This window comes from Silene latifolia, chromosome Y (assembly GCF_048544455.1).
Source record: "Silene latifolia isolate original U9 population chromosome Y, ASM4854445v1, whole genome shotgun sequence".
Taxonomy (NCBI): Eukaryota; Viridiplantae; Streptophyta; class Magnoliopsida; order Caryophyllales; family Caryophyllaceae; genus Silene; species Silene latifolia.
In genome coordinates this window covers 114635874-114707962 of record NC_133538.1, presented here as the reverse complement: position 1 = coordinate 114707962, position 72089 = coordinate 114635874, and the positions used below count along the sequence as shown (strand labels likewise).

At 40.0% G+C, this 72089-nt stretch overlaps 2 long non-coding RNA genes across 3 annotated transcripts; one reads left to right on the top strand and one right to left on the bottom strand.

Annotated features, from left to right (window-relative positions):
* Positions 1 to 8547: 8547 nt before the first annotated feature.
* On the top strand, positions 8548 to 10942 carry LOC141626575 (uncharacterized). The gene is made up of 3 exons (XR_012536160.1): positions 8548 to 9328; positions 10523 to 10644; positions 10722 to 10942. It is a non-coding gene; the product is annotated as an uncharacterized LOC141626575 (long non-coding RNA).
* Positions 10943 to 40842: 29900 nt separating this feature from the next.
* On the bottom strand, positions 40843 to 45009 carry LOC141633973 (uncharacterized). Of its 2 annotated transcripts, none has more exons than XR_012538732.1 (3): positions 44757 to 45009; positions 43224 to 43290; positions 40843 to 41097 (listed from the first exon to the last, which is right to left on the bottom strand). It is a non-coding gene; the product is annotated as an uncharacterized LOC141633973 (long non-coding RNA). The 2 variants fall into 2 exon arrangements; XR_012538733.1 differs by lacking the exon at positions 44757 to 45009 and adding an exon at positions 43413 to 43617.
* Between the last annotated feature and the right edge of the window lie 27080 nt (positions 45010 to 72089).

The window sequence follows — 72089 nt, the reverse complement described above, 5'->3', positions numbered from 1 at the left end:
TTGTTTTTGAGCAAGAAGTTGGATGTTGCCATATGGTTCCGTTTCGGTACTAGCTTGATCACCTGTACCTCCACTTTTCCATAAACGTTTTGCCTCTTCTTACCCATACCTCACATATCCACATATATACCTCGGCATATGTCATGGTCTCTTGTTGGTTAGAATGCGTATGTACGGTTGTAGAGATTGCTTTCATATTAGACTGCAGGCATGTTCTTATAGGTCGTAGTTAGGTGGGAGTCTTTACAAAACCAATTCTTTCTATCTTTACGTTATTCGCCTGTGCTTGTTTGAGTGATATGAGCGACCCGTGAGAGTCCAATTTGATGAGTCTCTACAGTTGACGGTTCAATAGTTTTAACGGCTCCATAACTCGTTTGCATGATTCATTTGCTAATTGATTGTTGGTTGCGCATTAAATTGGTTTAGGCTTTACATGTTGTAATTCGCTCTGAGATTGAACTCGTTCCATTAGGTCATTATATGGAGTCTAGTTCTTGCTTGGGGACAAGCAAGGGTTTGGTTTGGGGAAGTTTGATGCGTGTCTTTTATATGATGTTTTACATCCCATTTTACACGCATTTTAGATCTCATTCATGTAGTTTTTGCTACATTTCTCCCTATTTCCGTCTACTTCCGTATTTTTGTACATTATTGCAGAAATGTGAAGAATCCAGCAAAAATCGAGCTAAATCCATCCCCGAGTATCTTGCATTGCATTTGACGTAAAGTATTCGCTTAAGGAATGAGCTTGGTGCGCAATTCAAGGCCCAAAAGACAAATCCACGAGATTATAGAAGTCAAGTAGCAGCTCAAGCAGTCGATCGACCACTACCATCAGTCGATCGACAAACCATCGGGTTCCAGAAGCTACTGTTCATTGCTATTCGATCGATCGACCAGATCCTAGCGATCGATCGACCAAACCGCTATTCCCAGGCGAGAATTAAAAGACCGTGAATCTTGAAGCCCAAAGTTATGTTAGGTTTAGGAAATAAAGTTACGTTAGTTGCTATATAACGTAACCTAGAAACATCAGTTTTGACATCAAGTTTTTACATTAAGTTTTACATACGATTCTTGAGAAATAATTAGGGTTTGGGAAACTATTTTGCATTGGATTTTCGTTGTGACTTCAATCATTCCGAAACCGATTTATCTTTATTTTTTAATTGTTTGTTCATTCGTTTTAAGCATGAAACTTTATGCCTATTTCGTTAATTTCATTGTTGTTATCAACGTTAGTATGAGTAGCTAAATCAATTGTGCTAGGATGTAGGCGAATTATAGCGTAGGCGGCTTAGTATTGTTTTGGATCGAATTCGCGTGTCGTGTCGATCGATCGACCGCCATACCTGGTCGATCGACTGACCACGTGAGGTTACCTTTCGTTTTAATTGATTTTAATGTTGTATTTAACGAATCGAATGCATGCGACCAGTTAGATGCTTAATTTATAACTGACCCATTAGATCGAAAGATAGGGACAGTTGTTAGACCACCAATTAAAATGACTAGACTATGCTGAGATCGAAAGATAAGTATAGTTTAGACCGTTAGTCACTTTTCAGGACGAGAGTCAGTATTGGTGATATTAGGGACTTATAGCGAGATTGAAAGATGCTATCTGTTAAGAGTGGACCGAGAGGACCTCTTGTTTTCCCGCCTCACTTGTGTTTGATTCAGACCGATTTAGTATGCTGCCGCCGAAGCTGTAATGAACCGACCATCCTAGTACCCCTTCTTTATCTGTTTAATCCGTCTTTTTATTTTATTGTCTTTATTTACTCTTAGCTATAGACCAATTCAACTCAACCCATACACTCGTTACCTTAGACTAGAATTAGACAGCTAGAAATTACGTCTGCCTCCTTGTGGTTCGACCCTGTTACCACTAGCGTAGGTTAGTCTTAATAGGAAATTATAAATCTTATTTTTGGTACTCACAACGACGGGTATCAGAGATCTCTCTTGTGCCCTAATAAACCGAAATTCCAATGTAAGATAAAGATTTCTTCTTTATATTGTTTATAGTTTGCATGCATAAGATCCCCAATTAATTTTATGATTAAATTATCATAAAACATATATGAATATGTTAAGTATATAGATCTACTTTTCCTTCACACTTGACAACACAATTAATTCCACTAAACAACCACACTCACTTTATCAAGGAAGTAGGTATAAGAATCATTAAGTATGTCTCATCGCTCTACCTAAGTCTTAACGTCACAACCTCTCAAAACCAGGGTTAAGGGTCAAATACAACAATCCCCTCAAAAGTCAAATTTTCCAACCAGGGTCAACATTCCTCAAAAGTAAGGGTACTATGAAAAAGGCGTTAAGAGAGAAAAAGCAGGGAACAAAGGACAAGTTAGGGGTACAAGAGTAGTTTTCAAAGTAAAACAGAAGAGAGTTTAGAAGAAGGATAAGTACCAAGAGATAAAGAATAAGGCAAGGTACACAAAGAATGAGAAACATCTTTGAGGAAGTAGAAGCATTCTTCAAATGTTGAACAAATCTTCAATGCTCGACAATAGGCACCACATCTTGATCTTCACATTGGTAAGTTTACGGTTATTGATTCAAGGGCACAACAATTATTAAATGACAATCAGCAAACATGTTAGAACCTAACAAAGAGCAAGCACACTACAGACTACCACCTTAGGTCCTTACTCTAATTCATTATTCAAGGTCAAGTTCAATTTAAATTTGGAGCACACGTGTGTGCGTCGGGAGCAACATATGCTCTGATACCAACTGTGACACCCCTCGATAACGCGGAAAATATAACTAATAAATTAATGCGGAAATTAGGAAATTTTTGAAACTTTTAAAGTTTAAAGCGCGAGTTCGTTAAAATCCAAAACATAAATAAAGAAGGCGGAAATAAAGATTAAATTTATACAAACATGATAGTCAAGGTGAGGGAAAATATATCCCTCGAATAACAAGAAAGCGGGGAAAAGATATCCCACGAATAAACAAGTAAGGGGTTTCTAAACTAGCAACTAAGGTCCAAGGGCTTAGTTTTCGCTAGCCCACACGTCTTCCTCACATAGCATCTTCACAACCTGTCATTCATGTAAACATGAACGCCACAGTCAGTGGGGAGTAACTCAAGGTTCTCCCAGCCACAAAATGTCGAAACGCAGATAAATAAGAACATATTAGAACATCATGAATATAACTATTTGATGCAAGCACACAGACATGAGACTAACATTCAGAACATGCGTAGCCATTCATAGATAAGGCATATGATACATCCAAATTGAAAACCAAACAACATACAATACATGAAATGGGACTACTAACATCACATAATAAGCAAAGCATCCGGCTCAGAGGCTACCTTTAAAGCATGTCCGAGACACAAGTTCTTAAGTACCTTGGCTCAGCGGTTACCTTTAAAACATGTCCAAGGCGCGACCTCTAAAGTATCTGGCTCAGTGGTTACCTTTAAAACATGTCAAAATACTACAAACAACTGCCCGACTCAGAGGTTACCTTTAAAACATGTCCGAGGCACAACACATAAAGTATCTGGCTTAGCGGTTACCTTTAAAATAAGTCCAAATACAACAAACAAGTACCCGACTCAGAGGTTACTTTTAAAACATGTCCGAGATATAACAAACAAGTATCTGGCTCAGCGGTTACCTTTAAAACAAGGCCAAATACAACAAACAAGTGCCCGACTCAGAGGTTACCTTTAAAACATGTCCGAGGCACAACAAACAAGTATCTGGCTCAGCGGTTACCTTTAAAACATGGCCATATATAACAAACAAGTGCCCGACTCAGAGGTTATCTTTATAACATGTCCGAGGCACAACCAAAAAGTATCTGGCTCCGCGGTTACCTTTAAAACATGGCCAAATACAACAAAAAAGTACCCGACTCAGTGGTTACCTTTATAACATGACCGAGGCACAACAAACAAGTATCTGGCTTAGCGGTTACCTTTAAAACATGGCCAAATACAACAAACAAGTGTCCGACTCAGAGGTGACCTTTAAAACATGTTCGAGGCACAACACATAAAGTATCTGGCCCAGCGGTTACTTTTAAAACATGTCCAAATACTACAAACAAGTACCCGACTCAGAGGTTACCTTTAAAACACATTCGAGGTACAACAAAAAAGTATCTGGCTTAGCGGTTACCTTTAAAACATGGCCAAATACAACAAACAAGTGCCCGACTGAGAGGTTACCTTTAAAACATGTCCGAGGCACAACAAACAAGTATCTGGCTCAGCGGTTGCCTTTAAAACATGGCCAACTACAACAAACAAGTGCCCGACTTAGAGGTTACCTTTAAAACATGTTCGAGGCACAACACATAAATTATCTGGCTCAACGGTTACCTTTAAAACATGTCCAAATACTACAAACAAGTACCCGACTCAGAGGTTACCTTTAAAACATGTTCGAGGTACAACAAAAAAGTATCTGGCTCGGCGGTTACATTTAAAACATGGCCAAATACAACAAACAAGTGCCCGACTCAGAGGTTACCTTTAATACATGTCCGAGGTATAACAAACAAGTATCTGGCTCAACGGTTACCTTTAAAACATAGCCAAATACAACAAACACGTGCCCGACTTAGAGGTTACTTTAAAAACATGTCCGAGGCACAACAAACAAGTATCTGGCTCATCGGTTACCTTTAAAACATGGCCAAATACAACAAACAAGTGCCCGACTCAGAGGTTACCTTTATAACATATCCGAGGCACAACATACAAGTATCTGGCTCAGCGGTTACCTTTAAAACATGGCCAAATACAACAAACAAGTGCCCGACTCAGAGGTTACCTTTAAAACTTGTCTGAGGCACAACAAACAAGTATCTGGCTTCAGTGGTTACCTTTAAAACATGGCCAAATACAACAAACAAGTACAACAAACAAGCACAACAAACAAACACATAGAATGGGATTATTAATGTCACATTCAAACTTATGGCTTGCATCTCACCATAAGTACGGACGGGAACATTAATCCCGATGACCTTATCGGAACTAGAGGGCCTATTGGTCACCCCTAGTATCCGATAGGACCGAGACTCAGGGACGGGATTATAAATGTCACATTCATACTTATGACCTGCATCGCCATAAGTACGGATGGGAACATCACTCCCGCCGATCGTATCGCATCAAGAGGGCCTATGGCTAACCCCTTGTATCAGATAGGACCAAGACTCAGGGACGGAATTATAAATGTCACATTCATACTTATGACCTGGATCGCCATAAGTACGGATGGGAACATCACTCCCGCCAATCATATCGCAACTAGAGGGCCTATGGCTCACCCCTATTATCCGATAGGACCAAGACTCAGGGACGGGATTATATATGTCACATTCATACTTATGACCTGCATCGCCATAAGCACGGATGAGAACATCAATCCCGACAATCATATCGCAACTACAGGGCCTATGGCTCACCCCTAGTATCCGATAGGACCAAAGCTCTCACAACCGGACAATACTAGACATTATCAAGAATATGACCCTTTCAAGCACTTATAATAAATATCTCATACTTGTATTATATTATTAAATACTCCACTTACAATTTAACATGCCTACCCACACCGGTCACTACCACTGCCCTTGTTCCTATCACTACAAAGAAAACGCGGGTTAGTGACGGCCCTACCGACGGAAAAAAGAGGCCGTCAGAAAACACGGGAAACTGACGGATTTGTGACGGAATTTCCGTCAGTACGGTTTCCTGACGGAGATTCCGTCAGTAACTATTGGTGCGTTGACAAAGTCAAAGGCGCCAAAAAACCTGTGACGGAAATTCCGTCAGTAATTGAAAAAACTGACGGAAAATCCGTCATAGGCCCACTTTACCAGACCAATGATGCATCACTTTTACACGTCTTATAATATTGACTACTGACGGAAATTCCGTCAGTTTTTATAAAATCCTGACGGAATTTCCGTCAGTGGACACAGATATTAAATTATGTGTTGATGACAGGCTGTCAAAATAATTGACCCACTGACCGAAATTCCGTCAGTATTTTGAAAAATCTGACGGAATTTCCGTCAGTGGGTCAAATTATATGACGTGGAAAAGTGATGCATTATTGGCCTGGTAAAGTGGGCCTATGACGGATTTTCCGTCAGTGTTTTTAGAAAAACTGACGGAATTTCCGTCAGGAATCCTATTTAACTAACGGGATTTTCGTCAGTCCTTTCTTTTATCTGAACCCCGGGAACCATTCAATATCACTTTACCAATTTTCCCCCAAAATTACAAATCGCCAAACCCTCCTCCACCGCCTTAAAACCCGACACCACCACCACCCTCCTCCACTTCCGGCGCCGCCACCACCACCAACAACACCACCACGCCGTCGCCATCATTATAAAGTAATTTTTTGTGCTTTTCTTCTTTTCTCCTTTTTCTTTTTTCCTTTTCCTTTAATTGTTTTTAATTTTTTTTCTCCATAGCCACCGCGACCTCCTGCCGCCACCACCCTGCCGCCGCCGCCGCGCCACCCCTGTCGCCGCCCCTCCTACCGCCGTCACCTTTCCTCTTTCTCATCTCCTTTTTCATTTTTTTTGTGGAGCTAATTAGGTATTTGTCTTTTAATTTTTTTTGTTTAATTATCTTAATTGAATTAGAATATTAGTTATTGTTTTAATTATTGTTGAATTATTGTTGATGTTGATGCATGTTGACTTAGGATAGAAGCCAATTTTTTTAAATGTTGATTGTGACGGTTTTAATGTATGCATTTATTTTTTTTGTTAATTAGATTATTGTTAAATTTTGTGAAATGTTAATGTTTTTAAAATGATAATTAGAATAGATATGTAAATTGAAAAATTATTCATGTTAATTTTTAAAATGATAATTAGACTAGAAGATATGTAAAATGAAAAATAAATCATGTTAGTTTATGTTAATTGAAAAAGTAGTCATTGTTGTATGTTTTGTTTTTAATAATGTTAAAATTATTGTTCATATTGACCTAATACCCGTTCAAAAATTACTCACTAGGAGTAATTTTTAAATAGTCCCCATTTTGGGACTGTCTTTGTACGTTTTAAGTCACTTAGGTAGTAAACATGTGCTTGTGATTTGTTAATGAGAAAAGAGTTTGGTGACAATTCCTTTAATGTTCTCTAAATGCATATGTAGAGTAATTATTTAATCTACATTGTGTATTTGGAGAACAAATGGGAATTGCTGCCAAATTTTTTTTCCTCATTAATAAATCACAAATACATGTTTGCTAGTGACTTGAAACGTACATTTATGGGTTTAGGTTGGAGTGATAAGGACCCAATTCAAAGAAATACAATATTTATATTGGTTAAATGTTAAATTATTGTTTATTATGCTTGATTTTGATTGTTGTTAGGTTATTATCTTTTTTAATGACATATATAAATGTGTAGATATATAATAACATGAAAAGATTAGAACGGCTGTGGATGTATGAAAGATTAGACGAAAAAAAGAAACCCAAGAAAGCATATACAGAGGGGGTGAAAGAGTCTATTAAATTCGCGGAAGGAAGTAGTGAGTACAAGAATTTAGGTGAAATGAGGTGTCCGTGTAAGAAATGCAAAAACCTAGGTTTTAAAAGGAAAGCAGATGTTCAAATTCATCTTTGGTCGTATGGTTTCGCCGATAATTATTATGTATGGACATATCACGGTGAGAAACTACCTAGTACAAATGCTAGTGAGAATCCTTACCGTGAGTTCGTGGAAAATGCATTGCGTGATACTGTTGACCAAATTTTGGAGGATCGACTTAATCTTGATGATCTTAACGATGAAGAAGTGCGTTATGAAACCCCGAACCTCCAAGTTTCTTCGTTCTTTAAAATGTTAGAGCAAGCCGAACAACCGGTGTTTGAGGGAAGTGATATGAGTTTGTTTGCAAGTTTGCTAGGTTGTTATCACTCAAATGTGAGAACAACATATCTCTTAGATGCGCTAATGGTTTTGTGTCGTTCGTTGGTGACATAATTCCAAAGGAAAATCAAATGGCGCGCAATTTTAATGAGATTAAAAAAGTTCTGAAGGGACTCCAACTTCTCCATGAAAAGATTGATGCATGTATCAATGGATGCATGCTTTTCTGGGAAGAAAATTCTAATCTTTTAGAATGTACAAAGTGTCGTGCATCTCGGTATAAAGGTAAAAAGAATTCAAGTTGGAGGCGAATTCCATGTAAACCAATAACTTATTTCCCGCTTGCGCCAAGGTTACAACGACTATATGCAACCAAGCACATAGCAGGTGAGATGAGTTGGCACTACAAAAACTCTCGATTAAGACACTAGTAGAAAAATGACATTAGGCAAGTTGAAATGGCTACGGTTGTTATAACAACCGTAGCCATTTGTAAAAGGCTACGGTTATTGACAAACAACCGTAGCGAAATATACGAAAGCAAATAAAAGGCAACGGTCATAGTAACCAACCGTAGCCTTAAATAAGTAGAATAAAATTTAAAAAAAAATTAAGTAAATATTGAACCCAGGTCTTCATTACGACCTTTCATTCAGAAGCTTCTCATTATTTTCATCCACACAAATACACAATCAGTCAATGACACCCAAAACCCAATTAATTACCCACAACGACCTTGTCACCGCCAACCTCTCACCGACAACCACCGTGTTATCGCTGGCAGACACCTCGTCATCGACGACCCACAACCATCTCGTCTCAATTTGTCAACCTTCCAGTTCGCAACCCTCAGTCAGGTACGATTCTTTATTTCAATAATTTTTAAGTTATCGCAAATCATTTGTTTTTGACGATTTGTTTTCATTCGTCACTGAATTTTGGTTTTGTATGATGTTTTGTTTTTCAATAAACTTTATCATGTTATGATACAATTAAGTATTAGGGTTAGGGTTTTCAATTAAATTTGATTTCAATTTGAAGATAATTCATTTTCTACTGATGAATTGAGTAAAAGAGATGATTTATGGAGTTAATTACGCTAACGATGTTGGTGATGAGGGAAGGATATGTTGAATTGCTATTTATTTTTTTAGTAATCCAGCGGATAATTCCTGTTTGGATGTTGGATTAGTGGATTACTCAAAACAAGACTATATTATTCAAGAGATTGGGAGTCTAGAATCTTCCAACTTTGCTGTACTGGGACCCTCCGGCATTACTAGGTGGTGCGTCCGCTTATCCGAATAGCAGGTTTTATTGAAGTTCTTTTTGTAATAGGAGTTCAGATGGCATTGCAATGTCTATACTTGTGGTGATTCATATGAAGGAAATCCTTACATTCCATTTGGTTGCCATGGTAAGCTCTGCTATCATTGTTGTAGTATGAGTTGTTGTGTCACTCTCATTTCTTTGCATTTGGATTGAGGTCGATTGTTTGTGGGTTGGAGACGGAAGGGAGATTTACTATTTCAATGGTGTCAAAAGCTTGCTATTGTTGGACTTAAAACCTTATGGTACGATTACATACATACGATTTCTAAACCCGTTCCAATTCAATGAGTATTTGGCTCGATAGCAATTTAATTGTCTGTTCACCTGTATGCACACCCTTGCAAAGTTGGCTCAAAATATTCCTATAGTTGCTACAAACAAAAGTTGATTGCAATTCTAGGTAACCTTGATTAATTCATAACATCAATTTGCTCAAACAATAGTTTACACTAGAATGATTCTAAATCCGAGCTATTTCATATTAGATTTATGTAGGTGTTGTAGCATGATGTTTAATAACAATGATCATACTTTTTTTCTGCTACTGCTTGTATACGTTGATGCACTATATGATCTATACTTGTCAATCTAGCTATTGATAATCTGTTTTTCGGAATTGAACTAGGTGCTATAAATTTGTATATTTGGTTCACGCGAGGCTTGATTCTTCTTAGTTGTGAGCTGGAATATTATGAGTACTTGATACTTCATTATTATTTACTACTGACCATGGAAATCGGATATGATTCTGCAACGAACATGACTAGATACTTTCGCATTTTGTACATTTCCCTTCCTTTTCTTCTATTTCTCCCCATTACGCTCATTTTCTAACTCCATGAAAATAATATTCACGTACATGTTTAGAGCTGGCTGGTTAAATTTTCGAAAAATATGGAAATTAGAATACGCTTTTTTCTTAATCGAGTCTTTCTCTACATGTAGAAACTTTTCCTTTTCAGATGTTAGCATTTCTCTATAACACAACAAACATTTATTGATATGTGAAGAAGGCATATAATTTGTTAACACTTTATCTTTGAAGTCGGCATTAGCCGCCATACTGAATGGATAATTTTTTTTTCTTTTTAATCGTTGATAACGAGTCTCATCTTAAATCATGTTTAAAATTACATTATACTGACCTAGAGTATCTGTTGGTTCATCTTGTTCGGATAGCTTTTTATTTTAATCCGATTCAATTATACTATTTTATAAGATTAGAAGTTAGGGTTGTTAGTTGTTGGCTCATCAGTACAATCAACTGACCATTTTTTAGATGGGTTTTCGTCCATCCTACAAGGCGCACGGTGCTAATACTACTTATCTTTTCGCCCCCACCAAAAGCCAGCGTCAGATTCCGACTCTCCATTTGTTATCAAAATCAATTTGGGACTTGAGGTATATTTTATTATCGAGGTATTCAATTTTCAGTTTTTTTTATATATACTCGACTCCACTGACTCCACTGATAACAGATTCTGGACCCTATGACTAATGTTCTTTTGAGGTTGGGTAAAGATTCTGGTTTTGGCTCCTCAAAATATGGCAAATCATTATCATCTTAAGTTGTATTCTAGGCAAGTACAAGCTAAAATACAAATCATCGTCTTTGTCATCATTAATGTTAAAACCTAGATTTGTGTTGTGATCCTTGATTATTTTGTAGAGGAATTGTTGCGTGGTGCTTGTGCTGATGGTGGATTGATACCCGTCGTTGTGAGTACCAAAGATAAAATTTATAATTCCTATTAAGACTAACCTAGGCTAGTGGTAACATGGTCGAACCACAAGGAGGCAGATGTAAATTTTAGTTGATTTAAGTTCAGTCTGAGGTAACTATTGTGGGGGTTGAATTGAATTGGTCTACAGCTAAAAGTGAACAAAGATGATAAACTAAATAAATGATTTAAACAGATAAAAGAAGGGTACTAGGATGGTCGGTTCATTATAGCTTGGCGGCAAAGAAACTAAGTCGGTCAATCAAACACAGGTAAGGCGGGAGATAAAGAGGTCCTCTCGGTCTACTCCTAACAAATAGCATCTTTCGATCTCGCTATAGGTCCCTAATGTCACTAATACTAACTTTCGTCCTGAAAAGTGACTAACAGTCTAAACTATACCTATCTCTCGATCTTAGCACAGTTTAGTCGATTTAATTGATGGTCAAATAACTTTCCCTATCTTTCGATCTAATGGGTCGGTCACAAAATAGGTATCTAACTGGTCGCATGCATTCGATTCGTTAAACACAAGATTAAATTCAATTAAAACGAAAATAAAACCCTACGAGGTCGATCGATCGATCGATCGTCAATCGATCGACCAACACGCGAGACAAATCGTGTAAAATTTATTGCCGCCTATGCCATAAATCGCCTACATCCTAGCACTAAAGAATTAGCTACTCATGATGAAAGTGATAACAACAATAAAACTAATAACGATTACTGAATTCATGCTTAAAGTAAATAACAAACAGCGATAATACGATAATTGGCTTTCGGGAATTAGGGCAGAAGGAATACCGAGATTTCAGAGGAAAGATTAAGAACAAGAACAGAATTCCAATGCTAAAACGATGATCCAAACCCTAATTACTCGATTTGGATCAAACTGAAAGTTCTTGTGTGAAATTGTCGTAAAAACTTGGATGATCAAATGAATGTTTTATGTTACGTTATATAGCAAATAACGTAACATCTTATTTCCTAAACCTAGCATCATGGGCTTGCGCTTTCTCGGTCTTCTAATTCAAATGCAATAGCAATGGTCGATCGATCGATAAGGCTGGTCGATCGATCGCTTCCTAGCAAACACAAGTAGCTTCGAACTCGAACATTGGTCGATCGACTGAAGGCGATGGTCGATCGACTAATGGAGATGCTACTTGACTTCTTGAAACTCGTGGACTTGTCTTTTAGGCCTTGGATTGCGCACCAAGCTCGTTCCTTAAGTGATTCCTTTACGTCATTTACAATGCAGTTTACTCGGGGACGGATTTGGTTTGATTTCCCGTTGAATTCTTTACATTTCTGCAATAATGTACAAAATACTAAGTAGACGGAAATAGGGAGAAATGTAGCACAAACTACAAGAATGAGCTCTGAAATGCGTGTAAAATGGGATGTAAAACATCATATAAATAACACGCATCAAACTTCCCCAAACCAAACCCTTGCTTGTCCCCAAGCAAGAACTAGACTCGATCTAATAACCTAATGGAACGAGTTCAATCTCAGAGCGAAATGCAAACTGTTAAGCCTAAACCAATTTAATGCACAACCAACAATCAACTAGTAACGTGAATCATGCAAACGAGTTATGAGGTCGTTAAAGATCACGAGCCAGTCAATCGTAGAGACTTATCAAATTGGACTCTTGCGGGTCGCTCAAATCACTCATTAAGCACAGGTGATATATATGTAAGATAGAAAGAATTAATTTTGTAGTGACTCTCACCTAACTACGACCTATGAAAACATGCCAGCAATAAAGTATGAAAATGACCTCTACGACCGTGCATACGCATTCCAACCAAACAGATGACCAATGACACATGCCGAGGTAAATATGGGATATGTGAGGTATGGGTAAGAAGAGGCAAAACATTTTATGGTAAAGTGGAGGTACAGGTGATCAAGCTAGTACCAAAACGGAACCAGGTGGCAACATCCAGCTTCTTGCTCATAATCAAGCGAAACGGTGCTATAACAAGCACAAAACTCACAATCTCCAAACTATCAAATTAATAAACTACCCATAGGATATCAATGAAACATGGGAGCAAAAATCGCCAAAAGATAAGGATTAAATTATGCGAATTGACTTCTTCCTCGAATCTCAGTCGATCGACCATATTTGCGCAATCGATCGATCGCTTAAAAAAATCTGAGAACCACTTTTTTCATTTCTTTTTCGAATCATTTTTTTTTCATTTTTTCTTCCTTTTTCTTTTGTTTCTTTCTTTCCTTTTTCATTTTCCAATCATCATCTCAACAGAGCAAATGCCACCAAAAATGAGTAACAATCCCAAGAACACAGACTACTAGCTTGACGAGGGACAGGCTAAATGTAGGATGTAGTAATGGGACAAAAAGGCTATTTTTGGCAGTGTGAAGCTCATGGGTAAAATGAGAAAAGGCAACCTCTACCACATGTGTCAACAAACCACAAACCGAATGCATACAGGTATTAAGTAGATCAAATTCATATTCATGCAAATTAAGGAAACATGTCTCATAAGGAGTACTACTCACATTCCTAATTAAACCGATCATGAATGTCACCAGTTATAGGCTCTAATTCTTAGAAATATGATGTAGTTTGCCAAAAATCAAAGTCAAGTCTCAAGTTCAACAAGAATGTAACGAAAACTCGTAGATATGCATATACGATTCTACTAATAACATGTTAATCTAGCAAGGCTCAGGCAAAACAGGTGCAAATGCAAAATCATCATAGAAATACTACCGTTCCGACTCGACCTATATGCTAAAATAAACGTGCATTTTATGGAATTTTTTGAAATTTTTCAATTTTTTTTTTTTTTTGAATTTTTCTGTATATATAAGAGAAATGAAATAAACAATGCAAAACAAAATTGAACGTGAATGCAAGCAAATGATATGCGACGCAAAACCCTTCCTCAAACCAAATCGCACAATGTCCCCATTGTGCAAAATCATGTAATAAAGGAAAGAGAAATGGGAATTTGCGAGAAAATAAACAAGCAAGACACAAAGGAAAGATATGGAACTCACAAGACTTTAAGCGCAGCAAAGGAAACCTCCCCAAACCAGCGTGAGCTAGGAGGTTTCAGTAGCTAGCATGATGCTACCAATAAGAGTGCCTGAAAGACAGAAAATACCACGCATAAGACTGAGAAAACAAATTTTGAAGCGGTAAAATTGTGCACAAATGAGAAAATAGAAGAGATAAATAATTTGACGGAAAATAAAGTGGAGTAGAAAACTCCCTTAAGTCCGCAAATCGACCAAACACAGCAAGGGAGAGGTCGTGAACAGTACATCGGTGTCTACGGTCGATCGACCTATATAGGGGCGTCGATCGACTAGATGAACAGAACGAAGCTCCTGGAAAGCGCAACTCGGTCGATCGACCATGATGGCGATCGATCGATCGAAATCTTCTTTGTACTCCTTATTTCTTCGTTTTTGCTCAATGATTTGAGCTAACAAGCTCTAAACACCTGCAAGTACACAATAATATGCTCCCAAAATTTCGCAAAACCCAGAAAAAAGTCTAAAGTACTTGAAAATCCTAAGCAAACAAAATAAGAGCGAAGTTTTCGCGCACACAAAAAAAACAATAAAAATGTCTTAACAAAGCAAATAAAATGAAGTTTATAACGAGATCGATCAACTAATAGTTGATCAAGAAGGACCACGGTATGGCCCACTGCTTCGGCTTCGGCTACTAGAGGTAGCCTCAATGGTGCTCATCTCATCACCGCACCCTTCTTAGCTTCGACAATCGGAGGGCTCAACGGATCAACTTTGTCGGCTCCCAATCAAGAATTTCGTTGGGTTCAACGGAATCCAAGTCAGACCGTCTCACCTTGGTTGGCTCATCTTCCACTTCCTCATCAGTCCCATAGCTTAGGCATCCAAGGCCTCCTCTTTAAATGATAGGCTTCTTTACAGCTGGCACAACTTGTAGCACTTCCTTCCCCAAACCAGCTCCTGCAATATCTAAAACAACAGATTCTTCCTCCTTCTTGCTACCAACTGGGGCGAGAGGGGTTAACACAAATGAGAGTGATAGGGACAGCAATTCAGGAAGCACAAAGTACGATTTCTTTTCAGAGACCGTATTACAAGTAACAGGCCACATGGGATCCTTCTTTTTAGCAGGTTGGGCAAAAATGATAGAATGTTTCCCAACTTTGAAGGTCAAAGTTCCAGAGCCTACGTCAATAATCGCACCAAAGCAGTGTGCGTAAACGCCTTCCTAGGATGATCGGTATATGGGCATCCTCGGGCATGTCAAGGACAACAAAGTCAACAGGGAAGAAAAACTTCCCTATTTGGACGGGTATGTCCTCTAGAACTCCTATAGGCTCGACCGCAGATCGGTCACCATCCGAATCTGTCATGTCCGTGATAGCAAACCGGTCAACTTAAGCCTCCTAGCTAAACTCAAGGGCATGACGCTTATGCTAGCCCCTAGGTCACACAATGCCTTCTCAATTGAGAAGGTACCTATTTTGCAAGTAACAGAAAAGCTACCCGGGTCCTCTAACTTATGGGGAGCAGTGTGAGACAGATAGGAGCAAGACTCCTTGGTGAGTGCGATAACAGTGTGCAATCGTTTCAAGTGACCGCTTTTTGGACAACAGTTGTTTCATAAATTTAGTATAAGCGGGCACTTGGTTAACTAACTCAAGGAAGGGGACTTGTACATTCAGACTACGGATAACTTTCTCAAACTTACTGAAAGATACATGTTCCTTCGTCGGCACGAGTCTCTCCGGATATGGGGCTGTGAGGAGTACCTTAGCCCTCTCCTCCAATTCACGCGCGCCGGCGTCCTTTGACTTAGGCTGAAAGTCCGTCACCTTCTCTTTGTTGAAGCTAGACCCCTCCTCAGACCGTCTCAAATGAGAACCATTAACCATCATTGGGTTGAACGTCAGACCGGATCGACCCATCAAAGACTCGGGTCTTGTCCTAAAATCTTCGGGACCGTAGTACCCCGAAACAAGTGGTCTCGTAGGTTATTTGGCATTAAAGGACGAAATTCTTCAAAGATCAGCAGCCGATCTCGCCGATCGACAACTCTCCTCGCCGATCGACCGAGATGTACAGATTCCAGAAGCTCCTGTAACCCGTGCTTCAGTCGATCGACTAGGTATATCAGTCGATCGACTGAAATACCTGGCAGACGTCTTTTCCTTTGATTTGTTCGTTGAAGCTTTCTCTAGACTTGTTTCCGGCTCATCTTTTTCAACAGCGTCCTCGACCATGGCAGGACCATCAAGGGTGGACCCTCTCCTCCAGGTGATGGCATTTAGGGTCTCCTTTTGTTCCGGCTGAGTAGGTAAGTGTCCGGGAGCTCGAGTGTTACTTTTGCTTGCCAGTTGAGCAATTTGGCTCTCTAGTAACTTCATCCCGGCCTCTCTTGCTTGGGACTCCTTTAGCAACAGGTTCTTAAGCTCAGAAAATTCAGAATTCTGCGATTGTTGCTCTTTGTGGCACATAAGGAGGTTTCGATATTGTTGTTGCTTTTGATGAGGGGGTATATAGGGTTGTTGCTGCGGCGAAGCTTGAGTTGGGTTAAGGACATTTTGGCTCCTCCAACTCAAGTTCGGGTGGGTGTTCGGCTCATAGTAGGTGTTGGTCTGCCTATAGTGTTGAAAGGCAGCACAAGATTCAAAGGGACTAGGGCAGTTTTTCGAGACATGGCCCTCACCTCCACACATTTCACAGACGAAGGGACCGTCTGACACAGCATTGACTTGGTACATCCCACCTTTAGAAGCTCCTCCTAGCTCATACTTGTCAAATCTCGCGGTAAGAGCCTCAAGCGCAGCGACAGAGGAGGATTCCGCAGCTCTCCTCTGGTTCCCTCTTGAATTCCCATACTCGGCCTTGTGGGTAGCTAGATCGTCAATGATCTTCCACCCCTTGGTTGCTCCCAAATTTTCAAAGAAATCTCCCGTTGGTCGCAGATCCAAAATGGCCCTCGATCGTCGTACAACCCATTGTAGAAATGATTGCACAAACTCCATTTTTCGAACCCATGGTGCAAAGATGGTTCGCACCAGCCTTCTTAAATCGGACCCATGCTTCGTGGAAATTCTCATCTGACCCTTGTTTAAAGCCCGTGATTTGAGCTCTAATAGCGATCGTCCTTGAAGCAGAGAAGTACTTCTTGTAGAACGCCAATGCCAATGTATTCCAATCAGTGATCCCTTGAACGGCTCGGTCTAGATCTCTATACCACTCCCTTGCAGCATCGCGAAGGGAGAAGATGAACATAGTCTCCTTGATCTGGTCTTGGGTCACGCCAGCTGGTGGGGGTATGGAACAGCAGTAGTCAATAAAGGTCTCCATATGCTTAGCTGCATGTTCATTTGCAGCTCCCCCAAATTGGTTTCTCTCAACCATAGTGATGTAGGCAGGCTTTGGTTCGAACTTCCTGGCATCACCTGGTAGCTCGAACCCCTTATATAAGTTATCGGCTGTCGGCTCAGAATAACTAGCTATACTTGCTTCCTCGGCCATGATTGGAATTTCCGGAGAAGTAACTGTTTCGGCTGAAGAAGTGGAAACGGGCGAAGATGGTGGATTATCTTCGAACAATTCGTTCTCGTGATAGCTTGACATAATACTCAGCTCTTCCTCTGTCGGTAGTATCCTTTGTGTTCGTCTCAACTCGCGCAAGGATCTTTCAAGCTTAGGGTTCAACGGTAATAATTCTCCACCCTGTGACCTGTGCATAAGAAGAAACTACAAAAAGAATATAAGAAAAGTTTAAGGAACGGATGTCCCTTAAACTAAGAAAGACTAAAAATAAAAACAACTAAAATTAGGACTATTGCCTCCCCGGCAACGGCGCCAAAATTTGATACCCGTCGTTGTGAGTACCAAAGATAAAATTTATAATTCCTATTAAGACTAACCTAGGCTAGTGGTAACAGGGTCGAACCACAAGGAGGCGGATGTAAATTTTAGTTGATTTAAGTTCGATCGAGGTAACTATTGTGGGGTTGAATTGAATTGGTCTGACTAAAAGTGAACAAAGATGATAAACTAAATAAACGATTTAAACAGATAAAAGAAGGGTACTAGGATGGTCGGTTCATTATAGCTTCGGCAAAAAGCAAACTAAGTCGGTCTGAATCAAACACAGGTAAGGCGGGAGATAAAGAGGTCCTCTCGGTCTACTCTTAACAAATAGCATCTTTCGATCTCGCTATAGGTCCCTAATGTCACTAATACTAACTTTCGTCCTGAAAAGTGACTAACGGTCTAAACTATACCTATCTCTCGATCTTAGCACAGTTTAGTCGATTTAATTGATGGTCAAATAACTTTCCCTATCTTTCGATCTAATGGGTCGGTCACAAAAATAGGTATCTAACTGGTCGCATGCATTCGATTTGTTAAACACAAGATTAAATTCAATTAAAACGAAAATAAAACCCTACGAGGTGGGATCGATCGATCGACAATGTCGATCGATCGACCAACACGCGAGACATCCGTGTAAAATCTATTGCCACCTATGCCATAAATCGCCTACATCCTAGCACTAAAGAATTAGCTACTCATGATGAAAGTGATAACAACAATAAAACTAATAACGATTACTGAATTCATGCTTAAAGTAAATAACAAACAGCGATAATATGATAATTGGCTTTCGGGATACTAACTAGCAAATCTATACTAATGATGAAAGTAAAACAATAAACTAGAATTAGGGCAGAAGGAATATCGAGATTTCAGAGGAAAGATTAAGAACAAGAACAGAATTCCAATGCTAAAACGATGATCCAAACCCTAATTACTCGACTGAATCAAACTGAAAGTTACTGTGTGAAATTGTCGTAAAAACTTGGATGATCAAACTGAATGTTTTATGTTACGTTATATAGCAAATAACGTAACATCTTATTTCCTAAACCTAGCATCATGGGCTTGCGCTTTCTCGGTCTTCTAATTCTCGTCTGGAATAGCAATCTGGTCGATCGACTGATAAGGCTGGTCGATCGATCGCTTCCTCAAAGAAACAAAAAGAGCTTCGAACCCGAACATTGGTCGATCGACTGAAGGTGATGGTCGATCGACTAATGGAGCTGCTACTTGACTTCTTGAAACTCGTGGACTTGTCTTTTGGGCCTTGGATTGCGCACCAAGCTCGTTCCTTAAGTGATTCCTTTACGTCATTTGCAATGCGATTTACTCGGGACGGATTTGGCTTGATTTCCGTTGAATTCTTCACATTTCTGCAATAATGTACAAAATACGGAAGTAGACGGAAATCGGGAGAAATGTAGCACAAACTACAAGAATGAGCTCTGAAATGCGTGTAAAATGGGATGTAAAACATCATATAAATAACACGCATCAAACTTCCCCAAACCAAACCCTTGCTTGTCCCCAAGCAAGAACTAGACTCGATCTAATGACCTAATGGAACGAGTTCAATCTCAGAGCGAAATGCAAACTGTTAAGCCTAAACCAATTTAATGCACAACCAACAATCAACTAGTAACGTGAATCATGCAAACGAGTTATGAGATCGTTAAAGACTGCTGAGCCGTCAACTGTAGAGACTTATCAAATTGGACTCTCGCGGGTCGCTCAAATCACTCATTAAGCACAGGTGATATATATGTAAGATAGAAAGAATTAATTTTGTAGTGACTCTCACGTAACTACGACCTATGAAAACATGCCAGCAATAAAGTATGAAAATGACCTCTACGACCGTGCATACGCATTCCAACCAAACAGATGACCAATGACACATGCCGAGGTATATATGGGATATGTGAGGTATGGGTAAGAAGAGGCAAAACATTTTATGGTAAAGTGGAGGTACAGGTGATCAAGCTAGTACCAAAACGGAACCAGGTGGCAACATCCAGCTTCTTGCTCATAATCAAGCGAAACGGTGCTATAGCAAGCACAAAACTCACAATCTCCAAACTATCAAATTAATAAACTCCCCATAGGATATCAATGAAACATGGGAGCAAAAATCGCCAAAAGATAAGGATTAAATTATGCGAATTGACTTCTTCCTCGAATCTCAGTTGATCGACCATATTTGGCAGTCGATCGACTGCTTAAACAGTACAAAACCTCTTTTTTCATTTCTTTTTCGAATCATTTTTTTTTCATTTTTTCTTCCTTTTTCTTTTGTTTCTTTCTTTCCTTTTTCATTTTCCAATCATCATCTTAACAGAGCAAATGCCACCAAAAACGAGTAACAATCCCAAGAACACAGACTACTAGCTTGACGAGGGACAGGCTAAATGTAGGATGTAGTAATGGGACAAAAAGGCTATTTTTGGCAGTGTGAAGCTCATGGGTAAAATGAGAAAAGGCAACCTCTACCACATGTGTCAACAAACCACAAACCGAATGCATACAGGTATTAAGTAGATCAAATTCATATTCATGCAAATTAAGGAAACATGTCTCATAAGGAGTACTACTCACATTCCTAATTAAACCGGTCATGAATGTCACCATTATAGGCTCTAATTTCTAAATATGATGTAGTTTGCCAAAAATCAAAGTCAAGTCTCAAGTTCAGCAAGAATGTAACGAAAACTCGTAGATATGCATATACGATTCTACTAATAACATGTTAATCTAGCAAGGCTCGGGCAAAACAGGTGCAAATGCAAAATCATCATAGAAATACTACCGTTCCGACTCGACCTATATGCTAAAATAAACGTGCATTTTATGGAATTTTTCAATTTTTTTTTTTTTTGAATTTTTCTGTATATATAAGAGAAATGAAATAAACAATGCAAAACAAAATTGAACGTGAATGCAAGCAAATGATATGCGACGCAAAACCATTCCCCAAACCAAATCGCACAATGTCCCCATTGTGCAAAATCATGTAATGAAGGAAAGAGAAATGGGAATTTGCGAGAAAATAAACAAGCAAGACACAAAGGAAAGATATGGAACTCACAAGACTTTAAGCGCAGCAAAGGAAACCTCCCCAAACCAGCGTGAGCTAGGAGGTTTCAGTAGCTAGCAGTGCTACCAATAAGAGTGCCTGAAAGACAGAAAATACCACGCATAAGACTGAGAAAACAATTTTTGAAGCGGTAAAATTGTGCACAAATGAGAAAATAGAAGAGATAAATAAGTTGACGGAAAATAAAGTGGAGTAGAAAACTCCCTTAAGTCCGCAAATCGACCAAACACAGCAGGGGAGAGGTCGTGAACAGGTGCAGCAGTGTCTACGGTCGATCGACCTATAGGGGCAGTCGATCGACTAGATGAACAGAAGCGAAGCTCTGGAAAGCGCAACTCGTCGATCGACCATGATGGGTCGATCGATCGAAATATCTTCTTTGTACTCTTATTTCTTCGTTTTTGCTCAATGATTTGAGCTAACAAGCTCTAAACACCTGCAAGTACACAATAATATGCTCCCAAAATTTCGCAAAACCAGGAAAAAAGTCTAAAGTACTTGAAAATCCTAAGCAAACAAAATAAAAGCGATGTTTTTCGCACACAACAAAAAAAAACAATAAAAATGTCTTAACAAAGCAAATAAAATGAAGTTTATAACGAGATCGATCAACTAATAGTTGATCAAGAAGGACCACGGTATGGCCCACTTCGTCGGCTTCTGGCTACTAGAGGTAGCCTCAATGGTGCTCATCTCATCAGCTGCACCCTTCTTAGCTTCGACAGTCGGAGGGCTCAACGGATCAACTTTGTCAGCTCCCCAATCAAGAATTTCGTTGGGTTCAACGGAATCCAAGTCAGACCGTCTCACCTTGGTTGGCTCATCTTCCACTTCCTCATCAGTCCCATAGCTTAGGCATCCAAGGCCTCCTCTTTGAATGATAGGCTTCTTTACAGTTGGCACAACTTGTAGCACTTCCTTCCCCAAACCAGCTCCTGCAATATCTAAAACAATGAGATTCTTCCTCCTTCTTGCTACCAATCTAGGCGGAGGGGTTAACACACAAAGAGTAGCAATAGGGACAAAGCAATTCGGGAAGCACAAAGTACGATTTCTTTTCGGAGACCGTATTACAAGTAACAGGCCACATGGGATCCTTCTTTTTAGCAGGTTGGGCAAAAATGATAGAATGTTTCCCAACTTTGAAGGTCAAAGTTCCAGAGCCTACGTCAATAACTGCACCAGCAGTGTGCAAAAACGGCCTTCCTAGGATGATCGGTATATGGGCATCCTCAGGCATGTCAAGCACAACAAAGTCAACAGGGAAGAAAAACTTCCCTATTTGGACGGGTATGTCCTCTAGGACTCCTATAGGCTCGACCGCAGATCGGTCACCATCCGAATCATGTCATGTCTGTGATAGCAAACCGGGTCAACATAAGCCTCCTAGCTAAACTCAAGGGCATGACGCTTATGCTAGCCCCTAGGTCACACAATGCCTTCTCAATTGAGAAGGTACCTATTTTGCAAGGAACAGAAAAGCTACCTGGGTCCTCTAACTTATGGGGCGCAGTGTGAGACAGATATGAGCAAGACTCCTTGGTGAGTGCGACAGTGTGCACTGTTTCAAGTGACCGCTTTTTGGACAACAGTTGTTTCATAAATTTAGTATAAGCGGGCACTTGGTTAACTAACTCAAGGAAGGGGACTTGTACATTCAGACTACGGATAACTTTCTCAAACTTACTGAAAGATACCTGTTCCTTCGTCGGCACGAGTCTCTCCGAATATGGGGCTGTGAGGAGTACCTTAGCCCTCTCCTCCAATTCACGCGCGCCGACGTCCGTGGACTTAGGGTGAAAGTCCGTCACCTTCTCTTTGTTGAAGCTAGACCCCTCCTCAGACCGTCTCAAATGAGAACCATTAACCGTCATTGGGTCGAACTTCGGGACCGGGACTGACCCATCAGCACTCGGGTCTTGTCCTAAAATCTTCGGGACCGTAGTACCCCGAAACAAGTGGTCTCGTAGGTTATTTGGCATTAAAGGACGAAATTCTTCAGCATCAGCAGCGATCTCAGTCGATCGACCACTCTCCTCAGTCGATCGACTGAGATGTACAGTTCCAGAAGCTCCTGTAACCCGTGCTTCAGTCGATCGACTAGGTATATCAGTCGATCGACTGAAATACCTGGCAGACGTCTTTTCCTTTGATTTGTTCGTTGAAGCTTTCTCTTGACTTGTTTCCGGCTCATCTTTTTCAACTGCGTCCTCGACCATGGCAGGACCATCAAGGGTGGACCCGCTCCTCAAGGTGATGGCATTTAGGGTCTCCTTTTGTTCCGATTGAGTAGGTAAGTGTCCGGGAGCTCGAGTGTTACTTTTGCTAGCCAGTTGAGCAATTTGGCTCTCTAGTAACTTCATCCTGGCCTCTCTTGCCTGGGACTCCTTTAGCAACAGGTTCTTAAGCTCAGAAAATTCAGAATTCTGCGATTGTTGCTGCTGTGGCACATAAGGAGGTTTCTGATATTGTTGTTGCTTTTGATGAGGGGGTATATAGGGTTGTTGTTGCGGCGGAGCTTGGGTTGGGTTAAGGACATTTTGGCTCCTCCAACTCAAGTTCGGGTGGGTGTTCGGCTCATAGTAGGTGTTGGTCTGCCTATAGTGTTGAAAGGCAGCACAAGATTCAAAGGGACTAGGGCAGTTTTTCGAGACATGGCCCTCACCTCCACACCTTTCACAGACGAAGGGACCGTCGACACAAAGATTGACTTGGTACATCCCACCTTTGGAAGCTCCTCCTAGCTCATACTTGTCAAATCTCGCGGTAATAGCCTCAAGCGCAGCGACAGAGGAGGATTCAGCAGCTCTCCTCTGGTTCCCTCTAGAATTCCCATACTCGGCCTTGTGGGTAGCTAGATCGTCAATGATCTTCCACCCCTTGGTTGCTCCCAAATTTTCAAAGAAATCTCCCGTTGGTCTGCAAAGATCCAAAATGGCCCTCGATCGTCGTACAACCCATTGTAGAAATGATTGCACAAACTCCATTTTTCGAACCCATGGTGCGGTATAGTTCGCACCAGCTTCTTAAATCGGACCCATGCTTCGTGGAAATTCTCATCTGGCCCTTGTTTAAAGCCCGTGATTTGAGCTCTAATAGCGATCGTCCTTGAAGCAGAGAAGTACTTCTTGTAGAACGCCAATGCCAATGTATTCCAATCAGTGATCCCTTGAACGGCTCGGTCCAGATCTCTATACCACTCCCCTTGCGGCATCGCGAAGGAGAAGATGAACATAGTCTCCTTGATCCGGTCTTGGGTCACGCGGTGGTGGGGGTATGGAGCAATGATGAGTCAATAAAGGTCTCCATATGCTTAGCTGCATCTTCATTTGCAGCTTCCCCAAATTGGTTTCTCTCAACCATAGTGATGTAGGCGGAGCTTTGGTTCGAACTTCCGGCATCTGCTAGCTCGAACCCCTTATATAAGTTATCGGTGTCGGCTCGAATAACTAGCTATACTTGCTTCCTCGGCCATGACTGGAATTTCCGGAGAGAAGTGTCTCGTCTCTACCAAGAAGTGGAAACGGCGAAGATGGTGGATTATCTTGACAGTTCGTTCTCGTGATAGCTTGACAGAATACTCGGCTCTTCCTCTCGGTAGTATCCTTTGTGTTCGTCTCAACTCGCGCAAGGATCTTTCAAGCTCAGGGTTCAACGGTACTAATTCTCCAACCTGTGACCTGTGCATAAGAAGAAACTACAAAAAGAATATAAGAAAAGTTTAAGGAACGGATGTCCCTTAAACTAAGAAAGACTAAAAATAAAAACAACTAAAATTAGGACTATTGCCTCCCAAGAACGGCACCAAAATTTGATACCCGTCGTTGTGAGTACCAAAGATAAAATTTATAATTCCTATTAAGACTAACCTAGGCTAGTGGTAACAGGGTCGAACCACAAGGAGGCGGATGTAAATTTTAGTTGATTTAAGTTCACCTGAGGTAACTATTGTGGGGGTTGAATTGAATTGGTCTACAACTAAAAGTGAATAAAGATAATAAACTAAATAAACGATTTAAAAAGATAAAAAAAGGGTACTAGGATGGTCGGTTCATTATAGCTTGGCGGCAAAGAAACTAAGTCGGTCTGAATCAAACACGGGTAAGGCGGGAGGTAAAGAGGTCCTCTCGGTCTACTCTTAACAAATAGCATCTTTCGATCTCGCTATAGGTCCCTAATGTCACTAATACTAACTTTCGTCCTGAAAAGTGACTAACGGTCTAAACTATACCTATCTCTCGATCTTAGCACAGTTTAGCCGATTTAATTGATGGTCAAATAACTTTCCCTATCTTTCGATCTAATGGGTCGGTCACAAAATAGGTATCTAACTGGTCGCATGCATTCGATTCGTTAAACACAAGATTAAATTCAATTAAAACGAAAATAAAACCCTACGAGGTCGGTTGATCGACCGACAATGTCATCGATCGACCAACACGCGAGACGATCCGTGTAAAATCTATTGTCGCCTATGCCATAAATCGCCTACATCCTAGCACTAAAGAATTAGCTACTCATGATGAAAGTGATAACAACAATAAAACTAATAACGACATGAATTCATGCTTAAAGTAAATAACAAACAAGCGATAATACGATAATTGGCTTTCGGGATACTCACTAGCAAATCTATACTAATGATGAAAGTAAAACAATAAACTGGAATTAGGCGGAGGAATACCGAGATTTCGGAGGAAAGATTAAGAACAAGAACAGAATTCCAATGCTAAAACGATGATCCAAACCCTAATTACTGATGAATCAAACCGAAAGTTCTTGTGTGAAATTGTCGTAAAAACTTGGATGATCAAACTGAATGTTTTATGTTACGTTATATAGCAAATAACGTAACATCTTATTTCCTAAACCTAGCATCATGGGCTTGCACTTTCTCGGTCTTCTAATTCTCGTCTGGAATAGCAATCTGGTCGATCGACTGATAAGGCTAGTCGATCGACTGCTCCTCAGCAAACAGTAGCTTCTGGAACCCGAACATTGGTCGATCAACTGAAGGTGATGGTCGATCGACTAATGGAGCTGCTACTTGACTTCTTGAAACTCGTGGACTTGTCTTTTGGGCCTTGGATTGCGCACCAAGCTCGTTCCTTAAGTGATTCCTTTACGTCATTTGCAATGCAGTTTACTCGGGGACGGATTTGGCTTGATTTCCCGTTGAATTCTTCACATTTCTGCAATAATGTACAAAATACGGAAGTAGACGGAAATAGGGAGAAATGTAGCACAAACTACAAGAATGAGCTCTGAAATGCGTGTAAAATGGGATGTAAAACATCATATAAATAACACGCATCATGGATAATATTTTGGAGCATTTCTGGATCGTTAATTGTCAAGAGTTTGAGTTGGACAACGACTGAATGCAGTTTGAATTCGAGACATGCAAGAAAGAATCATGTAAGCCCTTTCTATTTTATTTGATGCAGGTTGAGGGTGTACCATAGCTTTTAGCTGTTATACTTTTTGGTTAGCCTGTTCGGTAAACAATAAGCGCTTGATTTTTTGAAAATGAAAGTTAAATAATAATTTCGGTCGTGACTGCTGCATTACTCCTAGAATGTCTATAGTTGTCAAACGCAAAGAGTCAAAGTGATACAATGTTTGAATATAATGGAACTTGGATCATAACTCGATTTTTGATTGTATGTGTTATTCTCATCTGGTTAGTTTTTGTGTATCAAATTTGGCAGGTCGGGAAGCAGGGGTTGTAGAGCATTAAAGTCTATTAGGAGCTCCAGCTAATGCATTCGAGTAGAATATTCTTAATTTTGTAGCTTCAAGTATTGATGTTGATTTGTAATGGTACTTGAATGTTAAACATTGGCTTTGTAATTAATTATTATATTAATAAAAGACTCAATATTTAACAAAAAAACATTTTTTGGAAATGATTTTTTGTTTTAAATTTTAATGAAGAAACGGCTACGGTTGTTAAAATAGAACCGTAGCCTTTTATCAACCTAAGGCTACGGTTTAATATTAATAACCGTAGCCAAAAGTCACTTTTGGCTACGGTTAGAAACCGTAGCCGTAAGTACTTCATCTAAGGCTACCCCCTGATTTGCTACGGTTTTACAACCATAGCCTTATGTCATTTTTAACCGTGACCGTATGCCATTTCTGTACTAGTGAGAGAAAGGGGGACAATGGCACATCCAAGTGATGGAGAAGCGTGGAAGCATTTCGATAGAGAGCATCCATATTTTGCAAGTGAACCCCGGAATGTTAGGCTAGGTTTGTGTACGGATGGATTTCAACCTTTTGGGCAGTTTGGGACGAAATACTCTTGTTGGCCCGTGATTGTGACTCCGTACAACTTACCTCCTTGGTTATGCATGAAGAGACAATTTATGTTCTTATCTGTACTAGTTCCCGGTCCTAAGAACCCGAAGTCAAATTTAGATGTTTTCCTCCAACCGTTGATCAAAGAGTTGAAACAACTTTGGGAAACCAGCGTGGACACCTATGATGTCTCTAAGAAACAAAATTTTCAATTAAAGGCTGCATTAATGTGGACGATCAACGATTTCCCGGCATATGGCATGCTTTCTGGTTGGTCCACAAGTGGATATCGTGCCTGTCCTTATTGTCCAGAAAATGATCATAGATCTTTTTGGCTTATAAATAGCAAAATTTTTGTTGGTTTGATTGTCACCGTGAGTTCTTAAGACCTGATCATCCTTTCCGCGATAATTGTAAGCATTTTCTTAAAAACAGAAAAACTGAGAATCGCATAGCTGCATCGAAACTAACGGGTGATGAAGTGTGGGAATCCGTAAAAGACTTGCCTAAAATAGTTGATGCTTCTGATAAAGAATTGAAAAGATTGAAAGATCAGAATGAAGGTTAGTGGAAACAAAGCATATTCTGGGAACTTCCCTACTGGAAAACGTTGTTGATTCGACACAACTTGGATGTTATGCACATTGAGAAAATTTTTTTTCAACAACTTATCAACACCATCATGGATGTACCAGGTAAAACTAAATTTGACCATAAGGGTAAAGAAGACTTTAATGAACTTTGCTATAAACGGACCACATCATCTAGGTTTGTTTTATCAACCGCGGAGAAAAAGGCTCTATGTGACTGGGTTGCTAACTTAAAATTCCCGGATGGTTATGCTTCAGATTTGAGTCGGTGTGTTGACCATAAAAAGATGGTGTTACATTCCATGAAAAGTCATGATTGTCATGTCTTTATGGAACGACTACTCCCGGTTGCCTTGAAAGAGTTGCTCGATGGTCCTTGGAATGCAATAACCGAGATAAGCCAATTTTTTAGAGACCTGTGTACTTCTACGATTAGAGTTGATTATATGGAACATCTGGAGTCAAACATTGCGGAGATAATATGCAAGTTAGAGAAGATATTTCCCCCGTCTTTTTTCAATTCCATGGAGCATTTGCCTCTTCACCTACCTTATGAAGCGAAAGTTGGAGGACCTGTTCAATATCGATGGATGTATTCATTTGAGAGATTTCTTAATCATATAAAAAAAAAAGATTGGCAACAAAGCTCGGGTGGAGGGTTCAATATGCAACGCTTTTTTGTTAGAGAAAATTTCAAATTTCTGTTCTTTTTATTTCGAAGATCACATTGACACAAAAGCAAAAGACTTAGATGTTGGTGTAAATTCCGATGACCAGTTGAAATCTAAGTTACCTGAGTTATTCAATGATGACATGGGAACTACAACCGGAAAATGTATAGAGAGGTACTTAACTGAGAAAGAGTATGAAGAAGCTCATTTTTATGTGCTAAGGAACTGTGGAGATTTTTTAGATACTTATGAAAAGTAAGTTAATACTTCATCATTACTCAATTGTTTTTTAATTATCAAATTAGATCGAATTTATAGGTAATTAATACATAACTAAAACATGCTTTCCCTACTTATAGGGAATTTGAGGCACATATCAAAATCAATTTTCCTGATGTCACATCCTCTGATGATGTTTGGGCATCACATGAGTAAAGTTTTCCGAAATGGTTCTGAAATCAAGTAAGTGATGATACATTTTCTTTGAAATTGAACTATACATTTAGATTTCTTATTAGATATTGAAAAAAATATAACAACTTAATTAACATTTTTTTATTCATAGGTTCATAGATTGAAGGATCGTCTAATAATAGCTTTAGCATTGGGTCCTAGTAACATGGTGAAGTCTTGGAGACGGTATTCCATCAACGACTATAAGTTTCGAGCTTATAAGGAGGGAGTTGATGTTTCGAAGTCTACGTTAAGCAATGGGGTTTCTGTGAATTCAACTGAAGGGTTGGACTACTATGGAACCCTAAATGAAGTAATTGAGCTTTCTTATTATGCCGAGTAAAGGGTTTATAGGGTTATATTGTTTAAATGTGATTGGCTTGATAATACCCCACAAGGACTTAGTATCCATAAGGTTTATGGACTTGTAGATGTAAACGAGAAAAAGAAACTTCGAGGACATAACCCATTTGTGGCAGCTTTTCAAGTCGATCAAGTTTGTTATGCTCCTTATCCAACCATTAAGAAAGGTAATCAAGGTATTCAGTGGTCCGCGGTTTTTAAAACCAAGGCAAGATCACAAGTTGATGCTCCTATTGAAGAAAGTGTCTTTCAAGAAGATGTGGTTGTGAATGATCACTCAATTTCACCGATTTTGTTGGAAGATATAGAGGATGAAGATGTATACGAAGTGACAGTGGAAAGAGGTCAAGGGGAATATGACAGAGACGTCGGAGAAGAAGGGGATGAAGATGAAGTTGAAGAACTTATTAGATACGAAAATGAGGAATCAGAGGAAGAAGTAGGAGTGCTTTTTTCAGAAGATGAACCTGTTTTGATTTGTAGTGATAGTGATAGTGAGGAGGACTAGTTGTAATTGTACAATGATTAAACATTCAATAAAATTTGCTCTCCATTTTTTATTACTTGTCGTTCTAGCCTATTTTGTTTTTTGTTTTATGCATGTCGTTTTAGCTTAACATCAATAGTGTGTTTCAATTTACAAGGTTTGGTCATAAGAAACCTCTCAATTCAGCAAATAAAATGCATTAAAGAAGAGGCAAGTGGTAATTAGTTCACAGTTTTCCATAGTGTTTGTTTCAATTGTTTATATATACCCTGCAGAAATGGATGTTTTGAACTAACGATTTTTTCTTTGAACTAACAATTTGAATTGTTTTGATGCAGTGATTATGCCGAACATTTTTCGCCGTTTGATTGAGAGCAATAGTAAGGCAAATGCATCTCAACAGAATCGGGAGGACGACGAGGTTGAGGATGAGGAAGATCCTGAACCTCCATCACGAAGACAGGAGAACATGCAGGTGACTCTCTTAGCGGCCCGTGCTCGGCCAGATCATTTTTGGTAAGTTTATGTTAATTTTTTAATTTTTAAAAAACTTAACATTTACAGTTTTTATTTCAAATATTTGTGTATTTTTCAGGTGGGATGACGAACCAATCAAGAAATATGTTACTTGGTCGTTCACCCGTAACACAGGAGATGAGTACTTCACTAGGTGGGGTGAAGCAAGTAACGCACATCGTGAGAAGATGTGGAGTTACTTTGCGGTAATTATGTTTTTCAATAATAATTTTCTTTAGTTTATAATAATTTTCTTAAGTTTATAAGAATTTTCATAAGTTTTATATAACTAATTTCACATTTGTTTTTGAAACAGAGTCATGTAAGATCCATCGATCCTGAGTATGATCCTATTCCTGAGTGGCAGGCGAGGGTAACGACGCGGATTACCACTCTTATTAATGGACTAAAATATAACAAGAAACCGCCAAAGTGGGTGCCTGCTACTTGGTTGGAGAACCTTAGGAATAGGCCAAATGATCCTACTTTTGCCAAACATTCGAAAATCAACACGGCAAATAGGAAGTCGGGTGGGAAAGATGGGAAAGCATTGGGCACCCACACTCTTGGTCGGAAGAGTTGCTCCGTTGCTTTCAAGGAACTGGTAAGTATTGTTTATATTACTTTTAAAAAGTGGTTAATATATATGATTGACAAATATATACTTGATTTTACTTGTTGCCATACTAATTTCAGGGTCAAGAGGCCACCCCCCCACAAGATGTTCATGAAGACGAAGAAAAATAAGAAAGGCGAGTGGGTTAACCCTCGAGCGGCTGAGATTGAGGTAAATTCTTGTATTTAATTTAATATTTATTTTTATTACAAAGAACGATAATCTCTTTCTTATAAAGATAGGTATATATATATATATATACCATTTCTGACGATTTTCTATTTTTTCAGCGTGATTTCCAAGCGAAGATGAGTCAGCCATTGCCACCTGGACAGTCTCCCGACGAGATTCAGGCCTACTATAAGGCTGTAGGAGGCTTTGACGAGAAGAACCGGATGTTTGGGACCGGAGATACAGGGGCCCAAATATGGTATGATCTTCCTCCTAACAAAGCTGGCCGACGGTCTTTGTCTTATGCTCCTAGCATGATTTCACAGCTTTCCACCCAAATGAATGATGAGCGAGCCGCTCGAGTTGCTCTTGAAAGACCGGTTCGTGAACAGGCTGAAGAAATGACGGCAATGAGAAAGGCTTGGGCTGATTTGCAAGCATCTCAACCCCCAAACACGTGTTCACAATTTCCTACTCCACGTAGACGGGATGACTTTGGGGGTGGTGATGACGGGTTTTGAGGTACTGGTAGTTTTATGGAGCCTATAATAACTTAGAGCCTTTAAGTTAGAGCCTTTAGGTTTGAGCCTTTAGGTTAGAACTTTAGTTTAGTTAGTATTGTCGTCTAGTAGGGAGTATGAAAGACATGGTAAGACAATTCTCTTTCGTGTTTAATTTGTAAGACAATGTACAAATTTGACTATGTTTTTATGTAAAACAATTTGCGTCCCCTTCTCTTTTGTTGTCTATTGATTCCCGCATTAGCGGTCGACATGAAAATGGATTCCCGCTTGGCGGTCGACGATTGGATGTGTTTTGCATGTTTTGGTTATATTGGAAACGATGCAAATAGGCATCGTGGCTGTATTTGAAACGATGCAAAAAACGCATCGTGGCTGGGCAGAAGGCTGCTGTTTCCATGCCTGTTTTTTCATACCACCGACGGAATTTCCTTCAGTAATTTAATAAAACTGACGGAATTTCCGTCACTGCTCTTCCTCTTCATTTTCCCAGAATTGGCACAAAAGTGCCACGTGTCTAGCAACTGACGGAATTTCCGTCAGTAAAGTGGAAATAATGACGGAAATTCCGTCACTGCCCTCATTTTAATGTCATTTTATCAACTAGACTGATCTGCCGCGTGTCTAGCAACTGACGGAATTTCCGTCTGTAAAAAGAAAATACTGACGGAAATTCCGTCACTACCCTCTTTTAATGTGATTTCAGAAAATTACGTGGAATGCCACGTGTCAGATAACACTGACGGAAATTCCGTCAGTAATGCAAAAAACTGACGGATTTTCCGTCACTTTTGACCTAGAAATAAAGACGGATTTTCCGTCAAAGATCCGTCAGTATTTTGGAAGACTGACGGAAATTCCGTCGTCATGTATTTTCTTGTGACGAAATAAGTGACCACGATTCTGACGGATTTTCCGTCAGGAAATTGAAATACCGACGGAAATGCCGTCAGTATGGCCTTAATTTTTCCGTCAGTTTCCCGCGTTTTCGTTGTAGTGTATTATCGTCACGGCTGCTGCTGTTGTTACTGTTCCTGCAGCCGCTTCTGGTTCACGTGCGGGGAAGGATACGGAGTTTCGTGCTGCCGCTTTACTGGCTGCTACCTGACGCGATGCTGACACTTTCACGGAGACTTTACCTAAGTTTCCGCATGTACGTTTTATATCCCCGTTCCATCGCTCTCGTTTTTTAAATTTCATGGAATGTGACATGACATCAACCCGTTTCTTGTGTCGACCATCCTTAGAGAAATTGGGAATTTTTGAACCCGTTATTGAGCTGCTCAACGGGACGGGAATGTCGGGTTTGGCCACCTTGAAAGAGCTCACGTATCGACAATCGACCTTATAATTCTTCAGCTCTTTTGCTTTCTGCCCTGCGGCCTTATGACTGACCATGGGAGCAACTGCATTACCTTCCGTCTGTTTAACACAACCTTTACTTGGACGGTTGGACCTTAGCTAAGTTTGCGGAACGGTTGGGTTTGGTTAGGGACGGTCTTCTCGAGCCTCCTAGGAAGCTCCTGGCTCTGCTTTGGCGTACACTTTTACACACTCCCTTCAGTCAGCGACGTGTTGCTCACGTCCACTTACCCCCAGCCTGTTACTTTCTCCGCCTGCTAGGAGCGAGAATTTTTGGTCGTCATGAGCCTAATAATGTTAATAATGTTAAGTTGTCGATCTTAGCGGGTTACCTGAACATTGATAGCGGTAACTCCTTTGTTTTTAACATTTCCTATTTAACTGCTCAACATTTTAACACTGTCGGGCAGAAAGTGTCGGGTACGATAACTTGTGGTGGGTTAGTGACTCACATCGCCCGCGGCCTTTCCCCAACTTTCCCCGTGGTCTTCGTTTTTTAGATAAGGATTAAGTCATCGACATTCCCGTCATGCTTTCTATGCACTAGCTGGCAGCTGACCAGAGCACGTGGAAGATATGCACTTCCACGTCCGTGACTATACCTTCACCCTCTCTACCCCGTAGACTTACACCACCTCCACCTTCTTACCTCCTTGAACTCACCCCTACCACTTCTAGGAAGCGGAAGAGGACTTCCCCTGCTGTTAGAGATGTCGGAGAGGGGTCTAGACAGACACAGGCTGGACATAAACCCATGCCCACGCCCACGTCCACATCCACGCCCACGCCTACACCTACACCCTCTGTCCCTCAGCCGGCTTTACCGGCTAATTTTATTGCACCTCCTACTTTTGAGGCGCCCGAGGTCATGGACCAAGGGCGTCGTGATGGTCTTCTTTTGGATATGTGCAGGAGAGTGGCTCGTATGGAGCGGGATCAGGCACTTGCCTTATTCCCTCTTTACGAGTACCACATGGTGAGAGGTCGTCCTATCCTAGCTGACTGGCCACACCCTTCCTTCTACCGGTACCTGGCGGAGGGGTACCCACAGCCTGCGAGCGAGGAGGACACTACTGAGAGGGAGGAAAGGTTTAGGGCTGAGCTTGCTGCTGGAGGTCGTCAGAGGAGAGGAGAGGAGGAGGAGGAGGACCCCACCTACGAGGTGGTTGACGAGGAGGGTTGTGACGAGTAGTGTGCTGGCTACTCACCTCCCCAGTTTGCAGACTGGTTTGGGGAGGTTCATTTTGTAAGTATTTCTTGCTTTTATTTCTTTTTCATCTCCTTTAGTTTATTTTATTTATTTAGCATTTTGAGTTTGTATTTTCCTGTCCCCTATTATTCTGCCGGTGTATGCTGGAGGACAATGAGGGCATTATCCGTTTTGGTTTGGGGAGGGTAATGCATCCTTTGATTCTGCATTTGCATCTGTTTTGCATTCACGTTTATTGCATTTCTGTTTGCATTGTTTTTTATTTTCAAAAAAAAAAGAAAAAAATCCAACAAAAAATTGAAAATTCAAAAAAATATTCACATTTACTTTCGCAAATAGGTTGAGTCAGAACGATAGATTTCAATGATGAAATTGCACTACTTTTGGTCCTTTTTACTTAAGCCTTGCCAAAAAAAAATTGATTTCTTTAGCTTTGTCTTTTTGCATATCTACGAGTTAATGTTAAAATTTAGCTGAACAAATAGACTTGACCTAAAATTTTGGCAACCTACTTACAAATTCTAAGGAATTAGAGCCTTAAAACTGGTGTCATTTATGACCAGTTCATGTAGGATTGTGAGTCGTTACTCCTTGCATAGCATGTATCATTAATTTGCACATATATAAAATTCAATTGCTTTTTGCCTACATACATTCGGGTTAGTGGTTGGTGTCACATGCAGGGAGGTGCTTACATCCCCTTTCTTCTATTTTTATCCATTTAACTCCACTAGTAGCCAAATTTGCCTTTTGACCCCTTAATTACATCCCAAACGTAGCCTGCCTTGTCAAGTTAGTTTAGATTGTTTTCGCGGGTATATTGTTTAATGTGCCAATTTGGTTTGTATTTGATTATCTGGAGTTGGTAAAAAAGAAAGAGGAGGATGATGAAATGAAAAAAAGGAAGTTGAAACAAAAAAAAAGAATTCAAAAAAGAAAAAAAGAAGAAGAGAAAATCAGAAAGAAAATCGAGAAAAAGAAAGAAAAAATGAAAAATTTGATGAAATGGTGTTACTCCTATGCTCTTATCTTCATCTTATGAGGAGTTGTTTATATTTGGTTTAGTGAGCTTTTATGCCAAGTTAAGGCATTTGTGTTTCAGTTTTTAGATGGATTAGAAACGGATATTGTTTAATTTGGTTCTGTTTAGGTAGCTAGCTTGGCTTATTACTTCACATATCCAAAAATGTGTTTCTCTTCTTACCCATTACCTCACTTTTCCATACTTTTGAAAGTCCTCTGCTGTGACAGGACCTTGATTGGTTGGAATGTATGTGCACGGTAGTTAGAATTGTCTATCATATTAGTTGCATGCATGTTTATGTCGGTCGTGGTTTAGGTGAGCGGCTATATTTCTTCTTCTCTTACAATTAATTGCTTAGCCTTTGCTTCACGAGAGAAGAATGACCCGTGAGAGTACATTATCAAAGGTCTTGCAAGGTCGACGGTTCAGCTTTATTATAAACATCTTATAATTCGTTTGCATTTGACAGTTTATACTATAAGTATTAGTTTGCTTGCATTAAATTGGTTTAAGTGGACAATTTGTAGCTAGCTCTGAGTTTTCTATTCCGTTCCATTAGTTTGCATATAGTTTGCTTGGGGACAAGCAAAGGTTTGGTTTGGGGAGATTTGATACGTGCATTTTATATAGTCTTTTTAAGCCTTTTATGCACGTATTTCCATGTAATTCTCGTAGTTTTATACTACGAAATGCCCTGAATAGTCTACTTTGGTTTGTTTGGCTTTAATTGTAGGAATGGACCCGAAAGTAGCGGAATCATGCCATTCATTGCCTCTTTAGCTTGCATTTATGGAGATGGAAGAATTGGAGCGGAATTACTACGGCCTCGAGAGGCGTGAAGTAGTCTCGGAAGCTAAATCAACAAAGCAAGGAGTTGGTTTAGCTGTGATTGACTCGATCGAAACCTTTTGTTGGCCAATCTGTTCGATCGAGTACTTATGGATGCAGAGAAGACTTCGATCGAGACCGTGCTGTTCTCGATCGAGAGGTGGTATTTTAAGGGTCCTCGATCGAGTATATTAATTACTCGATCGAGAGGTTCTGCTGGAAGAGTGTTCGATCTAGGAGTCTGAAAGTACTCGATCGAGCACTTTGCTATCTGATGCGAGATTTTCTCGTATAATCTTATTTACTTAATATCCTAGTTTCGAACTTAGGTGAAATAATTATCTTTCCTATATAAAGGAAATACTTAATTAGGTTTTGGGATCTTTCATTCACTAATGCTGTAGTATTAAGCAGACACTTTTCTTCTCTTGTTAAACGTTACTTTGCTCTACATTTACGGATCTTAAACTTTTGTAATCTCTCTTTACTCTCTCTATTTAATTTAATTCTCCTTTGCATACTTTATATTTTTGTCTTAATTTCTGTTTTAATAGTATTGTTATTAGTTTATGCAATTTCTTCTTATTAATCTTTATATCATGTCTTCTATTATTTCATTAATCTTTGTCGGTTTTATTATCGCCATGAATAGCTAAATCCCTTAGTGCTAGGATTAGGGAGCCATGATAGTAAAACAATGATGTTATAATTAGGTTAGGAGGTTTTACACGTGAGAATTGATTCATGACAATATAACTGTAATTGTTTAGTTGAGTGCACGCTCGTAAATTACATAACCCGATTAGATTAAGACCTAGATCGGAATATTGGAATGAATAAACCTGTTATGAACAATAGACTACTCTAATGAGGGCGGAAGCTAAGTTAGTAGTATTTTAGGGCGGATAGCGGACCGGAAGGACCTTTCCTATACCCTTCTCACATGAGACCAACAGACCTTACCTTTAGCAGAATTGTGTGATATCATGGTGAACCGAGATCCTGGCATTTCTCTTTCTATTTGATTACCTTTATTTCATCTTGCCATTTTAATTGCTATTTCTCTTGTTGCTCTACATTCAGTTCAGTAGTTTAGTCAAAACAAATCAAAACCCCCCAATTTGTTACTGTGACAGACTTGGATAACAAGTAGATAAAATAGCCTCCCTGTGGATACGATACCCGACTTACCTCTGCTATATTAGTGTTACGATAGCCGTGTCATGCATATTTTAATTTATTTGCCAAAGTAGTACTGATGCAGATACAAATTTGTGCGTAATAGCAAAAATTAGCAACTTTTACTATGTATGTACAGCTTAATGATAGTAATGAGCATGAGTAATGATAAGATGGATTTTATTGTTTACATCCCTTGTGAATTTTTGATAATTGCGATGAAATTGGTAACTCTGTCGGGAAGCATGATTAATAACATAATAAGTCAAGCATGTTTGGTTATTTGAACAAGTAATAACATTGATATGTAATTAACGGCTGTGTTATTGCATATGTTTACTGTTCGAGTATATGTGCATAAACAGTGATTTTATTTTATATTGTCGATGACATACTTATAAGTAAGTTGTTAGTATATGTATAGCACTCGTACATGTGGTCGACAACGATTGGCGAATTATGACGGTCTCCAGGGGCTTAAAACTGTGTATGGCATGAGATTTTGAGATGAGGTTATTACTTTATAATACATCACGTGGTGCTGGTTGTTTAGTATTCAGTTATGAGTGAAGGTTGCTTATGGTGGTTGGTCTCGTTCTTTGGTATTAGTTGGCTAAGTGAGCTTTGGTCTGCACTAGGGCTTTACGAGTTGTTACTGAAATGTGACATGATTTGATGATTTACAATCTCCTAGGAACGAGTTAAATATGACAGATGAGCACAAATATTGACCTTATGTGGTGGATTATGGTTTGTTATATCGTTAAAGAGGCTGGTGGTGCATCACGAAACCCCGGAGTTTGTAGGTATATGGGATGAATAAGAAACTTCGGGGCGAAGTTTGCTTTTAGGGAGATGTAATGTGATACTATGTTTTTCTATGTGATTATTTGTATTTCCAATAGTAATTACTACATCAAACAATGCGGTAACATGCTTATTATATTGAATGATAGCTTCCGTGTGTGGTCGAACTATAGTTGCATATGTTGTTTATATGTTTTATTTAGAATTGTATAGTTGCATATGTTGTTTATATGTTTTATTATGAATTGTATTTGTGAGGAAGGACTGTGATATCGCATGGCTTGTGTGGTTTTATATGAGTTAGGTTACGGGGATGTAACCTTCTTTTTTAGGGGGGATGAAATATGATAACCCGAGTTTACTCAAGTCTATATGAGTTAGCATAGTCATGTGACTCTTAATTGCGCACATTTAGTCCCCTAATTGAACTTATTTTGCATATTATTATAACATTTCACGGCCATTATATCCGTCAAATCCTTTCTACTTTGCTTTCCTAGTGCATTTTGTATGACTTGTAGGAGAGAGGACAATGAGGCGGAATTCCCGTCTCCCGTGCACATTTGGAAGATTGATGACGACCTTAGATGGACTAGTATGAAGAGGAGGCAAGAACGACGACCATAAAGCAAGAATAAGGAGTATGCAATGATTAAAAGGACGTAAAGCAAAAGGGTCACACTGTGCAACAATCCGAGCGTCTTAGGCACAAGACGAGCGGATCCTCTCCTCATAATCCGAGCGTCCCGCCCAGAAGACGAGCGTCTTCTATCTTCATGATCTGAGCGTCTCCTCTCCAGGTCCGAGCGGATCGTGGGAGCACTAGCGGCGTGATATGCTCATCTCCTCGCAAGACTTGGATTTCCCCTCTTTAAAACTTAGCATTGTTATTTACTAATATATCCTTACCTAACCTAATGTTGTGCCACTATATATACCCCATTTGTAATAATCAAGAGAGAGTATTCTTAGATTAGATCAAGTTTCCTTAGATTAAATCAATCTCTCTTAAATTAGATTAGGAGTAGATTAGAATAGATTAATCTCAATCATTCCACATTAATCTTTCCTTAATCATTGTTCAAGTTTATTATTATTTGGTAATTGAAGACTATTGGGTTATTATTGGAGAATTGACAACTCTTCATCAATCAATCAAGTTTTCTTCTATTATTCTTTGCTTTATTATTTGGATCATCTTAAGTTTGGCATAATCTCTTTACTCTTTACTCTTTATTGTTTATTTCCTCATTCTCTTATCATGTTTATACTTGTTGTGATGATTGACAACATTAATGACATGTTCCGCATGATAATGAGTGAGTAGGTAGTTAGCTAGGATTAATGGGGAATTAGGGGAAATAAACATGAGAAATAATTCATGCTTAATCTAATATGTCTTCATAATTAAATTGCTTGCTTGTTATGATTTCAACTTATGCACATGTTATGCTTGATGAAATACGAGCCTATGAATCCTTGCATTTTCTACCCATCACCTATCTTTTCAATGAGACTTGTAAGCTTATACACCAACTCGGGTCTCATTAGACCATGCATATAGTTGAATAGGAAGGACTAAGTCGACTTGTAGGTGTTGTACAATCTAATCGATTCGGCTCCGGGATCCAAACCTTCTTAGGGATTGTAAGCTTATAGACTAACTCGATCCCATCACAACAATAAGTGCTTGCATATAATTGAGAACATGTTTGTATGATCAACTCCCATGAATCCCCTATGAACCCATGATATCCTAGCATCTTTTAGTCATTTGTTTACATCCTTTCTTTTATTGCTTGTTTACTTCATTGCTTGCATTAGTTTAGACTCGCCAACTACAAACCCAAATCAATTGTGACACTAGCATAAATTGAGATAGATAGACTTAGAACCCAAAACACACCGTCCCATGGATCGACTCGACTTAACCACTAACTAGTTGTTTGTTGAGAAAATAAATGTGTTTGATGGAGTGAACAACGACTCGCTTCTTACCATCAAAATAGCGCCGTTGCCGGGGACGGTGTCATGTGATTAAGTTCTTACTTGTTTGTCTATTTTAATTGTGCTTTAACCTTGAGTAACTTGTTCCTCAAGGTTCGTTCTTACCATTTTATTGTAATTTCCATGCTTGTAGTTGTTTCCTTATCTTAGCTATGATGGCTCAAGACTTGACATATGGAGTGTATGTTGGATCTTTTGAGTATGACTATGGGTATGGGGAGTTTGAGGAGCAAGTCAACACATACCTACCTTGTTACTCATGCAATGAAAATCCTAACTACTACCCCAATTTTTTCCACCAAAATCACCACATCCAATTTCAACAACAACCACCCATCCAAGGCCCACCTTACAATGAATTCCAAATACCACAATACAATCACTTTCACACCCACCCACAACAAAACGATGAGCTTAACTTTGACATTCACTACAACAAATCCCTTACATTTTCGACGCTTTTTTAGGCTACTCTCGACGCTTAAAAGCGTCGCCATTTTATTTCTCGACGCTTTTAAAAGCGTGGTTTTTTGGGGTGTCAGGTTTTTTTGACGCTTTTTAACATCAACATTTTCTACGCTTTTACGTGTCAGGAGCAACGACGCTTTTAAGCGTCAGATTTTCTCTACACTTTTTTGCGTCAAAACTTAGGAATTTCTCTACGCTTTTTTCCTTCACTAGAAAAATTCACTACTACTATTTTCGTCAATACAATTGAATTAAATTATATAGATTACTAGATGACATCATAAAGAGTGTATAAACAACATTAATTTGACTAGAATATATGGAAAACAAAATTTTATACCATAAATTAAAATTGCATTATCAAATTACATGCTTTCAAAATTTAAAAGTAGTGTAATTATTTCATCCGAACAATAAAAATCAGAAAAAATATCGCTATTAATGTTTTCACGCAAAAATAATAAAATGTCTCCAAAAGATTAAATCCAAGCCAAAAGGTACGACTAATCTACTCCCAAAAGTGAATTCGAGATTTGCTCCTTTCATGTGGATACACCGCCACCATTTGTTGAGTCTGATATCTGCATGCAAGGAAATTAAATATCATCAACAGGTCAATCAATTAGGAAGTTGTGCTACTAATAACGAAAACATGAAATCACAACACTCCTTAAGAAACCATAAAAGTACAGCTGACATGAATCATCTTTTACAACAATACTGCATACGCAAAATTGAGCCTGCTTGCAAATGTGAAACAAGAATACGAACTACTTGCCCATAAAAATGCCTAAGGAGTACTCATATTTGTCTGACTAAGAAACCTACAAATTTTTGCTTGGCATTATAGTTACCAAGACTAGCTCAGGTACAACTTACTGCAATTTCATGTCTAGTACATTGAGATGGTACAAGGCTGTATAGGAAGGTATTGGTAAACAATAGCATGCTGAAGTTGCAACGAAATGTAACTTTGTTCCTCACAACTTCCTACTATGAAAAAAAGAAAAATCATTTCAGAAGGTAAGGATTACATAGTTCTTTATCAACTCATAACGGTATGTGGCAAGGACACCAACCTCAAGACTCTTTCAAGAGCTTTGTATAATGCTATCACAAAGTTCTTTGTCAACTCACAACCGTATGTGATTAGAAACCACTTACAGAAGATGGGGGGGTGGGGGGGGGATTAATGCTAAAACAAAAAGTATAGTCAAATAAGTACTCAGGTTGGATTTAGAGTGAGAAATTGATGGTGCAATAGACAACTTACTTATTTATCACTAGTTGATGGTAAATAGTGGTACTTACACAATAACAATTAATTGTAGAGTATTTTGTCATTCATACTCGGTATAGTATTTGTGTAATCTACTATATATGGTTGAACTTAAACTCTCACACACTAGAATTGAAAGGTGGCAGTGCTTTCATTGCTATTAGGTCAGGTGAGACCGATATTGTCCCCATTTATTTATGTTTTCTACATAAATTGATTACATCACTACCAAATAAGAATTGATTCATGTCTAAATTAAGTTGTTACTTGTCAGACAATTTCAAAAATGCATTACTGTTATTTATGCATTTAAAACAGATGATAAAAGAAAAGGGGAAAATTGCAGAGAAAAGCAACCAAAAAACAACCTAGAATCAAGGAGATAAGACTAGTATTTGATCATTCACTTTTATGTGAATTTGAGAGAGAGTAAAGAAGAATATTGTTACCAGTAGCACAATATTGTTAGAATCCAACAAACTTAATTGCAACAAGTATTTGATCATTCACTTTTATGTGAATTTATCCTAGAGTAGGGTAAAACGCCTCAAATTTAATCCAACAAACTGATTTACCAGTAGCACAATATTGTTAGAATCATTCCCTTTAATTGAAACAAGTTAAAAGGATCGTCTCAAATATTGAAAAACAATACCAATGGGTCTCTCTCAAGATGGGTGAATCCTTCTTAAGAGTAAAACGGGGTCAAATAGTACACCACTTAGCTAGATAGGATAATTATTTTACTGGTTCTTAGGAACTCTTCTCTTGTTTTATCCATCCTATTTAACCCGTCATAAGGTTAACAAACAAACAATACGTGAAAGATCGAGAATAGATATAAAAAAATTTACTGATGAAAACCTGTAAAAGCAAATCTACTAGATAATGAGGATCTTCAACATAGAAGATAAATGATCTAGATTGTTATAGAGATGTTTTATCTATGATAAAGACATACTGACATGCAAAATAAATTACTTGTTATCTATTTAAAAGAAAAGAAGACCTTTAGGTAGCGTTTGGCAACACTAATTTCATTTGAATCACATGATTTGAAAGTTGTAATTTAGAATGATGATTTGGAAATAACAGGGGGTTGGGGTGTTATTTAGAATAAGCTAAATTTAAGGGGCAAGGATTTGGACCTGGATTTGAAACAAATCCAAATCCAAAGATTTGGGATTGCCAAACAATGAATTTGTGCCAAATACGGATTTCTAAATGAAATGCAGGTTCCCAAACAGGCTGTTAATGAATATAGAGGTTAGTGATAAAAAAAAAGGGAGTGCGGATAAAAATGCATCTACAAATCAAATTTAGGTTCTATGTATGTAAAATTTTTGGTTAGAAAGTCATGGCATGGTTCATAAGAAAATCACAATTATAAAAGTATACACAAGATTTGTGTACATTCAATATACTTACCAACAGACGGAAACAAATACTTGTACTGCCAGGCACTAATGTCCATGTCCCACAGATGCAAATCATACTGAAGATAAAGATCAAGGAATTTATCATCAGTATAATCAAAACCAACTTGGCTATGAGATGGGTATTAGTACATTGGATTTAACAATTTTAAAAACTGATGAACATAATAAACAAGGGTACCTGTTTAGCAAAAGCAATTCAAACTTTTATTTGCACAGTAAAACAACAATACCTTTGGCCAGACAAATACTCCCTCCTTCCCAAGCATTTGTTTACCCATGATTAAAATACTCATCACAAAGAATAAAAAGGGTAAACAAATGAAATGGACAGGGGGAGTAGTAGTGTCGTTCAACTTTCCATAAAATACAGTAAAAAAAAAGTTCAACAAATTTAATTCAAAGTTTAACAACTTACGACAGGAAACCGAGTACGCCATTTAGACCAAAATGAAGTTCGTCATAATCATAATTAATCAACTTTTTATTACTCTCAAACCCACTAGCCAGCCACATAAAACTGTAAAATACTACACGGAAGGGAACTACATCACAAAGCAAAGATCACCAAACTAAGCTAGATCATAGAGGCTGTTGTGCGACTTTGCAAATCTATAATGGACAGGTAAACAAGCATGGAACATTGGATACAATACTATTTTAAATTTAGGACATTTAAAGCCTTAAAATCAAGAAATTAAAAACACCTATTGAAGAAAAGATTTTGTACCATACCTAGTACTGACGTATGTAAACTTGGACGCTAGACAGAGTAGTAGCATCAGAAATATCAAATTTAGATTTTCAAATCCATATCCCCTGTCCCCCCCTCCCAAACTTTTGTTTTTCGTAAGTATCCAAGTCGTTGCCTTGCTAAAATACGTTTACATAAAAAATAATTCGGAACAATCTGTAATGAAAATAATTAATGGTTAGCGCAACCGAGTTTTCGATACTCCATGATGTAACCCCAAGATAAGCATTCCCTACAAATTGAGCATATAGTTTCTGGGTAGGTCTTACTTAAGACCATCTTAACTTAAGATGGTCTTACAAACTTCTTTCATTTCAACCTATATTATAATCCGTTGTGAGAGTTGGCTAAAGTTAAGATGGTCTTAAACAAGAACTGAATGTGGTCTTAGATTAACAAATAATTCCTTAGCAAACATAAAAACCTACAATGAATTTCTAAAATAGATCAGTGTAGATTATAGGCCATTTCCATACATGGAATTTCAAGCAAGTTTTATTCAAAATTTGACAACTACTCAAATACATGGCAGAACAAATAAACATGTTAAACTACCTCAAATTTAATAACTTCAATGACTTCATAGAGAAAATTACAAAGCAAATCATGTAAATATGAAACTGGAACATAATAAAAAAGAAACCCAAAGTTAACAACTTCAATTTGAATCTAAAAACATAAAACCAAAACCCTAAATTTTATAATTAAACTTAAAATCACAAAAAAATAAGAAATACTTCATATTAGAGTTGATTTGAAGCAATAACTTACTGCAGGATTAAGGACCGAGCGAGTAAACTGAACGAGCATACGATCGAACCATCTTGGTAGAGCAAAATTCAAAGTGATGTGAAAATTCAGAGATAAAGAAGATGGGAACTAAAGGAAGGGAGGAATGAGTGTTTTTATATCATCTATTGAATATGGGAGGAATCAGATTGTAGATCTGCTAGGGTTTTGTCTTTAGTTAGAGGATTGAGTAAAAGTTAGGCGGTTGAAGTTTTCAATGTTGCGCTCAATAAAGCTTTTTGTGAATGTTAAAATAAGCGGGTCTTCATATTTTGAGGCAGTCAATAGGCTAAATTACTTTTAACCAATAATTAGGCTCGACGCCTTATAAAGCGTCGACACCAAAGCGTCATTAATGTAAGAGTTGTGTAGTAGTGATTCAAGGTATGATTCTCCAATTAATGGGAGATCAACAAAACTTCTTGAAACAAGTGCTAGAGGAGAGCCAAAATAGAGACAATGTTCTTCAAAATATTATTACCCATGGTGAGGAGTTGGCAAATCAAATTGCCCAAATAAAGGAAACCCAAGTAGCCATTCCCCACCAATCCTTTAACATTATCCATGAATGCGAGTTTGAAGGGGTAACCTTTGATATAGAAGATGAGTGGGAAGAGCCAATCCCTTTGAGCTCTTGTGAGTACGAAAGTTTTGTGTTCAATGAAGAAGACACGATGTTGAGTAAGCCAAGTACTCTTAGCCTTTGTGAGTATGAGGGTGTGTCCTTTGATGTGAATATTGAGATGATGGAGAAAGAGTTATTGAAGAAAATTTAAGCCCCCATCTATGATTCTTATGAAGATAGCTATGATGACAAAATCGTGAAAGAAGCTTATGTGTTTTACAAGGACTTTTGGAATAAGGAAGAAGAAACTTGTGAAATCACTTTACTTGAGGAGCCTATCCTTGAGAAATTTGAGATACCCTACCATGAAGGGAATGAATGTCTCTTTCCTATTGACCATGAAGACCATATCGCACCCACCATGGAACCTATGATTGTTGGAGAGGATATGGAAGACCTTCTCCAAAAAGTCAAAACATCATATAAAGGGTACTTGGTGGAAAAGCTCAAGAACTAACTTGCAAATGAAGTCACTTGTGGAAATTTAGCATCCACAATTTTAACTTCTAAGGAACCTGATCATCAATGTTGTGAAGATTCTCCTTCTACTTTGGAAGGATTGAGTAATCAAAATGCTATCATCATCACCAAAATGAAAGGAGAAGATGGCAAATGGAAGTCTCCAGACGAAAGTGAGCCATACTTCATCCCTAGCATGACAAGCATCATGGGCTTGCTGGTTTGAAGCATTGCAAATATTCAAGTGACAAGAGAAAGGTGAAAAAGAGAATGAATGACAAGATTCCTTGGACAAGCTTTATTTTGAACTTGAGCAAACCATACTTATCCTTATTTGGGGCTTGTTCACAAGCTTTTGATCTCCTTCTAAGAGCCTTGAGCTCTATGGACAAGGAATCTCGACAATTTTAACTAACTTGGTGGAGTCCTATCTCAAACCACCATTTGTAAAATATTCCTTCCCATAACCTTTGCATTCTATAATATTGTATATATTTTCGCATGTCTTACATTTCCTTACTTAAGAGTAGTGAGAGAGGGTTTCTTGTTGGGATAAATGTCCTCCGACAATAATGCGATCACAACTGTCGATCATGATGATCACATGTTTAAATCTCATTTTAAGAATACATGTGGGATGTAATATTTTTACAATCAACTGGTCCACACATATCGGTAATGATTGGCTGACTAGAGTTTGACATTACTGTCGTGCGACGATGGTAATCAGTTGATCCCCTTAGGTCATACCTATAGGGAAATACTCTTAATTGATTATTTAATTAATCGTATGCCGATACGAGTTAATTAAATTCCTTAAAATTGACGGATGATCTTGTGAGTAAAATTAACGTGTCTTACTGTAATTCGATTATATTAGATACGGTCTAAGTAATTATTGTTTGGATAAAATTATTGTTTACGAAACAATTGAAATAGAAATTTAATGAATAATTTATTATAAATACAAGACGTTGTAATTTATAATTTGATAAACCATTTCGGTACAAGTAATTACGAATTACTAGTCAATTTTTTAAATGACATATTTTATGAGTATGTTGATTTTTAATATGTTAAAAGTACATTACATTGTGACATGTCATGTAACATGTTACGTGTGACAAAATTGATAAATGAAAAAATAAAATGGACTACCCATTTTATTTTAAGTATGCCGAAATAATGGAGGGAGTGTAAGATTTATATTGTGTTTTTATCTTAAGTGGAAAACACAATGATTATATCTAACTATTAGCCATGCAAACCTAGCTTTTGAGAAGAGTAAAAATAAAAGGCATTGGGCATGCTACCCAAGGCCAATTATTTCGGCCACCATAGGTAAAAATAAAAGAGTTTTTCTTTTCATTTTATTTATTTTATCATTTTATAAAAATTCTAGTGTAAGAAATGATACTCTATCTATCTTTTGTGAAAATTCTAGAGAAATAATAACTCACTCACCTATTCTCTCTCAACCGATAACAAGAGAGAACAAGTAAATATTTTGTGTCAAAATTTTAAGTAAGACTAATCCTAATACTAGATCATATTATTTTAGTCTTTAAGAGTATTCCTTGGGTATTCACTTTTGGGAGAGATTCTATACTTGAATCTTTGTTCATCCATTATTTGGAATGCTCAAGAACTAACAAGAAGGATATCTTGTTGGTGCCCATAAAACCAAAATCACATAGTAAGGAACTTGATTTCTTCTTTACTTCTATTTATGTTTGCATGCATAAGATTTGTAATTATTTTATGACTAAATAATTTCTCACATATATGAATATGTAAATTAATGAGATATAGATTGATAACATTACTTACCCATTTCTTGAGCATATTTTCAGAAAGAGATAAGAAGGAATCAAAAAAGGGTGCAAGAGAAAGATTTTGAATGAAAGGAACAAGGGATTGAGAAAGACGGCACGAAACACTCGTCCCAAGGGCAAGACGCTCGTCCCGAGACTTGCCATGAGCATAATTCAGCACTGATCTGCAATCCACTCGGATTCCACAGGAGACGCTCATTTCAAAAAGAAGACGCTCGTATTGCACCTCGGATGCTCGTCTTGAGCATAGCCTTGGAAAGAAAATCTGCATTGGATGAGAATCCGCTCGGATTCACAAGAATCCGCTCGACCCAGAAGAGACGCTCGTCTCTTCCACGATATGCTCGTCCCCAGACGGTCTCAACATTTCTAGGATCCCTGACTAAGATTCCGTGCGTCATCTCAGCAAGACGCTTGGATTGCCCCATCAAGACGCTCGTCTCTAACACGGGACGCTCGGATCTGCTTTAATTTTCGCTCAAACCTCATAGAATCCGCCAGAGCCGGGCCCTTATCCGCTCGACTTCCACCCCTTTTGCTTTATAAACACCCCCACCATCCCTCATTTCCCTTATCTTATCTACTCAAAATCTCACATCATCATCTCTTAAAAATCTCCATCATAAATATCAACCATCAAAACCTTAACTTTTCAATTAAAAATGATGAACCTAAAGCGAAAAGGCAAGAAATCATCGGAGGCCGCACCTAAGAAGCGCAAGGGTATTTCTTCATCCACTCCGAGGGAGACAAGGGGCCATCGCAATGTGATGATACAAGGTGTGGAGCAACTCAAATTTTTCCCGAGGTAATCTTCACTTGCAATGAAAACCGCCAAAAATTCGTTCATCTGCTAGGTAAGCATTATGAACCCACTTAGTTCATTGATACCACTATTTTAGAGGTTCTAGGTATAAGGTATTAAACTGAAATGTTCTTCGATGGTTTGGGTCTCGGGAAGCTATTCTATGCCCATGAGGAGACCTACCTTAGCCTTACCCTCGAGTTTTTATGTAGTCTCCGCATTGTCACAAATACTCGGAGAAATGTTTGTTTGGAGTTCCGACTATGAAATCAAGACCATAGGTTAACCCTTGACCAATTTGCAAATGTCATTGGTCTTGATGTGCCAAGCGAAAACACCGACAAGCCCTCCGACTTCAATGTTAACCACATTTGGAGAGCCATCTTCGGGAGGGACCTCTTTCACTTGAAACAATGCTATACCTTTGCAATTCAACATCCGGTGATTCGGATCACCGAGCGCTTCATAGCCGACACTATCAATGGGAGATTTGAACAAGATAGGTGCACTCTCCTTGACTTGACCTTATTAGAGTCTTATTTGAATGTTCAAGGGACAAGGCCTTACAATTTTAACACGCCCCTTGAGATGCTTCCAAGGTTCTTTGATTATGCTCAAGGGAACTCTAACATTAAGACCTTTGTGATGGGAGGCCTAATCACAATGTTGACCAATGACCTTTGCCCCAGGTTTAACCTTCATGAGGCCTATGAGAAGCTCGAAGGGAGCACTTTGATTGATGAAGATGCCATCTTCAACCACCACCGGTGGTGCACCTACACCCAAACTGGAAGTGTGGAGTGGTTTACAAAGGGATGTTCGTCAATTATCCTCATGGGGTGGAACGTACCACCTACCGAGCCACGGTTGAGTCGGTACTCACCTACACCGAGCTACCTCCTCGATATTGAGATCCACCCCAACTCACCACAAAGAGAAGAAGCACTTCGTCAACCTCAACAACCTCGTGGGATGCCGGTAAGGGGTAATGCACCACCGTCCTATATACCCATTCCACCCTACCCCACTCAACATGTACCGTTCACTCCCCAAGTTCTCGATGCTCCGGACATGAATGACTTGATGAAGCTTATGCAACGCATCGATCTTGGTGTGCACGATGGGAGGGTTGGCAACTATTTGGCCCTTTATCCTCAATACTACAACATGGCTCAACAAGGGTATATCGAACCTAGAGGCCCTCGCCCATCTTGGGCTCAACCGCACCTGTTTTTCCCTAATCAAGGGAACCAAGACGGGAGCTTTGGCGGCCAAGGTGGAGGATTCTATGGCCAAGGAGGAGGGTATGACCAAGGAGGTTCTAGCGGGTATAGATACCGCGATGATGATGATGTTGACGAGTGAGATGGCAAGAGGTGTCTACCACACCACCTCTAATTATAAGATATTCTTTTCTCTTCCTTTCTCTCATGTATAGTTGTATTGCATTTTTAATTATCTTGCATTTGTATTATATCATTCACATTAGTTAGTTCATATAGTATAGTTCACATTAGTTGATTCACATAGTATAATTTGCATTGTAATATATTTGACATGATTCATATAGTTAGTTGCATATAGACTAAAATTCATGCATAATCACTAATGACCAAACCTATTCATTTTTACACTAGAAATATTGTTTAAATCGGTTTGGGGAGGTTTGATCATAGGTGACCTAAGCATTAATCATGCATCATTTAGTGCAGTTTAGATTGCATTCATTTGTTATATATGTCATATAGAATTGCATTTAGTTAAAGCATGGATTCATTCATATCATATCATTGCATTTGTACTTCAATTTTCATAAATCTTTAAAAATCCAAAAACATGTACTTTCTTTTCCATTCCTACTCCTACATGTACATTGAGGACAATGTCCAAAATAAACTGGGGGATGGGAATTTATATTCCAAAATACAAAAAAATTGAAAAATTACGAAAAATCCCAAAAATATGTTCTTTAATTTCATAAAAACAAAATCCATAAAAATTTGAAAAATGCAAAAACCCAAAAACATGTTCATTTACTCTATAGTTTAAAATTGTATATATTGTATATAGTTGTTTATATGCTTGTTTGTTTATCCTTTTTCACATTGATCGACTACACCACATCTGAGACATGAGGATATTGAAGACCGCATGGTATGATCTTTCCAATCTCCTTTTTCCTCTTTATGTTAATGACTATGTGGCTTTATTTTGATTGATGCGGTATAAACAATGTGGTTATAGGATTGCATTTAGCTTATATGGCATACTAGTTGGTAGAAAAATATGCATTAGGATGTATAAATGTTAGTTGCATCATGGCATATAGTTGCATTCATGGAAAATTTTGTGAAAACATCTATTTGGGAAACTTGCCAAGTGTATATAGGCCCTTGTAGATACTTTTTCTTCTTGAGACTTTGCTTGTTAGAATATTTGTAAAACACCCTAGGATGTGTCATGCTAGTATCCTTTGACCCACGGATTAAGGCCTAGTCAAGAGTACCTTGTGGTGTGATAACTCCTTGGCTACCGTTTATTCCAAGGTGACCCTTGAAACCATGCAACCATCATCCATGTACTACCACATTTGGTCATCAAAAAGGGAATGGGCACAAAAAATTGTTCAAATTTGAGTTCAAGAATTGAAATGAAAGTAAAAAAGTTTGCAATTGCATCAAAAGAAAAGAGGAGTAACAAAAATGAAAACTCCTATACTTAAAATATAAGCACCCTCAGTACAAATGGGGTAGCTTTGAAAATGTTCAAAAGAAAATGCAAAAAGTTAAAATTGTCAAGTATTGAAATGGCAAACATCAAAATAAATGGCAAAGAAATTTTCTCAAAATGTCAAATGCCACAAGAAATTGGGGAGGGAAAAACAACAACAAAAGAAAACTCCCATATGAAACTCAAAATACAAATGATCCCTTCATCCATCGAATCCACTTTTATGCATAGTAGAGATGGGACGACCCTTCTTCTTGTCTAGGCAAGAAGGGGAATTCCGCGATCCTCCAGTATTTCTAACACCATAGGGAGTCTACTCTTGACGAAAGCATTTAACAATGGAGGACAAAGGTACTCTAGTTTGACACAACTTGGAGGTGATTTATTAATATCCTCCTAGGCTTAGTAACTCGAATAAATTGTATCTATAATGGAGTGTGTACCCTTAGATTGCTTCCCTTATAGATAATTTCCGCCACTTAGATGAGGAAAGTGGCTATTCATTTTTGTAGATGCATCCACTACTTGTTTTGTGTGCTTTAATGCTTGGATGTATCGCCATTTTGGCAAGACCCACCTTGCCTTTCAAGAAGGCATCCTACCTTATGGTTGTCTTGTTGTGAGTTGAAGGGGCGGAGTGAGACCCGCTAATTGTCTCACATCGGTTATATTATTAGAACAGTTTAAATAAAGGTCTAGTTCTAGTCACCTCTTTACTCGGGACGAGTAAATGTTCGGTTTGGGGATGTTTGATGTGACTATTAATTGCGCACTTTTAGTCCCTTAATTGAACCTATTTTGCATACTATTATAAAATTTCATGGCCATTATATCCGTCAAATCCTTTCTACTTTGCTTTCCTAGTGCATTTTGTATGACTTGTAGGAGAGAGGACAATGAGGCGGAATTCCCGTCTCCCGTGCACATTTGGAAGATTGATGACGACCTTAGATGGACTAGTATGAATAGGAGGCAAGAATGACGACCGACAAAGCAAGAATAAGGAGTATGCAAAGATTAAAAGGACGTGAAGCAAAAGGGTCACACTGTGCAACAATTCGAGCGGATCCTGTCCTCATGATCCGAGCGTCCCGCCCAGAAGACGAGCGACTTCTCTCTTCATGATCCGAGCATCTCTTCTCGTGGTCTGAGCGGATCGTGAGAGCACTAGCGGCGAGATATGCTCATCTCCTCGCAAGACTTGCATTTCCCCACTTTAAAACTTAGCATTGTTATTTACTAATCTATCCTTACCTAACCTAATGTTGTGCCACTATATACCCCATTTGTAATAATCAAGAGAGAGTATTCTTATATTAGATCAAGTTTCCTTAGATTAAATCAATCTCTCTTAAATTAGATTAGGAATAGATTAGAATAGATTAATCTCAATCATTCCACATTAATCTTTCCTCAATCATTGTTCAATTTTATTATTATTGGGTAATTGAAGACTATTGGGTTATAATTGGAGAATTGATAACTCTTCATCAATCAATCAAGTTTTCTTCTATTATTCTTTGCTTTATTATTTGGATCATCTTAAGTTTGGTATAATCTCTTTACTCTTTATTGTTTATTTCCTCATTCTCTTATCATGTATATACTTGTTGTGATGATTGACACCATTAATGACATGTTCCCCATGATAATGAGTTAGTAGTTACTTACTAGGATTATATTAACGGGAAATTAGGGGAAACAAACATGGGAAATAATTCATGCTTAATCTAATATGTCTTCATAATTAAATTGCTTGTTTGTTATGATTTCAACTTATGCACATGTTATGTTTGATGAAATGCGAGCCTATGAATCCTTGCATTTTCTACCCATCACCTATCTTTTCAATGAGACTTGTAAGCTTATACACCAACTCGAGTGTCATTAGACCATGCATATAGTTGAATAGAAAGGAGTAAGTCGACGTGTAGGTGTTGTACAATCTAATCGATTTGGCTCCGGGACCCAAACCTTCTTAGGGATTATAAGCTTATACACCAACTCGATCCCATCACAACAATAAGTGCTTGCATATAGTTGAGAACATATTTGTATGATCAACTCCCATGAATCCCCTATGAACACATGATATCCTAGCATCTTTTAGTCATTTGTTTCCATCCTTACTTTTATTGCTGTTTTACTTCATTGCTTGCATTATTTTAGACTCACCAACTACAAACCCAAATCAATTGTGACACTAGCATAAATTGAGATAGATAGACTTAGATCCCCAAGCACACCGTGCCATGGATCGACCTCGACTTAACCACTAACTAGTTGTTTGTTGAGAATATAAATGTGTTTGATGGAGTGAACAACGACTCGTTTCTTACTATCACATAGATTTTACTAGTTATGCATATGAGTTATATTATGGGTATGAGTTATATTGTGCTAATTATATGTGATGTTAGGTGTCGTTGGTTGTAGTTGGTGCAAACTTCGGGGACGGAGTTTTTTTTAAGGAGGGAAGCCTGTAATACTCCATATTTTAGTTGGAGCACTCGATCGAGTACTTGGTTGGTACTCGGTCGAGTGTGTGTTACTCAGCCGAGTGCACTTGACCGAGTAAACCGGTTCAGCAAGTTTAACGGTTTCTTTTATGTTTTGACCAAGGGTTTTGTTTATAAGGCTTAAGTCATTTATAGTTCATTTTAATATCTCTAAAACCATTTCTAAACCTAGAGAGAGGGATAGGAAGAGGAATTGTCGAGCCTTTCATTTGATTGAAGATTTCTCACCGATTTCAACCTAATTCGATTTCCCTGTTTGTAAGTTGATTACATTCAATTGTTTTTATTTTAAAGTCTTCATCTTCAAAAATTTTGAAAAGAGAGAGCTATTTATTAGAAGTCTAGTTTATGCATATCAAATTTCGTAGTCAGATTCTTTATGGTTTGTCTTAGGTGATTTATTTATGAACATGTCGCTGAAAAGTCCGTGAATCTGATTTGGTTGTGGAAAATGATTTTAAACCCTAATTTATATATCTATTCAGTTTTGGGGCTTTTTCATACATCATCTTTGTAGAGTCTAGATGACAATAGGATTTGGTATTACCGAAAAATGATGTTCTAAACTCGTTTTATGAATCAATACTTTTTATGCGACGGATTCTGTCAGCTTTTGAAAATCAGTCTGAAAACCCTTGATAAGTTTAGAATTTGAGAAAAATACGTTGGATAATATTTGTAGCTAAGACTCATGGGGTTCCAATCCAATTTGCCTTGCATCGATTCAATTTTTCTGGAATTAGTTATGCATCTCATACCGAGACTGTCATGTGCTGGAAAATCAGGAAAAGTTGTGTTTGTTCTTTAAGTTGATATTCCTATTAAGTTATGATGAGTCTAGGTTATATGCATGATTAATTGATTGAGTAGGTGGTAATTATATATAATTATGTTATGTAGGTGATGGATATTGATGCGTGTCCTAAATATGATGTTTTACACCCTCTTTTACACGCATTTCAGAGCTCAATTATGTAGTTTATGCTACTATTTTCCCTATTTCCGTCTACTTTCGTGTTTTTGTGTAATATTGCAGAAATGTGAAGAATCCAGCGGAAATCGAGCCGAATCCGTCCCCGAGTACTTGGCATATTATTTGACATGAAGTATTTACGCAAGAAACGAACTTGGTGTGCGTTTCAAGGCCTGAAAGATAGATTTGCGAGAGTTTCAGAAGCGGATTACCGGCTACAGTGGTTTATAGACTGACCTACGCGGTCTATAGATTGTCAGAATGTTGAACAGAAGTCTGCAGGAAAGAGGAGCAGTCGATCGACTGATGCCTTGGGTCGATCGACCATAGCACGATTATCAGAAGCTTCTATACAGCGCATCTTAGTCAATCGACTGGTCTTAGTGGTCGATCGACCGCTATTTTAATCTGACGCAAATTAAAAGGACGAGAAGTTAGAATCCCAATGGTAATTAGGTTTTAAGAATAAGAATCACGCTATATTCCTATATAACGTGAACCCTATGTTTCAGAATAGGCATCGGGTTATTCTAGGGAATTAATTAGGGTTCATCACACAAAAAAGGTTGAATTTTGATTATTCCATTAGTTTAGAATAATTTTCGTCATTAAAGTTTACTTTTCGCATTTGTTTTTGGTCTTTACTCTTCAATTCTTCTTTGCGGTATTCTTGTGTTCCTTTGTTCAGTTTTGTTGTTTTAATACTTCCGTAGTTTAGAATTGCTAGTTTAGATTTCCCAAAGCCAAATTCTCGTTTCATGTTAGTTATTTATTTAGTTAATTTAATTATGAATTCGATTGCTTTATCTGTTAATTTTATTGCTGTTATTATCACCATCATGAGTAGCTAAATCCTTTGTGTTAAGATGTAGGGGACCTGTAGTGTAGGCGGCGTAGATTTCGTAGACCTGAGTCGCATCATGGTCGATCGACTGCCTTACCTGGTCGATCAACCGGCTCACGTGAGATCAGCTCCGTTTTAATTAATTTCATTGCTATATTTGACGAATCGAGTGCACGCGACTAGTTGAATGCTTAGGAATTGACCGACCCGATAGATCGAAAGATGGGGAGGGAAATAGACTACTTAATTAAGACGACTAAATTAATAAGATCGAGATATAAGTTAATTTAGGCTTTTAAATCACTTTTCAGGGCGAGAGTTAGTACTAGTGATATTAGGGACCCATAGCTAGATCAAAAGATGCTACCTGTTAAGAATGGACCGAGAGGACTTCTTATTTTCTCGTCTTACGTGATTATTTCAGACTTACTTAGGATACTGCCGTCGAAACTATAGTGAACCGACCATCTTAGCCTCCTTTTAATATTTGTTTTCATCTGTTTTCATCTACTGCTCATTTATTTGTTTTAAGTTTAATTTTAATTTGATTGCCTTTAGTTATAGAATTGTTCAAATCAAACCCCCCTCACAACTGTTACTTTAGACTAAAATTAGACAACTATTAATTACATCGCCTCTCTGTGATTTGACCATGACTGCCACTAGCTATAGTAGTAGTTTGGATTATAAATTTATCTTTGATACTCAACGACGGTATCAAATTTTGGCGCCGTTGCCGGGGAGGCAATTGTTTAATTTTTAGTTGTTTTTATTTTAGTCTTTTTCTTGGTTTAAGGGACATCTGTTCCTTAAACTATTCTCATATTCTACTTGTAGTTTCTTCTTATGCGTAGGTCATAGGGTGGTGAATTACGACCGTTAGATCCTGAGATCGAAAGGACTTTGCGTGAGTTGAGACGATCATATAGAGTATTGCCGACAGAGGAAGAGCTGAGTACTCTGTCCAGTTACTACGAGAACGAGTTATTTGAGGAGGATCCATCTTCGTCTCCTATTTCTACTTCTTCAGCTGAGACCGTTACATCTCCGGATATGGATGAAGAAGTAAGTATAGCCAGTCACTCCGAGCCAAACGCTGAGAATCTCTATAAGGGATTCACGTTGCCAACCGGGACGGAAAGAAAATTTGAAGCAAAACCGTCCTACATCAACTTGGTTGAAAGAAACCAATTTGGGGGAGCTGCGAATGAAGATGCAGCTAAACATATGGAGATATTCATTGACTACTGTTGTTCCATACCCCTACCAGCAGGTGTGACCCAGGACCAGATAAAGGAGACGATGTTCATATTCTCGCTCCGTGATGCCGCTAGGGAGTGGTATCGAGATCTGGATCGAGCTGCTAATGGGATTACCGATGGGAATTCACTGGCCCTAGCATTTTATAAGAAATATTTATCTGCATCGAAGACTAATGCGATTAGAGCTCAGATCACAAGCTTTAAACAGGGTCCTGATGAAGGTTTTCATGAGGCATGGGCCCGTTTCAAGAAGCTAGTGCGATCTATTCCACACCATGGGCTTGAGAAATGGATTCTGTGCAACCAGTTCTATAATGGTCTTTATGATGATCAGAGAGCTGTCCTAGATGCTGCAGCTAATGGGAGATTTCAAGAAAATAGTGGTGAGACAAAGGGGTGGAAAATCATCGATGACCTAGCCACCCATAAAGCTGAGCATGGGAATTCTAGAGGAAATCAGAGAAGATCAGCTGAATCTCCTGCTGTAGCTGCAATAGAGGCCCAAAATGCGAGATTTGACAAGCTAGATTTTGGGGGATCCCAAAAAGGTGGGATATATAAAGTTAATGCTGTTTCAGACGGTCACTTTACATGCAAAAGATGTGGAGGAGAGGGACATGTTTCGGAGTTTTGTACTAGTTCGAATGAAACATGTGCTGCCTTTCAACACTTTAGGCATACTGGTACTTATCCCGATCCCTCTAATGATCACCCCAATTTGAGGTGGACTAACCAGAATGTCCTTAATCCAGGTCCACAGCAGCAGCAGGAGCAAAGCTATGTGCCTCCTCATAAGCAGCAACAATATCAAAAGCCTCCCTATGTGCCTCAGCAGCAGCAATTTCAAGGTTCTGATAATTCTTAATTGAAAAACATGGTTCAGAATTTGTCGGGTTTGCTGCAAAAGGAGTCTCTAGCTAGAGAGACTTCTACAAAAATGTTAGAGAGTTAAATTGCCCAATTGGCAAGCAGAAGTGCAACTAGAGCTCCGGGGCATTTACCGTCGCAGCCAGATCAAAAAGAGACTCTAAATGCGATTACTTTGAGGAGTGGGTCTACCCTTGATGGGCCCGCTATGGTCGAAGATTTTACCGGAAATGATGGGGCATAACCGAGTAAGAAAAAGGCTGGAATGAACAATAGCAGGTACATCAGTCGATCGACTGACATACCTGGTCGATCGACCAGCTCGGGTAACAGTGAAGCTTCTGGTCCTGCGGAAGCCAGTTGATCGACTGACTTACATGGTCGATCGAATGAAGGTGCTGCTGATTGTGAACCTTTTCGTTCTCCAATGCTAGATAACTTGAGGGACTACTTATTTCGGGGTACGACAACTCCGAAATTATTGAGGCAAGATCCAAATGCTGATGGGTCAGTTCCGGTTCCAAATTATGACCCTACGACGGTTAATGGTTCATTCCTGAGACGGTCTGAACAAGGTTCGAGCTACAACAAGGACAAAGTAGTGGATTTTCAGCCTAAGTCCACTGATGCCGGTATGAGAGACCTAGAGGAGAGGGCTAAGTTGCTTTTTTCAGCCCCATACCCAGAGAGATTGGTGCCGACAAAGGAACATGTATCGTTTAACAAGTTTGAAAATGTTATTCGTAGTTTAAATGTGCAAGTTCCTTTCTTAGAATTAGTTAATCAAATGCCAGCTTACATGAAATTTATGAAGAAACTGTTGTCTAAAAAGAAGTCACTTGATAATGTGCAATCTGTCGCACTAACTGAGGAGTCATGTTCCTATTTGACTCATACTGCTCCACATAAGTTAGAAAAACCAGGCAGTTTTTCAGTCCCATGTAATATTGGCACCTTTTCTATTGAGAAGGCCTTGTGTGACCTAGGGGCCAGTATTAGTGTTATGCCTTTGAGTCTTGCTAAGAAATTGAAATTGACTAGGTTTGCAGTTACTAATATGACTGTACAGATGGCTGATCGTTCTGCGGTTCAGCCTATAGGAGTCTTAGAGGACATTCCTGTGCAAATAGGAAAGTTCTTTTTCCCAGTTGACTTCGTTGTGCTAGATATACCCGAGGATGCTCACATCCCTATCATTTTGGGTAGACCATTTCGCACACCGCCGGTGCGATTATAGATGTTGGCTCGGGGACATTGACCTTTAAGGTGGGGAAACTTGATCCATTGTTTTTGCCCGGACCTATAAGAAGAAGGCTGCTATGTACCCAGTAACTTGCAATGTAGCTAAATCTTATGTTGTGTTGCCTGATATGCCTGCCCCTATGCCTATTTCTGCTATAACACCTCCGGCACAGTTTGGGAGCAAATCGGAGGAAGATCCCTCTGTTTTGACTATTGCAGGGGCTGGTTTGGGGAAGTTGGAGCCGCATGTTGCTTCAGTTGTGAAGGAGCCAATCGTTCAAAGAGACGGTCTAGGATGTCTTAGCTATGGCACATATGAGGAGCCCGATGAGGAGCCAGTTAAGGTGACGGAGTCCGATTTTGATTTTGACGAGCCAGACGAGGTCATTGATTGGGAAGATGTTAGAGATGTTGATCCGTTGAGTTCTGCGGAGATCGAAGTTGTTAGGAGTGCAGCTGAGGAGGTGAGCACTGTAGAGGCTAGTTCTTGTAGCCAGAAGCAGAACAAGTGGGCCATTCCGTGGCCATTTTTTATCAACTATTAGTTGATTAAGACTTTTTGAAAAAAAAAAACAACATTTTTTTTGTTAGACTTTTTTATTTCTTTGGTGTGCGCGAGACTTCGCTCTAATAAGTTTGCTTAGGATTTAAAGACTTTAGACTATTACGTTGGGTTTTTTGCGCAATTTTGGGCGCGTTATTATGTGTATTTGCAGGTTCATCTACCATATTAGCTCAATTTATTGAGCTAATTCGAAGAAATCAGAAACATACAGCAGGTATCTCAGTCGATCGACTGGCTTGTGTGGTCGATCGACTGTGCCGCGACTCCAAGGGCTTCTGTTCCTGTCAACCTGGTCGATCGACTGGCTGGTATGGACGATTGACCGCCTTCGCTGCTATACCTGTTCACGACCATTCCCCTGTTGTGTTTGGTCGATTTGCGGAGTTAAGGGAGTCTTTTCTCCACTTTATTCTCCGATTCATTTCTGTTTTCTTCTGTTTTTTTTATTTTGCACATAATTTTGCGTTTCGTAAATTGCTTTCTCGGAATTATGCGCGGTACTTTTGTTTCTTTTCAGGTACTTATGTGATACGTGCATATTCTATACACTTTATTTGCAGTTTTCGCACGTATTTCTACGCGTATTTGTTAGCTTAAAGCTACTATTTCTCCCGAAACGGTTTACTTTGGAATTTCTATGATTTATCGTAGGAATGAGTGGAAGTGAGCTAAATCAAGCTTAAATCGTCCTCCGGAGGCAACTTTATGGAAACTTGGAAGACGGGAGTTCGGACTTGTTCACCTCGGGATGCGTGCATGGAGTGAAGAGGCTGATTGGAAGAGAAAAGGAAGTCACTGAACAGCGTAGTTGGTCGATTGACCAACATCTCCAGTCTATCGACCGTGGAAGTTCAGCAGAAGAAACAGTGTGCCAGCACTGTACTGGTTGGTCGATCGACCGTGCCACTTGGTCGATCGACCAGATCGCGAAGCTGTAGTTTATTTTATGCGTTACTCTTTTGAAAGCCCACTTGTAATTTATCTTATGGGTAGAACGTTTATCAGTAGTACGCAACAATAATTTAGGTTATGCTTTTTATGATTCAACAACTGAAGTTTTAGATCTAGTTTTGGGGAACAAGAAAGTGGAGGCACGGATTCGAATTAATTGTTGTGTTCATCAATTTCTTAGTAAGCTTTAATTTAATTTCAGTCTTCTTTTATTCCTGTCTTTTTAATTCTTGTTGTTACCAATTTATATTCAAGTAATTCAGTTTTAATCCTCTATTTTAATTTCAATTCAATCATGTCAATTTCATTCTATGTCTTTAATTTTGCAATTGTTATAGTCTTAATCATGCGTAACTAAAATTTCTATGCTAGGAATTAGGGAATCCATGGCGTCATGAGTTGATTTTTATTAAGTCTAGGTTGAACCCGTACCGGTCTTATTTACTGCTGTGAGATTTTACCCCTTTGCTAGATTGAGAAATTAGCGGAGTTAGATTTCTTACAAGTAATTGGAAGACTATAGCGCGAAAGTAATTTAGTTTCTTTCTAGGGTGGAAAAGAGACCGAGAGGCTTAATTTGAATAGGGACTTAGACGACCTATTTGACATCCTGAGACGGTATTGGACAGACCATGGCTTTACTAGACTGACCCTTAAGCCATGGTGAACCGAAATTCCTAGCTACTTTTTATTATCTACTTAAACTTCATTTAATTTTCGGTAGTTAGTATAGAATCAATCAACCAAAACCCCACCTGTAGATAACCAGTATCTGCTGAGACTCCAACAAACACCCGATGATTATCGGACTACAACATGTTTTGGAATCGCGGCGTTTGATCGACAATTTGTGTACAACTTTACGTCGGAAAACATAAAACGATTTCGAAAATAAAACATTTCAAAAATACCTGGAGTGTTTAATGCACGACGACGGGGTCGCAATGACACTAACTAGAGTCAAAACCGACACCGGACCAAAAACCGACTTAAAAATTCAAATCCCGACTCCAACAACGAGTCAAACCGAGTCGACCACAAAAACAAAATATCTCAAAGCCTTCTATGCTAAGTTTTCCCGGATTCATGTTGGTCAAGTACCAAACATGTGACTACAAAACCTAGGATAGAACAAATCATGATTGCGTTTGTTGTGAAAGCGACAACACAGCTCGAAGACCCGCGACGTGGCTCGCGCCTCTTTGAGCAGCCTAGGTGGCCACGTCGCTCAAAACTCACACAACCACTTATTCTCCTATAAATACCCCTCAAATGCCACCCATTTGAGAGTTACACGAGTGTCCGCCCCCGCTTTTCTCCCTTAAAATTCTCGACTCGACTTCTAAAATCACAATCCGTCGCGTATTTACGACCTACCGATCGTAAACACGAGCCTTACACATTGTTTGTTACCGTCATCGTGCATTAAACCACTTGACCTACCACTTCGACAACAACACCATCACTAAACTTTTAAAACACTCTTTTACTTACCAAAACGGTTTTAAACCGAGTTTTTTCCGATCAAACGAGTTGTTACACTTACGTCGGTCACTCGCCATAACCAAACATGTAAGTATGAGGGTGTAAAAATCCTCTTTTTATTATGTTTCCATTTGTTTCATGACTCTAACATGCCAAAACATGCATAACATGAACCAAAATATGGAATAAACGAGCCAAAACTGATTTTTGGTCTGAGGCAGAAGCCCCTTAGGTCGCCAACTGGCTCGCGCCTAAATGGGGTATTCAGACCAGAAATAAATCGTGTTTGTTCTCGTCATTTCCCTTAATCCATTTTTCATATTTGTAATCGGTTTTTACCATTTCAAGTATTTTCGAAACCTTTTTGTTTCGTTTCATATGTTTTAACCATAAAGCATTTTTCACCCTTGGTTCTTCATACCATGACGGTTAAATCCGTGTTTCGGTGATTATATTTGGTTAATAACATTTAGAAGGTATTTTAAAGCCTTTTATTTCATTTCTTTACATTTCCAAATAAACATATTAGTCACCAACACAAAATCATCCTTGGTTCTACATACCATGCCGGATTTTAACCCGGGTACGATGACGAGTATCGACTAATTACATTCAAAATGGACTTAAAACAATTAGTCCATAATCATTTTCCAAAACTATTCATGTCAAGTTTGTCAAATCGAACCCGACACCGAATATTATCAAATAATGATGATTATTCGTGTCTAGTTCTTCAAATCAACAAATGCGGTCTAAACGACCCTTTCAAAATCAAACCGGGTTCAAATACCCATTTTCAACACGTTTTATAACGTTTTCTAAAAGGTCAGAACACGGCATACAACCGTTGGCTAACCCGCGCCTCAAGCAGGCCTTTTCTTTCTCATTTTCAAAACCAGAGGGAGGCTCCTTACATCGCCGGCTGGCTCACGCCTCTTATAGCCGTCTGGTACATGGCATGTTCCCTTCCAGCATTAGTCTAGGACGATCCCGACTCCGGCTAACCCGGATATAGGACGGATCAGATGACTATTCATTTATTCAAAACCATATTTGCAAAATGCCTTACTAAGACAAATGGATCATGTTATGCACCCTAAACCTAATACGGTAAATGGATGTTTAATTTCCGTCTTGCATGCAAATCAACCATTAATCCAACTCGAGATCTTATACTTGATACTTGTATTAAATCAACCGACTTAGAAAGCTCTCACATGTAAGGTTTAAATCATTGGATGTGCATTCATGCATTTAAACCGTTTTATCAACTTTTGCATTCAACCAACCAAGATCGATCAGTAGAGGCCGCTAAACGCGGGCGGGATTGGGTGTCTGATTAAAGGGCTTCCCAATACGTACCTTCACCTCTTACTCAGAAACTTTGGATAGTGGACGACCTTATGCAGGGCGTACGAGAGTCATTCTAGAGATAGGATACTAAAGAGGGACGATTTCCTTATCTTTAGTACCTATGTCAAACGCTGCTTTGTGCTTCGATTTGACCGAGGTATAAAGTGGAATTCGAACGGATTCCAGGCATCCCACAAATGCTTGGTGGCGACTCCGAACATCTCTAATCGTTTCGAGACCCTTACCGAGACGAAACCGACCGATCTAAAACGATCCGGTCGAAAGCATCTTTATGCCGCCGAGCGTGGCTTTCAAAAGACCGCTGCATGTCCACCGATTGGCCTGGCGTGCAGGTGGTCTGCGACCGTCGACCGGTAGGTGGCCCCAAATCCACAGACCGAGACGTGGCCCATGACCACAGATTGGCGACTCCGCTGGGGAGAACTAGGACACTTACTTCTTTGTGATACCTAGATGGTGAGACTCGAACGAGGTATTGGTTGGAATGCATTAATTGATATTACGGTCACGGTCGGGTTTCCTCGTCCGGGCCCACAACCTAACCCTTTTCGACCAATTGGCTCGTTTCGTCGGTGTGAGTTTTCTCATCCCCGCGTTTCGAATCCCGATTGAGTCAAGCATACCATTGACGTTACACATTTTGTTTCTTCAAAGAGCTTTCATCACTTTCGAGCACGAGGCTAGGGCACCCTCCTTACACATTTTGTTTGGATTGGAATCCCTCTCGCAAATCGGGGTTTGATTGCTTGGTGTGTAACCCACCCTTCTAAGCCAAAACCCGTGTCAACATGATGCATAATATAATGAACTGTGAGTGCTTATGTGCTATCTGATTATAAGTCCTTCCGTGTCATTTTCAAACTTTCAAAAACACCCTTTTCGCGCCGTTATACTGGCCATTTCAAAACTCGGTCTTTCGCCGACCGATGCACGCCTTTCTAGGCCGTCATAATGACGATTTTCAAACCCGGTTTTGTATAACCATTTCAACACGCCTTTCTAGGCCGTCGTAATGACGAATTTCAAACCCGGTTTTGTATAACCATTTCAACACGCCTTTCTAGGCCGTCGTAATGACGATTTTCGAACCCGGTTTTGTATAACCATTTCAAATCACCTTTTTACGCCGTAGTAATCGCCGCGTCTAGACACGGATTTTAACCCGTTTCGCGCCGACAATGGCTCTCTTTCAAAACCCGAGAAAATCACACACCCCTTTTCTCGAGACACTTTCGGATCCCGAGGACCACGCACCGTCCCCGAGACCTTTTCAAACATTTTAAACTTGATTTTCAAAACATACAATTTTGAATTTCAAAACCGTCTTGGGAAACATTGCACTGTTTTCCGAGCCGACTCGAACTCAAACTTAAGACAACCCTTTTCAACTGATCGACTTGCGGAGATTTCTATCTTCGGAAGCCATCAATAAAAGCGACAAATGAATCTTTTTGAAAATTTCTATTTTCGAAAATTTCAGTCCACCGTTCTAATTCCGCCTCGTGTCTATCGAGTCGAAGCAAACGTACTTATGGGTCTTTACTTATGAGTAATCTCATCACGAGACCCGTCCAATGGCGTCACGCCGTCATGTTGGACTCGTGTCAAAGGTTCGGTCAAACACCGTCACGTCATAAATCGAGTCAGCACCGAGGGACCACACACGGTCACCCCGTCTTGTTGAGTCGATCTTTGTGTCGTCCTCTGTGTTGTCTGTGTTCAGTCTTGGAACCGTGTCGGATTGAGTTGTAATGTGAGCCGTTTTTCTGCCTCAGAGCCATGGCCCCGTCTTCAACTTCGTCTGTCAACCACAACAACAATGATAACAATAGAGATGTCACAACTGATCAGCTAGCCAGCCTGCTTACCGCTCTTAAGGTCACTCTGGATCACGTCGAGACCCGTATCGACGCCCTGGAGAACATTGAAATTGGGGAACATAATACCCCACCTCTGACTGAAACCGAGAAGAGGCTAAAACTCTTGGAAGAACAGCTCCTAGCCAGGGGTAACAATATCCACCTTGAAAATAACCGAAGCGAACCTGTTGGGGATCAGTTACCTGACAACTTCACCCTGACTGATGTGCCCAAGTTCAAAGGAGTGGAGGACCCACTCAACCACATCCGTGCTTTCAAAGACTACATGGCCATTAAAGGGGTTAAACAGGAGCTCTTTACCCGGATCTTCCCATCCTCTCTGGAGCCAATTCCTCGCCAATGGTACTACTCCTTGGATCCGAAAAACCTTACTACTTGGGATGAGATCGCAGTTGAGTTTGCCAAACAGTATGCCGACAATGTCGAGATCCAGGCCAACACCCGTACTCTCGAAGTGCTAACCCAAAACGACAAGGAAGGGTTCACTGAGTTCCTAACCCGTTGGAGGAGGGTGATCACTCAGTTGGTCAGTAAGCCGAGTGAATCAACTCCGGTCGAGAAGTTTGTCAACAACCTCCGCCCGGTTTATGCCAACCTACTAAGGTATCAGAATATCAAAACTTTTCAAGATCTGCAGATTCTGGGGACACGTATCGAGGACGACCTCCGAAAGGGTGTCTTAGCAAAGACCACTGGCAGGGGTTATCAAGGATCCACCTCAACCGGATCTCGCCCTTACGGTCAGACAAAAAAGATTGATGAGGTTAACCTCGTCGAACAATCTGCCAAGAAAACTGAACGCCCCAGAGAGTGTTCACCAACATAGGGTCGACTTATGCAAGTGCCTTGAAAGGCTCATAGACCAAGGGAAGCTACAACCGATCGGGCCCGCCCCGGACCCGGCCGACGCCAAGAATTCCCGATTTCGGAACCCCAACGCCTACTGCCAGTATCATCGAGGGAAAAGGCATGATACAAAAAATTGCTTCAAACTCAAAAACCTCATTCAAGACATGATTGAGAAGGGAGATTTGCCTATACCCCCACCAACTAAACCGAACAACAAAACGAATCACCTGGGAATTCACGCCATCTATGACGAATAGCCGACTCCAGACTGCTCTCATCTCATCTTACCGATTGACGACGAGGTGAACGCTCTGGGAAAGGATCCTTAAGACGGAGTGTTCGTGTTCAGTGCTGCCACCATGCTCACTATGTTTCAGCAAGTGGAAGAGGCTATAGCCAGCCTCTCTGAGAGAATCACCCGACTCGACGACGCCTACCGTCGACTCATCTTCAATCCCCCAACACCGCGTCCGAGGGAGAACTCCCCAAGCATTCAAAACTACCCACCCCAGGATGGATTTCTCCCGCGACCATTCTGGCATAGACCTCAAGAAAATCACCCTTAAAATAACTACCCTCAAAATAACTACCCCCACAAAAATCGCCCTCACAAAAATATCCCCCACAAGAACTACCCACCGAGGAATACCCCTCCAAGGTATCCTCGAGACCCTGAAATTAACGGCATATGGCGGGATGATGTTGAGGATGTCTATATCATCCCGGGGAAGGAAAAGCGGACGAAGGAAATCGGACATCTCTCCCGGTCCGAACGTCCCAATCAGAATCCGAGCAACTCAACGGCCGTTCCAAGAACGAATGACCAAATCGTCCCAGAGGTGGACACTCAACCAAAGGCCCCCGAGAACTCAATCCTGAAACAGCTCCAGAAAGCAAAAGCCGAAATCTCAATTTGGCAGCTGATCGCAACGTCTTTTGAGCATCGACGGGGCTTGCTGCAGGCATTGGGAAAATTAACCGTGCCCTCCACCTCTTCCCCAGAAGAAATAGTGGCGCACATGACGAAAGACGCCCCTGATCTGAGCAACCCGGTCGTCTTCTCCGACGAGGATATTCCCCTGTTCGGAGCCAACCATAACCTGCCCTGTACATCACCGTACAATGCCTCCAAAAGAATATACCAATGGTCCTCGTGGATGACGGTTCCGCCGTGAATGTCATTCCTCTCAAAACCGCCCACAGGCTGGGTATCAAGGAATCTGATCTAATCCCAACGAATCAAGGAGTACGCGCCTACGATGGCACTCGTCGCAAAGTCGCTGGGCTATTCACTTTGACCGTCGCAACCGGACCCTTAGAAAGACAAACCAGTTTTCAAGTGGTCGACATCGACGCATCCTTCAACATGCTCCTGGGACGTCCCTGGATTCACGCCGTCAAGGCGGTCACATCAACGCACCACCAAAAAATCAGGGTCCCTTTCAACGGGAAAACGATCACGATCCCCGCTTCCCCAATCAAAACAGTTATGAGAAGAGGGGTAGACTCCCAAGCCATTGAGGAGGACGACAATGAAATGTGGGGTTTCCAAGCCGTAAATGCCATAACTGTCGAATTGGTAACCTCTGAGTGTGACCCGTTCACCAACCTCACAATCAACCGTATCATGATGCGTCAAGGTTATTTCCCGGGTTTGCCGCTCAATCCACTGAAGGACCCATTGCCTCCCTTGAAACAGGCTAAGGTCCCCAACATTCCCTTTGGGCAGGGATACGAACCTACCAATGAAGACATCCAGGAGATGAACCTCCTAATCCGAAAACGCAAGAAGCACGGAGTCATCCTCCGTCCATACCACCTGACTCTCAACGTATACTTTGTCCCCGAGGGAGAGTCTGAACACTACCACGGCTTTCCGGAGCCGATCTATGACTCTGTGGCAAGGGCTAGATACCCGGGAGTGGAAGTCTTCCAGGACTGCTACTTTATTCCCGACAACATCGAAGCTGCATCAACTGAGTTCAAACCGTCACCATGCCTTGACGGACAAGATGTCACACTCCTCTTCGGGGAAGATAACATCAAACACCTCGACTATGAGGACATCATCAACATCGCCCTGAAAGACAACCAGTTTGATCCAACCGCCTTGATCTCCGATACTGACCCGGAGAAAGCTACCCAGGGATGGAGGAAAACCATCAAATGGACCGATCGCCAAGGCCGCATTCTCAAGATAACAACTGGAGAAGGCGCTATGTTCAAGAAGGGAGGTGAAGAAGGATCTGAGTTTGAGTCTGAGTCGGAGTCAGAGTTTGTCATAGGTCCTAACACTCCTGATGTCCCAGTCAAGGTCCCCTTCCCACTGTTTTATCACAAAGTCGTGGCTGATTCAGAGGCTCAGTCTACTAGGGTCACCCCCACTCCCATGAATGGTGACAACCTGGAGCCTGTTCCAGGGGCCACTTCCTCTGTCGTGTCGCCTTTGACTGACCACGAGATGTGTGTCCTTTCCGAGATTTTCGCTCGTGTCAACTTAATGAACGCTAAGTTTTCTTATGACTCGTCTCAATTTAACTGCAATGCAATTCTGAATGATTATGAGGAATTTGACTTGAGTGACTACCCACCTCACTTAGCCAAAGAACTTGACAAACGGGAAACCAGAACCCCCATCATTGAGGAAATCGAGCCTATTAACGTAGGAACCGACAACACACCTCAAGAACTTAGGATAGGGACAACCCTGGACCCCTCGGAAAGACAACAGTTCATTGACCTCCTCCACGAATACAAGGACGTGTTCGCCTGGTCTTACAGAGATATGCCTGGGATTGACAGAGAAATCACAGAGCACCGGATACCCATTAAACCCGGGGCTAAACCTGTGAAACAGAAGCTACGCCGGATGCGTTCTGAGTGGGCCCTAAAAATCAAGGAAGAGGTGGACAAACAGTTCAAAGTTGTGTTCATCAAAGTGTCTGAATACTCGGATTGGGTGGCCAACATTGTGCCGGTACCAAAGAAAGACGGAAGAATTCGGGTTTGCGTCGACCTCACGGATCTGAACAAGGCAAGTCCAAAGCACGACTTCCCTTTGCCACATGTAGACATTCTGGTGGACAACACTGCCGAACATGCTCTCCTATCATTCATGGATGGGTATGCCGGGTACAACCAGATTAAGATGGGTGAGGAAGACATGCACAAAACTAGGTTCACCACACAGTGGGGTACATATTGCTACACGGTCATGCCTTTCGGCCTCATCAACGCCGGATCGACCTATCAAAGAACCGCTACCACTCTCCTACATGATATGATGCGCAAGGAGGTAGAGGTATATGTCGACGACATGATCGTCAAATCAAAAGAACGGGACGGCCACATCAATGCCCTCCGGAAATTCTTCGCTCGTCTGCGGAAATATAACATGAGACTAAATCCTCAGAAGTGTGCATTCGGGGTCACCTCCGGAAAACTCTTGGGACATGTCGTCAGCAAAAGAGGCATTGAGATTGATCCAACCAAAATCAAAGCCCTTCAACAAATGCCTCGGCCTAAGAACGAGAAGGAGATTCGGGGATTTCTCGGTCAGGTCCAATACATCAGCCGGTTTATTGCCAAGCTCACTATGATCTGTGAACCGATATTCAAGAAGCTTCGTGCATCCGATCACACCGATTGGGACGACGACTGTCAAAAGGCGTTCGATAGGATAAAGGAAATCCTATCCAAACCTCTTTTCCTCATGCCACCTCAACCAGGTATTCCTCTATCCCTATACCTGACTGTTACCGACACAGCCATGGGAGCAATGCTCGCATAAATAGTTGGCAACGAGGAGCGAGCCATCTACTACATCAGGAAAAAGTTCATTGAGTACGAGACGAGGTATACCCAACTGGAAAAGACAAGCCTTGCCCTAGTATGGTCAACAAAGAAGCTGCGACATTACATGATCAGCTACTCGGTCCACATCTACTCCAAGATGGACCCGGTTAAATACATCTTCGAAAAACCCGTACTAAACGGAAGGCTGTCTAGATGGACACTCATGCTGTTCGAATTTGACCTCAAGTTCGTACCCCTCAAGGTTATCAATGGGAGAGCAGTCGCTGATTTCCTAGAAGAAAATCCAGTCAACGAGGATCCAAAGACCGACACATGGTCACTTCCTGACGAAGACATCCTTTGTGCCGACTCCGACGCATGGGACCTATACTTTGATGGTGCATCTAATCTGAGAGGTTTCGGGGTAGGAATCCTTCTAATATCGCCATAGGGAGAACACGTTCCGATCTCGGTCAAACTAGACTTCGCCGTCACTAATAACGCCGCTGAATATGAAGCATGTCTCATCGGCCTACAAGCAGCCATCACACTTGGCATCAAGATACTGAGGGTCCATGGCGATTCCTCACTCATCATCACTCAGGTATCCGGATCATGGAAAATCCGATCTGACAGCTTAGCTCCCTACCGAGCAAAGATCAATCAAGAGGCCGAGTTCTTCGACCAAGTCGACTACTTCCACTTGCCACGAGAGGAAAATCAATTTGCTGATGCCCTGGCAAAACTTGCCGCGCTCAACGACATGACATCAATACCCCTATGTATCGAAAGGCGGAGCGAGCCAGCCCACATTTGTGCCATTATCGACGACGAGGAAAGCCATGATGAACCTTGGTACTAAGCCATCCTCAATTACAAAACCAAAAACGAATTTCCTCCCAACTCTGATCAAAGAGGACAAAGAGCCATCCGTTTACTTGCATCACAATTCGTGATAAACCAAAATCAACTCTACAAAAGAACACCCCAAGGAATTCTCCTCCTTTGCATTGACCATCAAAAAGCCAAGAAAGTCATGGGAGAGGTTCACGACGGAGAATATGGCCCTCACATGAGTGCAATGATGCTTACACGGAAAATCACGCGGCTAGGTTACTACTGGACCACCATGGAAGCTGATTGCTGTAACTACGTCAAACATTGCCACAATTGGAAAATCTTCGCCAACATACAACACATAACACCATCCCTTTTGTACACAATGACATCACCCTGGCCTTTCTCAAACTGGGGCATCGACATCATCGGGAAAGTCAACCCGATAGGCACCAAGGGGCATTGCTTCGACCTCCTCGCTATCGACTACTTCACCAAATGGGTGGAAGCGCAGTCGTATGCAGTCTTGACCGCCAAGCAAGTGGCCAAGTTCATTCAAAACAACATCATCTGCCGATATGGGGTACCCCATGAAATCATCAGCGATCAAGGCTCTCACTTCCGGGCGGAAACTCAAGCTTTGCTGGACAAATACAAGATCAAACGACATCGATCATCCCCCTACCGTCCCCAAACTAACGGAGCGGTGGAGGCAGCGAACAAAACTCTTGTTACCATTATCAAGAAAATGCAAGACAACTACCACGATTGGCCGAGCAAACTCCCATTTGCACTCTGGGGATACCAAACCTCCATTCGAACACCGACAGGCGCCACACCCTTCTACCTAGCATACGGTATGAAGGCGGTTCAACCGGTAGAGTTAGAGGTCCCATCTCTACGCATCCTACTGGAGAGTCAAGTCCCTGAGGCGGAATGGACTCGTCGAAGGTACGAACAACTCACTCTTGTAGACGAACGACGACTCAACGCCTTGCACAATGTCCAGCTATACCAACGACGTATACAACGGGCATTCAACAAGAAGGTTAAACCCCAAAACATCCGGGAGGGTGACTTGATCCTCAAGTCAGTTCGAGCACCATTACCCGTCGATCCGAGGGGAAAATTCAAACCCAACTGGGCCGGGCCATACCTGGTCAAGAAAATACTTTCGGGGGGCGCAGTGAGACTGAGTGACCTAGACGGGGAGGACTTTACAAATCCGACCAACCTGGACCAACTCAAGAAATACTACCCTTGAACCCTATCAACCAACAACCTAGCGTAGTTTTACAACTAGCATCGACCTCAACCCTTTTCAAGTCAAGTTCCTCAATATGTTCTGATTTGAAATTGCATGTTTTTTCGAGTCTAAGCTGCGGCACCTTGCCCGTTTTGAATGTCCTTTGATCCGT